Source organism: Coregonus lavaretus (genome assembly GCF_964263955.1).
Source record: "Coregonus lavaretus genome assembly, chromosome: 36".
Taxonomy (NCBI): domain Eukaryota; kingdom Metazoa; phylum Chordata; class Actinopteri; order Salmoniformes; family Salmonidae; genus Coregonus; species Coregonus lavaretus.
The window spans coordinates 10,253,806-10,325,894 of NC_140023.1; the positions used below are offsets into that span (position 1 = coordinate 10,253,806).

Below are 72,089 nucleotides of genomic sequence, written 5' to 3' on the forward strand. Positions count from 1 at the left end.
AAACAAAACTAGTTCTTTAAACACGAGACATAGCATCTGCCAACACATTATCCGACCCCTTTTTGTGGCGGATCTCCAAATTATAATTTTTCACTACAAGTGCCCAACGCATAAGGCGTTGATTCTGGTTGTACATCCGGTGGAGAAAAACTAAGGGGTTATGGTCAGTATACACTATCACTGGTAATGCACTGGAACCAACATAAACTTCAAAGTACTGTAGTGCTAACAACAAAGCTAGAGCTTCTTGTTCAATGGTGGAATAGTTTGTCTGACATTTGTTAAATTTCCGCGAAAAATAACAAACAGGATGGTCCACTCCACTCTGGTCCGGCTGCAGTAGAACAGCACCAGCACCTCTGGCACTTGCATCTACCTCCAGTTTAAACGGTCGTTCAAAATCTTGCACAGCAAGAACAGGAGTACAACATAAGAGTGCTTTAGCAGTGTTGAAAGCAGTACGACAATCTTCAGACCATACACATTTTCTCGCCGGACTGAGCAAATCCATTAATGGAGCAACTACCACAGATAAATGTTTACAGAAACTACGGTAGTAGCCAACCATCCCTAAAAAGCAGCGTAGCTCTTCTGGTGGTAGGTGCAGGAAATGCATTTATAGATGCAACCTTTGCATCTACAGGGCGCACCTGACCATGGCCGACCTGTTTACCGAGATAAGTAACAGTGGCCTTCCCAAACTCGCACTTTGCTAAGTTCAGGGTTAGAGAAGCGGCTGCTAGACGTTCACACACTACACTTCGAGTGTTAACATGATCTGACCACTCAGTTGAATAAATTACCAGATCATCAAGGTAAGCACTACAATTAGGAACTCCAGCCAATACTGTGTTAACCAGGCGTTGGAAAGTGGCTGGTGCGTTCCGCATCCCAAATGCCATGACAGAATATTGTAGGAAGTGGTCTGGGGTCACAAAGGCAGAGATGTCGGAGGCACGTGAGGTTAACGGCACCTGCCAGTAACCTTTTAGAAGATCTAGTTTGGTTACATAAGTAGCAGCACCAACAGTGTCAATACAGTCATCCAGTCTGGGTAATGGGAACGAGTCGGGCACTGTGACAGCATTGACCTTCCGATAGTCCGTACATAATCTGGATGTCCCATCAGGTTTAGGAACCAGAATACACGGAGAACTCCAAGGACTTGAACTTGGCATAGCCAGGTTATTTTCCAGCAAATAACTGACTTCACCCCTCATTATCTTTCTTTTAGAGACGTTGACACGATAAGCATGTTGCTTGATAGGTGCAGCGTTTCCAACATTAATGTCATGTTCTAACACATTTGTGCATTTATTTATTTATTTTACCTTTATTTAACTAGGCAAGTCAGTTAAGAACAAATTATTATTTACAATGACGGCCTACACCGGCCAAACCCGGACGACGCTGGGCCAATTGTGCGCCGCCCTTGTGATACAGCCATGTAGGAACATCATTAAAAAGACATGGAAAGCTGTGTAATAGCCTCACAATATCATCTGACTGTCCGTCCGTTAAATGAATCAGGCTTGACGGGAGAGACAGCAGCATCTCTGAATTGGGCAATCTAGCACACTGCTGCTGAGTATTGCGCAACTCCAAACCATCTCCGTCCACATCATTAACATGACCTCCCACTACAGCCGTAGCAGCAATAGAGACAGCCGACTCTGCCAGTTTCTCTGAACTGTCTATCTGAGTGACGGGTCTGGTGTGGTATGTCTTCAACATGTTAACGTGGCACACATGAGATTGGCGTTTTCTATCAGGAGTCTGTATCACGTAGTCAGTTTCACTTAGTTTCTTTTCAATTACATAAGGACCAGAGAAACGTGCTGACAATGACGCTCCTGGCACAAGCAACAATACAAGAACTTGGTCACCTGGCTGCAGTGAACGAGAAACAGCCTGGTTGTCATAGTGCCGTTTCATCCGTCTCTGTGAGGAAGACAGCGCTTCCTTTGCTAGAGCACAGGCACAATGTAGGCGCTCACGAAATCGACTAACGTAGTCCAACACATTTCCTTTCACACACAACTCTTGTGATAAAAACTGATCCTTTAGGACTTTCATAGGTCCTCTCATGGTGTGTCCAAACACCAGTTCAGCTGGGCTGAACCCTAGGGATTCCTGCACTGTCTCACGGACAGCAAACAAAACTAGAGGAACTCCCTCATCCCAATCCTTCTCAGATTCCAAGCAATATTTACAGAGCATAGACTTCAGTGTCTGATGCCAACGTTCAAGCGCACCCTGAGACTCTGGGTGATATGCGCTTGACACACGGTGTGTAACTGACAAGGATTTTAACACTTGTTTGAAAAGCTTAGAAAGGAAATTCGTACCCTGATCAGTTTGTACCACCTTAGGTAACCCAAAAGTTGAGAAGAATTTGATCAACGCTTTACTCACCACCGGAGCAGTAATCCTTCGCAGAGGAATGGCCTCTGGGTACCTGGTGGCCACACACATAATCGTCAACAGAAACTGGTTACCAGATTTTGTCTTAGGTAATGGTCCAACACAATCAACCATCACATGTTCGAATGGTTCACCTATGGCAGGTATGGGACAAAGAGGCGCGGGAGGAATAACCTGGTTCGGTTTCCCAGTTACTTGACAGGTGTGGCAAGTCCGACAGAACTGAGCCACATCTTGTTTTAAACCAGGCCAAAAGAAATGTCGCAAAACTCGATCATTAGTCATGGTGACTCCCAGATGTCCGGACCACTGGTGATCATGAGCGACGGATAAAACATTTTGTTGAAAGGCTGTAGGAATCACTATTTGGTAAACAGCATTTCAATCTCCGCCAGCGTCAACATGGGATGTCCATTTACGCATGAGGAGATTACCATCAATGAAGTATGCCATGTTTTTCTTCTTTAGCTCCTCCTCTGAGACAACACTAGAAAAACATTTAGCCAGGCTAATGTCAACCTTCTGGTTAGCGATCAGCTGCTCACGAGTGACTGGTAACTGTATTGCCTCAGCAACAAGTTCCACATACTTCTTTCTTTCCCTGGGCTGTTGGTTAGACTGCACCAGCTTACCAGAGGTAGCACCCGAGCCATCCTCTGGGTCACCCTCTCTGAATAGAATCGTGTTCAACAAATCTATCACGTTACCCACTTGTCGTGCTTGAGCACGTGTGACAGCACAAGCGGGGAACACATCTGGATAACCCTGTGCCAGCTCCTCTGAGAGAGACTGGTCACTTTATCCATTACCTCCAATACGGGTATCACCTTTCCTCCGGCAATATCGTTGCCCATTATAAATATCACACATTTTACTGGCAACATAGGACGTACTCCAACTCTGAACAATCCACTGACTAACTCAGAGTGTACGTTTACAAAGTGCAATGGCACAAATCCCATTTCAATTCCTTGTACTAACACACTGGAACCACAATATGTATTATTGGACAAGGGCAACACATCAGATAGTATGAACGACTGCGCCGCACCAGTATCTCTGAGGATTCTAACCGGACGCTGAGACGCTTCGTCATCTGATATGGAAACAAACCCCTCAAAAATGAACGGTTCATAACTGTGATCTGGGACTAGGACTTTCAAACCACATACACTATGAGGCATCTGTTTTGATTCCGGCCTTACAACCGTACGAATCAGCCCAACACTCGTTAGCGGCCTGGCGTGCTGAGGCATCCCCTGTTTGCGTTTTAACAGAAAGCAATCATTAACCATATGTCCCACCTTATGACAATAGAAACAGTGACGCACATCTTTTGGGCGTGCTGGATGTACTGCTGGTCGACTAGGGCTAAGAGTTAGCAACTCCGCGGCCCTGCTCTCTGTACGAGCCGAAAACACGCTCTTATGCGTCAACACAAACTTGTCTGCCAATACAGACGCTTCCGACAGTGAGGATACTTTCTGTTCGTTCAGATAAACTACAATGCATTCGGGTAAGCAATTTTTAAACTCTTCTAACAAGATTAACTCCCGTAGAGAGTTAAAATCAGTTACCTTACTAGAAGTGTCATTTGTCAAACAGATTTCCTTTGTCTCTAGCAAACTCCACATAAGTCTGAGTAGAATACTTATTATGAGACCTAAATCTCTGTCGATATGCCTCAGGAACCAACTCATAGGCACGAAGAACAGTAGCTTTGACCACGTCATAATTCAAGCTGTCCTCAAGAGGTAGCGCTGACAGAACCTCTTGGGCTTTACCTGTTCATTTACACTGAAGAAATAGGCACCGTACCTCTTTGGGCCATTTCAATGCTACTGCTATACGCTCAAAAACACTGAAATAGGAATCAACCTCTGACTCCCTAAACACAGGCACCAAGGTGATCTGTCTACTAATATCAAAAGTAGCAGACGACACAGCTGGTGAGGACGGCTCACTAGCAGGCATAGTATGAGCAGAGACTAACCTCGCTGTTTCTGCCTCCAGTTCCATTTTACGCATCTCCAGTTCCATCTTACGCGTCTCCTGTTCTGCCTCTAGCTTACGCATCTCCAGTTCTTGATCAAGCCTACGCGTCTCCAGTTCCTGATCAAGCCTACGCGTCTCCAGTTCCATCTTACGCGTTTCCAGCTTGTCTTGCCTGATTTGTGCCCGCTCTTCCGCCTCCATTTGGAGCCGTGTCGAGCGGACCTCCATCCTGGCATCACTGTCGGACAGTGGGGAGAGTGGGTCAAAATGGGGCAATGTGGCTGGAGCCTTAGTCTCGTCCTCAGACACCGACAGGCTTACAGGAGCAGCAGCCACATCCCCTACAGGAGCAGCAGGCTCAGGCGGCGGTAACTCAAGCACTCGCTCGTTCAATAATATCTCTAACACTGCTTTCCTAACTTCTGCTTTCACTAAAACCCTTGATATGGGTACAGAAAAGTGGTCAGCCAAAGCCTGTAGATCCATTCTACGGCAATTCTCAAAAACCTCCCACGTAGGGTTTTCCAAAAATGCATCCAACTCAAAAGTAGCCATCTTAAACTAGCAACACGAGCCGATGAATACTAAACACAAAACCAGTTAGTCACAGCTGCCAAGCTCAACACTGAACCAGACGCTAAACTAATTTGCATGAGTAGCATGGGTATCAATGAGATAGATCCCGGACGAACCCCCACATTATGTTACGAACCCCGTGGCTTTAAAAGTCTAGGGTGGATGGAACAGAGACCCATAACATAATTCATGCAAATTAGAATCATGACATGGAAACAGTGAGAACCAAAAAATACACCGACAACCATAAGCTACCGTCAAACACAAGATGTTTATTTTGAACACACGGTAAAGGTTTGGGAAAAAGGGCTGAGCAGGACCCAAGGAATGAAACAATAATGTAAAAAAAACTAAACTGATCTTGCCTGCCTCAAGAACCGCTAAGCTACTGCTAATCATACAAACATTACAGTGGGTGGTCCGCTCAGGTCTAACTAGTGTTTTTAGACAATTTTCTTCCTACGGGTAATGTATGCCCAAGGGCAGCTTGCTTAAATCCCCCTTTTCCCAGAAACACACAACAAAGTTACCAAACAGAGTATCCAGCAAATTAGTGAGTACACAAAACACAGGACACCACAGTATCCATACTCACATACGGAAATAGTCTCTCCCAACAAACACAACTGACTGGCTTTTAAAACAATGGGAGGTGTAAGTGAAAAACCAGAAACAGGTGGTGCAATACAGAGGAATGTCCACTGATTGGTCCACCTCAGCAATCAGCAGACAAACGGATGTCGGACAGGTGGGACACCCCAACGACCACCAATCAGGAACATAAAGGACACCTGTGATTAGGGCAGAAGGAGAGGAAAAACTCAAAAACACACACAGGATACCTGTATCCGTAACAAGCAGTATACTGGCAGCAGAGTTGCCAGCTAAATACTGTAATTTACAGTGAAAAATCTGTGCTGTATTATACAATACAGTATTATACTGTATATTAATGAGCATACTGTAGTCAATACAGCAACACAGTCATTTGCTGGCAACTCAGCTGCCAGTATAATGCTATGAACCCTTGTTGATGTCACCTGTTAAATCCACTTCAATCAGTGTAGATGAAGGTGAAGAGACAGGTTAAAGAAGGATTTTTAAGCCTTGAGACAATTGAGACACGGATGCATATGTGTGCCATTCAGAGGGTGAATGGGCAAGACAAAATATTTAAGTGCCTTTGAATGGGGTATGGTAGTAGGTGCCAGGCACACCGGTTTGAGTTTGTCAAGAACTGCAACACTGCTGGGTTTTTCACGCACAACAGTTTCCCGTGTGTATCAAAAATGGTCCACCGCCCAAAGGACATCCAGCCTACTTGACACAACTGTGGGAAGCATTGAAGTCAACATGGGCCAGCATCAATGTTCCCTCTAATCTTTTGGGGCACTGAGCAAATTTGAGGTCTTGTGGGTGGAAACTTGAACATTGTGAGAATTTTGTGCAACTTCCGGCGCCCGTTTACAGTGAACACTGAGGCTGTACTGTCACGCCCTGGCTCTGGGGACTCTAGTATGTTGAGCCAGGGTGTGAGTTTTCATTTGTGTATGTTCTAGTTGTTGTAATTCTATGTTGGCCAGGGTGGCTCCCAATCAGAGACGGCTGTAGCTCGTTGTCTCTGATTGGGAGTCATACTTAGGTAGCCGTTAGGCATTCATTATTTGTGGTTTCTTGTTCCGTGTTGGTTTGTTTATGTAACCAGGGACGTCACATTTTCGTTTTGTTGTTTTGATCGTGTGATCATTCTAATAAATAAAATGTTCACATTCAACGCTGCGCCTTGGTCCTCCTCTATGAATGACGATCGTGACAGAAGAAACCACCAAGATGTGACCAAGCAGCGTGTCCAGGAGCCATCGCCAGGGAGATCCCTAACAGATCTCCTTCGCCTCCTCGACTGGGTCAAGCCGAGTGAGGAAGAGAAGGGCTTGACATTGTGGCAGAAGGGCGAAAGGCTGGCGAGGGACATGGAGACCTGGTCCACGGGTAGGGGAGACGCCCAGACATTTTTTAGGGGGGGGCTAACGCCGTGGACGACGGGCCAGCAGGAGACCGCGGCAGAGCGGCCCAGCGGATTGGCAGAGGAGGCCGCCAGGTTACGGGGGCCACTGGTCGAAGAGGGGGTGGAAGATGTAGAGGCACGGCAAGAGGTACTGGCGTGTGTTGCCAGTCCGGTCCGGCCTGTTCCTGATCCCCACGTAGGGCCAGTGGTGTGTGTTCCCAGTACGGTCCGGCCTGTTCCTGCCACTCGCACCAAGTCTACGGTGCGCATCGCCAGCCCAGTCCGGCCCATTCCTGCTCCCCGCACCAAGTCAGTGGTGCGTTTCGTCAGCCCTGTCCGGCCCGTTCCTGCTCTCCGCACCAAGTCTGTGGTGCGCGTCGCCAGCCCAGTCCGGCCCATTCCTGCTCCCCGCACCAAGTCTGTGGTGCGCTTCGTCAGCCCGGTCCGGCCCGCTCCTGCTCCCCGCACCAAGTCAGTGGTGCGTTTCGTCAGCCCGGCTCGGCCCGCTCCTGCTCCCCACACCAAGCCAGTGGTGTGCGTCGTCAGTCCGGCACGGCCCGTGCCTGTTCCACCGGTGGCGGGTCCGGCACCGGTCAGGTGCTGCGTCACGCCGGAGCTAGAGCAATCCGCTCCACCAGTGTTCAGTTCAGCTCTGGTCAGCAGGGCCAGACCGGACCAGGGGTACTTTGGGGGGTTAGAGAAGGAGTGGGGGTCATGTCCGGAGCCGGATCCGCCGCCGAGGCGGAGTGCCCACCCGGTCCCTCCCCTGTTGTATTTGGTTGGCGCGGTCGGAGTCCGCGCCTTTAGGGGGGGGTACTGTCACGCCCTGGCTCTGGGGACTCTAGTATGTTGAGCCAGGGTGTGAGTTTTCATTTGTTTATGTTCTAGTTGTTGTAATTCTATGTTGGCCAGGGTGGCTCCCAATCAGAGACGGCTGTAGCTCGTTGTCTCTGATTGGGAGTCATACTTAGGTAGCCGTTAGGCATTCATTATTTGTGGTTTCTTGTTCCGTGTTGGTTTGTTTATGTAACCAGGGACGTCACGTTTTCGTTTTGTTGTTTTGATCGTGTGATCATTCTAATAAATAAAATGTTCGCATTCAACGCTGCGCCTTGGTCCTCCTCTATGAATGACGATCGTGACATGTACTCTTACAGTTTTAGACAGTAGCCAATAGGCTATTGTGTCTATTTGAGCATAATGTAGGCCTACCACCAAAACCAATTGAGCAAATCCTATAGCATTTTCACATGGAAATAGCTTGTGATTTCTATGATATAGCCTACAGTAACCTATATGTGACGTTCAATGCATGCCTACATTGCATGAGACTTTTAAAAAGTTTTTACGTTATGAAGGGCTTGACATTAATTAATGATTTTACTTGGTCTGTAACACCATGGGCCAAATAGGTGACTGTAAATTGCATTGTATTGTATTGTATGATGCAAGAAACCATTTTACAAAATGTAATTAATTATTATTACCACACAGAAAATTAGACAATGTGGGCTATACCTCGGACTATTGGCTTATTTGCATATTCAAGCCTGTCTCTAAATAAAACACTGCCCCTTTAAGACAAACTTTTATTTTTTTTCGAATAGCTTTTCAAAGACAGCTTGAAATGTAGCCTACACGTTTTGTGCTCTTGTAGGAAACAGTAACTCCCCATTGCTGACCTATACTTATCTATAACTGATCTATAAATTGGCTAATAACTCGCTAACTAGCAAAGAATATCAACAAATGTGCGCATGCAGCTCTGATCTGAAACGCGTATTCACTCGCGGATGATTGAAAGACCGCTCGTGGGCTACCCCAGCCAATATAATTCTACTCTGTTGCGCCCTGGCTCTGCATACAACAAAAACACAGACTTAATCTTGCAAAGTTTGGTTTGTTGCATTGAAAAGGGGCAGATATAATGTTGATTCGATCACAGAAAAATCCCTATATAGTGCAAACTAATGGGGTGAATTCAGTAAACTTCAATATCTTACGTCTCTGCGCAGCATGGCATTTCTTCTGCGCTGCAGTCCTGGAGCGAATCGAACTCACCGACAGTGTCCTTGAGTTTTGGTACACAAGAAGGACATTCAATTCTAATGGAACAATGCTTTTCAGTGCGTTCTGTGTGATGCATATGTTGGATTTATCGAATGTATTCATCAAATTGTTTGCATAGACTTGACAGAAAGCAGCTAAATGTGAATGTTGAATTTTTGTTGCACACATATCCAGTAAAAAAAAAGTGGGATTTAATAATAAAAACAGTTTGACTGCAGAATGTCTTTACATGTTTTATTCATTCATTTGCAGAGTAGCATACATATTATTTATTAGATGGCATCTAAAAATTAATTGTGAGAGCTTATAATATCATTTCCCTCCAAAATGCAGAGTTTTTGAGCGAAATGCAAATATAAATAGTCAAGATAGCAGAGAGTAGGCTCTTTCAACAATGAGACCAACGTTGAGGAAGGTGGTCTTGATCGCGCTGTTGGGCCGGGACCAACCTTGCCGAAAGCACAGGTCTGTGTGAGTCCAGAGATGGTTGAAGTCCCGAAAGCAGGCAGGGGAGTTCCACCGTCTCATTCAAGAGCTTTGACTGTTTGGAAAGGGATTCCGAAGTTACTTTCGTCTGGACCGAAGCCAGTTCGATCACCTGCTCCAGATGGTTGGAGCCAGGATCGCCCGGATGGATACCAACTACGGGGAGTCCATCAGCCCAGTTGAACACCTGGCGATTTGTCTCTGGTAAGCTAAATTCAAGTGAATTTGTAAAGCCTTTGATACCGTAATTGATTGGTATTATAAATATTTGATGTGCAACCTAGCTAGCTAAAGGCTCTCTAGTTAATAGCCCCGATGTGACATCAGATGTACCTTTACAGAATGTTCATTAAGACTATAACTTTTCTGAAAGTTGGTTTAAAATCATTTTTTTATGATGCAATGTTACCAAATGAAAAGAAAGTTGGGATGCCTTCTGCCCTGATGAAGGTAGGCTAGTCTTCTCCAGGACCCCTTGTTGTTCAAGACAGTTACAGTCATTCATTACGTTCTTATTGAAATCATGTACACTCTTAGAAAAAAGGGTTCCAAAGTGTCCTCCTGCTTTCCCCATAGGATAACCCTTCTTGGTTCCAGGTAGAACCCTTTTTGGTTCCAGGTAGAACCCTTTTTGTTTCAAGGTAGAACCCTTTGGGGAAAAGGTTATACATGAGACCCAATAGGGTTCTACTTGGAACCAAAATGGTACTACCTGGAACCAAAAAGGGTTCTTCAAAGGGTTCCCCTATGGGGACAGCCGTAGAACCCTTTTAGGTTCTAGATAGCATCTTTTTTTCTAAGAGTAGATTTGGCCTGGGCTACAGTTTATTGATACAGTCATAGACTGAATTGGACTGTTTCAAGGCATTGTTAATGATGGTTGATGAGTATTACAATATAATTAGTAGAGCATAATAAATAGTAATGCGGTAGCTATATGTGTAGATAGAACATGTGGGTGGAATTCAAGTTACACACAATATTAATATATTTTGAATTATATTTCAGATTCTTGGCGCCAGGGGACTCCTACAGGACCATCGGATTCAGCTTCCAAGTTGGACGGTCCACTTGTGGCAGGCATTGTCCCATCTGTGGCACAAGCCATTTGGGACTGTCTGGTTGGCGAATACATGCTTGTCCCCAAGGAGGAAGACTGGAGGGCCATCGCTGATGAGTTCCTGGAGAGGTGGAATTTCCCCAACTGTCTTGGCTCCATTGACGGGAAACATGTAGTAATCCAGGCTCCACCATGCTCGGGTTCGAAATTCTACAACTACAAGGGAACATATTCAGTTGTACTCTTGGCTGTTGTAGATGCCATCTACTGTTTCCGTGTCGTCGATGTTGTTGCTTACGGCAAGGGAAGTGATGGCGGGACCCTCCGGGACTCTGCCTTCGGCCAGGCACTTCAGGATGGCACCCTGGAGATTCCACCACCTGCATCACTCCCTGGGGCTGAAGACCTGGGACCCGTTCCCCACGTCTTCATCGGCGACGAGGCCTTCCCTTTGAGACCCAATCTCATGAGGCCCTACGCTGGACGCCAGCTGCCATTGCCAAAGCCTGTAAGGATCTTCAACAAACGATTGTCCAGGGCAAAGTTAGTTGTTGAATGCGCCTTTGGGATTATTTCAGCCCGGTGGAGAATGTATTGGAGAGTGCTTGGTCTCAGCCCCTCAAATGTCGATGCCTGCGTGAAGGCCACGTGTTCTCCACAACTACCTGCGGAGGGCATTCCAGGAGCTGCTCCGGATAGAGATGGGCACGCCAAGAGGTCACCTACCTGATGTCACCAGGGCAGGTGCCAACAACACCCCCAGACAGGAACTCCAGGTGAGGGAGAAGCTGACCACCTACTTCTCATCGCCAGCAGGTGAAGTTCCATGGCAGCATGCCATAGAGTGAAACGGCTCTTTTAAGAGACCCCTAACACAAAGGTTATTTTAAGAACCATCCAACGTTGTCCATAAAATACAATTTCTTTCAAGATTATTTTATGTCTCATTGTCTCTCTTCATTTGCAAGTTATATTTAAGTGAAATTTGGAAGTAAAGACCACACCTTAACCTCTTCCCATTAACATCACTATTATACACATCAGGTGAGCAGGAGCTCTAATTAAGGTTATACGACATACAGTTAGTATGATAACAATGGGAAAAGGTAACCTAGGGTCCATACAAATAGTACAGTTTACCACCATCTTCACTGGTTTGACAAAATGCAGGTGGAAAAAAAACAAATTAGGAAGAGAGGAGGAGAGGTGTGTGTGTGTGTGTGTGTGTCTGAAAAAACTAAGTGAATGTGTAGCCACAATACAGCTAAACACAAATGTCACCTTTAGTCTTGTAAAAGAACAAGAGCACCTGAATTATTCAGTGTGTCAGTTTCAATTCAGTCAATTTTCATGCAATCTATGTACAACTAATAATGAATGCTATCCTAAGTATTGAGTAACTATTTACTTTATGAATTCCATTAATTTTATACTTAAAAAAGCCTACTAACTAGGACATTCCCTCGCTCTGACCTTCTCCTCCAATGGGCTTTGAGAAGGAGGCGAGGAGAGAGGATGTGAAGAATCAAGGAAATACAGTTTAGATTCTCCCATGGAGAGAGAGAGAGAGAGAGAGTAATACAGACAGTCAGCCCACCCCCTCACCAGTCTGCCTGCCTTCTCCCCTCTATCTGCCTCTGCTCCATCCCTATGGTTAGCCACCACCATTCATCTCAACAGCCTCCTCAGGCAGAGGGAGTTAAAATGGCGGGGCACTGGAAATGTGAGGTGCCTCGAGGAGAAGAGCAGAGTGTCTCTGAAAAAATTAAAATAATATGTAGCCGTAACACAGCTAAGCAAACAAATGGCCCCTGGACGTCATGGACCAGTCGATGGAACATGACTTCACAAAAAGTTTCAACACCCTGGTTTTCAAGTGGTTTTAAATGAAAAATATATATTCACCTTTAGTCTTGTAAGAGACCAACAAGAGCATCTTTGAATTCTCCGGTGTGTGAGTTTCAATTCTGTCAATTCAGAAATCTATGTAACACTAATAATGAATGCTATCCTAAGACTTTAGAAACAAATTACTTTATGAATTGACTGAATTTAAACGGCTCTGACGTGTGTGAAAGGAAAGGTACAATGAGGGAGGTCAAAACAACAACCAGACAACTCCTCTCCACTTCCTGTCCCTCCTGTGAGCTGGTCGGCTAAATTGACTCCATCTCTGGAAGGGAAGAGAAAAACAACACATACAAGCATTACATAATATAACACCATAGAAGGTGAGATTTATGTTAACTAAATACTACTTGTATCGTGTAGTTAGTGGCATAAATATTGGAACAGTGTGGTAAAGTTGGTAATTCTTGCTGTTTACTCATGAAATGTGTATTTCAGATCAAAAGATGAATATGACAGGCAAATATTTAGACAGCAAGCTGTTGTTTTAGGATATTTTCTAACCCAGAAACAACAGCTATACATTTGCCTCAATATAATCCTTTGATCTGAAAGACCAATTAGCCTACATGAGTATACTGTAAAAATGACCTACTTTACTTCACTGTCGCAATACTTATGACACTACCTGTGTTGTGGATTTTAAAAAAACGTACCATTGAACTCGGCTTCCTGTGAGCATCAGGTTGGGCTGCATCCCTCTCGACGGCTTGGAGGAGTCTCTGCTGAAATTAGTTGAGTGGATCTGGGGGCTGGTACCTCCGATGACACCTGGTGTGACGTTGTTCCTCTTCATTTCTCTCCCTGTTTCTGTCGTCATTTGTCTCCACGGCTACATCCTGTTCAACGACGTTGTAGAGGGTCTCGCTGCACCGGTGCAGGCGGTGGTCGCACTAGTAGATGACTCTCGCTGCACCGATGGAGTTGGTGGTCGCACTTGTAGATTAAATAGAGGGTCTTGATGGACCGGTGACACCCATACTTGTGGATGACGTAAAGGGTCTAGCTGTAAAATTGCCACTCGTTGCCCTAGGCACAATAAATGGATCCAGAAAAGAAAGAATGTGGCAGAAGCACCAAGGCCGCTGGCCTGAAGCTGCTGACCCAGACCTCTTCTTCTCTTTCTCTGCCCTACTTTCTCTCTGATACCTGTCCCTGAGTCCTCTCCACTTCCTCCTACAGTCTTCTTCTACATAGACATGAACATGATAAGCCAAACCATTACCTAGCATAACTATAGTTATTAGATAGCTATCATGGACATGTCACCTACTGTACACACAGACACACACACATGGTTATATGATCAAATTATCAGGGGTAGTATCTACCATAATTTCTATTACTATTTATCTGACATACACACTCACACACTTTCAAACATTATTATTTGGCCAAATTATCAGGGGTAGTAACTAGCATAATTTATATTACTATTTCTCTTTCACACAAACACACACACACACACACACACCTAATTTACTAGGTTAGCAAGCTAGCTAGCTAGCTAGGTTAACTAGCTAGGTTAGCTAGCTAGCTAACTAGCCACATCTAGCACAAGCTCACTACTAAACTGACCTGGCAATCCTACTATCGTGGACAATTGTTATGTGTTTACGTAGCTGTCAGCAGTTGTCTCAAAAAGACACGGTTTTGAGGATACTGCGAAAATGATTCTCTCCTCCATGTGTCCAACCTATTGTGACCGTCTGCAACACGTGTGTAAATACCTGCATTCAGTATAGTTGCGTAGCTGCGCAAAATGTTATGCGGCATTGATGCAATGACGCAGTCGGTGTGTTCGAAGCGTAAGTGTGCGGCCGCACACGGGTGCAGTTTAGAGGGAACATTGGCCAGCATACCTGTGGAACACTTTCTACACCTTGTAGAGTCCATGCCCCGACGAATTGAGGCTGTTCTGAGGGCAAAAAGGAGTGCAACTCAATATTAGGAAGGTGTGCCTAATGTTTTGTACACTCAGTGTGTATACAATGCATTCGGAAAGTATTCAGACCCTTTGACTTTTTCCACATTTTGTTACATTACAGCCTTATTCTGAAATAGATTAAATGAAATGTTTTCCTCATCAATCTACACACAATACCCCATAATGACAAAGCGAAAACAGGTTTTTAGAAATGTTGGCAAATATATTAAAAATAAAAAACAGAAATACCTTATTTACATAAGTATTCAGACCCTTTGCTATGAGACTCGAAATTGAGCTCAGATGCATCCTGTTTCCATTGATCATCCTAAATTATATTGATGGATATGATTTGGAAAGGCACACACCTATATAAGGTCCCACAGTTGACAGTGCATCTCAGAGCAAAAACCAAGCCTTTCGAAGGAATTGTCCGTAGAGCTCCGAGACAGGATTGTGTCGAGTCACAGATCTGTGGATGGGTACCAAAACATTTCTGCAGCTTTGAAGGTCCCTAAGAACACAGTGGCCTCCATCATTCTTAAATGGAAGAAGTTTGGAACCTCCAAGACTCTTCCTAGAGCTGGCTGCCAGGCCAAACTGAGCAATCAGGGGAGAAGGGTCTTGCTCAGGGAGGTGACCAAGAACCCAATGGTCACTCTTACAGAGCTCCAGAGTTCCTCTGTGGAGATGGGAGACCCTTCCAGAAGGACAACCATCTCTGCAGCACTCCACCAATCAGGCCTTTATGATAGAGTGGCCAGAGGGAAGCCACTCCTCAATAAAAGGCACATGACAGCCCACTTGGAGTTTGCCAAAAGGCACCTAAAGGACTCTCAGACCATGAGAAACAAGATTCTCTGGTCCAGTCAGGATGCTCTCGATGGTGCAGCTGTATAACTTTTTGAGGATCTGAGGATGCATGCCAAATCTTTTCAGTCTCATGAGGGGGAATAGGCGTTGTTGTGCCCTCTTCACGACTGTCTTGGTGTGTTTGGACCATGATAGTTTGTTGGTGATGTGGACACCAAGGAAATTCAAGCTCTCAACCTGCTCCACTACATCCCCGTTGATGAGAATGGGGGCGTGCTCGGCCCTCCTTTTCCTGTGGTCCACGATCATCTCCTTTGTCTTGATCGCGTTGAGGGAGAGGTTGTTGTCTCTGACCTCCTCCCTATAGGATGTCTCATCATTGTTGGTGATCAGGGCTACCACTGTTGTGTCATCGGCAAACTTAATGATGGTGTTGGAGTCGTGCTTGGCCACGCAGTCATTGTGAACAGGGAGTACAGGAGGCGACTAAGCACGCACCCCTGAGGGGTCCCCGTGTTGAGGATCAGCGTGGCAGATGTGTTGTTGCCTACCCTTACCACCTGGGGGCGGCCCATCAGGAAGTCCAGGATCCAGTTGCAGAGGGAGGTGTTTAGTCACAGGGTCCTTAGCTTAGTGATGAGCTTTGAGGGCACTATGGTGTTGAATGCTGAGCTGTAGTCAATGAACAGCATTATGAATACCAGTGGTTAAGAACATGGAAGCCCTCTCATGTGGAGGCATTTCAAAAAAGTTAATGAAGATGGAAGGTATCAGTATATGTGCAATTACTGTTCAAATAAGTATAGCAAAAATGCTACAAAGTTGCAGTTTAATTTGAACAACTGCAAAAATGGCCCAGAAAGCTTTAAAGAGAAGTCACTACAACCCTCTACTTAACCTTCAACTCTCAGCACAGAATACCAAGATGACACAGCATCAACATCTGAGTCAGCAGCAACTACCCATGGTATGGATTGGCACACCAAGCAGAAAGCAGATGAGTGCCTGGCTCAAGCCATCAATGCCACAGGCTCTCCTCTCATGCTTACAACCAATGTTCACTGGAGAAGTTTCTTGAACATTCTAAGTGCATACTTCCCTCCAACCAGGCATGCTTTGTCAACCAACGTGTTGCAGGCAGAACATGTCAGAGTGCAAGAAAAGGTAAATGTCACTACTGACAAGACAGAATGTGTTGCTGTGATCTCTGATAGATGGTCCAATGTATGTGGGGAAGGTATTATCGATTACATTGTCTGCACTCCCCCACCCAATGTTTTACAAAAGCACTGACACAAAAATCAACAGACACACAAGCAAATTCATTGCAGATGAGCTGATAAAATAGTTTTGCCGTAGTTACAGACAATGTGGCAAATATGAAAGCAGCTTGGAGACAAGTCAAAGAAGCCTTCCCTCACATCACTCCAATTGGCTGTGCAGCACATGGTCTCGCACATGGTCTCAATCTTCTCCTGGGAGACATCATGGGCCTGGAAACCATGCAGACCCTGTACAATAAAGCCAAGAAGGTAGTGAAATATGTCAAAGGGAAACGGGTGGCCTCAGCAATGTTCAGAGAAAAACTGTGTGAAAAGCAGAAAAACACCTCTCTCAAACTGCCCTGCAAAACCAGATGGTGCTCATCTGTAATACTGTATACAAGCCTTCTAGAAGGCAAAGTGTCCCTGCAAGAGATGACCATCTCAAGAGTCCATACAAAATTATTCTACCATCAAGAAGACAATCCTTGATGATGTGTTTTGGGAGCACGTTGGCATCTACCTGACCTTACTCACCCCAACTGCATCTGCCATTAACCAGGTGAAGAGAGATGGGGCAGTCTTGTCAGATGTTTAATGGCTCTTCACAGATCTGCGTGAGCAGATTGGTGCTTCACTGACAACGTCTTTGCTGGACGAAGCAGAAGAGGATGCAGTTTTGGAAATGATTGACAAAAGGCAAGACTTCTGCACCAAGCCCATCCATGCAGCTTTTTGCTGGATCCAAAATGTGCCAGAATGCCTCAACCTGTCTGCGGAGCAGATAATGTCAACATACGACATGACTTCAGCCATGGCACACCACCTTTAGCTGGATGAGGGAAAGGTTCTGGTGAGTTTTGCCAATTTCAGGATGTAGGATGGCCTGTGGATAGATGATAGGATTTGGACTTCCGCTGAACACATCTCTGCGTCAACCTGGTGGAAGGTACTCTGCAGCTTTGAAGCCTTGTCCTCCATTGCCTCAGTCATACTGCAGATGCTACCTACATCCGCTGCATCAGAGCGCAATTGGTCACTCTTTGGAATTACGCACACAAAGGTAATTTTTGTTTTTATAATGAATTGATGATGTGCTGGTTTTATTGTCTCTGTGTATTTGTGTATTTATTGGTGTTATATGTATTGTACGCATCTTTTCTTAGGGTGTGCAGTAGTCTGACCAACGAAAGGGTCCAGCAATTGGTGGCATTTCGTTCCAATGTGAAACTGTTTGCGCTATTAACAGATGTCACAACACAAATTGAATGTGACTCAGAAGAAAATAAGGATGCCGGAGACCAATCGCCCGAATACTAATGTCTGGAAAGGACAATGCAATAAAAAAAAGTAAACCCCTGAATATATTTTATTTAATTTAAGATTATTTTCAACAAAAAAAAAAAAAAAACATTTCCATATATCAGAAATACCTGTATACTGTATTTCTAAAAGCAATTATTATTTTGCTATGTGATTATATATTTGTTGTAAATGTTTTGGGGCTGCACTGGTGGCAGTAGATACAAAAAATTAACATTGTTTTATGATTAATGTTTTTTTCATTAATTATGTTCTATATGATCGATCCACTCGTGGACAAGATGGACACAGATGTAAAGAATGTGAACAAAATATGAATAAATAAATTTTTAAATGATTAAAGTATAAATTACCAAAGTTACAATAGATTGCCATAAAGTCCATGTTAATTACCAAAGTTACTGAATGTTCCGGTAGCTTTGGTAAACTACCGGTAGCTTTGCAACCCTAGTCCCACCCTTGTTCCTAGAGGCCCCATTCTCCCATCACGGCTCTGTATGAGTGGGCTTCTCCAACTGGGCTCACTGGCTCACCTCTGCTCTGACTCAGTGGCCGGTCGCTAAACAATCTGGCTTTGTGTCTCCACCTGTGGGTAGAGGAACCCTGGGTTGAGAGAGAGGGAGTGAGTGGGGACTCAGAGCCTTGCTTTCTCCTTTATACACGGCTAGAGCCATAGAGTAACGTCACAGTCAGGGCTTTGTTTTGGGCGCTCAGATTCCAAAATGTGTAGCAATACTTAGCTCATTGGAATGAAACACTGCCAATTTAAAATGTGTATAGAATTGGATGTGTTTTGTCTGTGCCATGACAATCACAGTATTGTAAAGGTGTTAGTCTTGGCTGTCGTGTAAATTTTTTTGAGTATTCAATGTTTCTATTGTTGAGAGTTAGCATAACGGATTGTATATTCCTCACACTTTTCCTCTGAATTTCTGTCCGTGGGTGGGATTAGATTGCATGCTTAACAATTAATAGCATTGCCACGCTGTGTGGGCTAGAATAAAGTGGTTTGTCACAGTGCAGACAAAGAAACAGAATAGCACACACAGAAACACACACACACACACGTGTGAACACTCTACACCACTTCTCTCTCTCTCTTTTTGTCTCGCTCTACCACCCTCCCTTCTCTCTCACCCACAAAGTCTAGCATAGTACAATCTCTCTCTCTCTCTCGCTACAGTACAGTTCACTCAAGCAGACAGACTCCCACTCCTGCTGTACACAGGAAGTAGCTTTATTAGTTTGTTCATCCCTTAGACTTTTCCTCTGTCAGGCCCAAACAATGAACAGGAGAAAAATCCCTATGACTAACAAGCAAACAGAGTGGAGTCCAGTGGAGTCCAGGTCATGACTTTATTCATTTAATTACACTTTTTAAAGCTATTTTGAATGTACTATTTCTGGGGGTGTCACCATCGTGAGGAAGCAATAGAGCTTTCCATAGCCCCTTTAAAAGCAGCAACCATGGTATTAACTGGGATCTGACCTTTCTTCTTGTCTTGTCTTTCTTCAGGTGGTATGCGTTTATGTAGGTCACTGAACTCGAGCCTACTTTACTCTGTGACATGACCTGAAACCCTGAAGTCCCCTGAAACCCAGCTACCGGACCTTAGCTACAGGAATAGTGTGTCCTGATCACATCTACTACTCCCCCACCAGACTCTGTACCTCTGAGACGATGTGAATGTGGACTGGGGTTGTGGGTATAGAAGCCCAAGGGCCAGTCAGGAAGAGAATCAGACCTTCTGGCTGCTATGGACTATTGGATTAACTCCTACTGAATCCGGTCAGCTCTGCTTTTAAACTGTGAGTAACCCCTGAGTCGATTTCATTTCAACTCAGGCAATTTAGGGCATCAATCTAAATTCATTATTTTAATGTAAAGGGCCCCTTGTTTTCAATTAGGATTTCAATTCAATTCCTGAATTGACTATGTTGACCCTGACCATGCTACCGACACGGTGATTAGTGGTGTATAGGAGATTACAAAAACAAGATTATGGCACAGCTTCAATATGAATGCATATTATGCTGTGATGACTTGTATGTATGGATAAGCTTAGTGCACGTTGGCTGAAAACAAAGCCCATAAGAGGCTCAATACAGTATCATGCTTTTGAACAGACATATATTCAACCTTCCTTCATACCACAACAACAGAAACATAGCCATTCTTATGACAACAGATTTCATAGACTTATGAAGCATAGAGTGGTGATCCAGATATTTGTCTGTAGCATGGCCTGCTACTTGCCAGTGAAGCCACCCTTCACTCTAGTACTGTTGCTGTTTGTCTAATTCGGAAGTTTCCCATTATAGCTGCTAATACATAGCCTCTCATCTCATCCCTCCTCTCATCCTCCTCTTTTTACTCGCTCCACTGACATGTATTTGTTCTCCAGTTCTAGTGTCTGCTCTAGCCAGACAGCCATGCTGCTGTGGTTGCTCTCCACTGTCTTTGTTCTCTCTCTCCTTGTAAAAAACAAACATTTTGTGTGTCATCCATCTTTAATCCCTGAAGCAAAGATGCTGCTTTTAGGTTTTTATTGATTCATGGAGAAACCTGAACTTCAATGGATGTGGGTTGGGTTGTCACGTAAAGAGGAATGTTTTCTCTTTGTTTTCTAAGACAAAGGGTACACTAGTCTAGCCTGTCTGATGGAATCTCTTTGAAAATGGAGATAAGGACTGATTTCAGGGCAGTAAATGGATTACTATATTTTGAATGCCTTTTTTATGCTTGGATCAAATGTTGCAATCCCTGTATACTTGTATCACATGTATCCATTCGTAAGGAACATACACAAAACATACAGTGGGGAAAAAAAGTATTTAGTCAGCCACCAATTGTGCAAGTTCTCCCACTTAAAAAGATGAGAGAGGCCTGTAATTTTCATCATAGGTACACGTCAACTATGACAGACAAAATTAGAAAAAAAATCCAGAAAATCACATTGTAGGATTTTTAATGAATTTATTTGCAAATTATGGTGGAAAATAAGTATTTGGTCAATAACAAAAGTTTCTCAATACTTTGTTATATACCCTTTGTTGGCAATGACACAGGTCAAACGTTTTCTGTAATTCTTCACAAGGTTTTCACACACTGTTGCTGTGATTTTGGCCCATTCCTCCATGCAGATCTCCTCTAGAGCAGTGATGTTTTGGGGCTGTCGCTGGGCAACACGGACTTTCAACTCCCTCCAAAGATTTTCTATGGGGTTGAGATCTGGAGACTGGCTAGGCCACTCCAGGACCTTGAAATGCTTCTTACGAAGCCACTCCTTCGTTGCCCGGGCGGTGTGTTTGGGATCATTGTCATGCTGAAAGACCCAGCCACGTTTCATCTTCAATGCCCTTGCTGATGGAAGGAGTTTTTCACTCAAAATCTCACGATACATGGCCCCATTCATTCTTTCCTTTACACGGATCAGTCATCCTGGTCCCTTTGCAGAAAAACAGCCCCAAAGCATGATGTTTCCACCCCCATGCTTCACAGTAGGTATGGTGTTCTTTGGATGCAACTCAGCATTCTTTGTCCTCCAAACACGACGAGGTGAGTTTCTACCAAAAAGTTATATTTTGGTTTCATCTGACATTCTCCCAATCCTCTTCTGGATCATCCAAATGCACTCTAGCAAACTTCAGACGGGCCTGGACATGTACTGGCTTAAGCAGGGGGACACGTCTTGCACTGCAGGATTTGAGTCCCTGGCGGCGTAGTGTGTTACTGATGGTAGGCTTTGTTGCTTTGGTCCCAGCTCTCTGCAGGTCATTCACTAGGTCCCCCCGTGTGGTTCTGGGATTTTTGCTCACCGTTCTTGTGATCATTTTGACCCCACGGGGTGAGATCTTGCGTGGAGCCCCAGATCGAGGGAGATTATCAGTGGTCTTTTATGTCTTCCATTTCCTAATAATTGCTCCCACAGTTGATTTCTTCAAACCAAGCTGCTTACCGATTGCAGATTCAGTCTTCCCAGCCTGGTGCAGGTCTACAATTTTGTTTCTGGTGTCCTTTGACAGCTCTTTGGTCTTGGCCATAGTGGAGTTTGGAGTGTGACTGTTTGAGGATGTGGACAGGTGTCTTTTATACTGATAACAAGTTCAAACAGGTGCCATTAATACAGGTAACGAGTGGAGGACAGAGGAGCCTCTTAAAGAAGAAGTTACTGGTCTGTGAGAGCCAGAAATCTTGCTTGTTTGTAGATGACCAAATACTTATTTTCCACCATAATTTGCAAATAAATTCATAAAAAATCCTACAATGTGATTTTCTGGATTTTTTTTTTTTAATCTGTCTGTCATACTTTATGTGTACCTATGATGAAAATTACAGGCCTCTCTCATCTTTTTAAGTGGAAGAACTTGCACAATTGGTGGCTGACTAAATACTTTTTTTCCCCACTGTATGTATATGCTTCTGTGTACAGTATCCATTGTCCTCTGACATTGGAACCCATAAGATATGTTTTAATAATTTATAAATCATGAATTTTTCAATCTAAGGTTCACCCATCACTATGTGCTCTTCAGCTGGGTTCATTTGGGTTCATGTCAGGCCGTATACCGTAATGTTTCTATAGCCACTTCATGTCAGGGTGGATATTGTGGTCACGGTCATGTGCAATTTGGAATTCAATGCATCCTCTTCAGTTATCCATGCAATCCCGTGTGTGTGTGCAGACGTGCTTTAGCTTTTCAGGGCTTCCTGGAGGAAAGTAATGATGAAAAATAGGATTTTCCACTCAGGGTTATGGCTGGGATTAATACTTACCCACCTATAACTGTCAGTATTTCTGAAGGTCAAACTAGATCAGAGTAGATTCATCACATTTAAATGGTTACTTTCACATCATTTGAAGCACGTACTGTACATATGGCCATAGTACAAATTTAGATAAACAATTGTTGCACAGCTTAGTGGTGAATCAAGTGAATGAAGCCGGTCATTGGCCGTCCAGAACGAATTAGATGAAATGTGACTAAAATATGAATACATGTTCTGGGTGATTCCATGCCAGGAATGCCCGGAAATATTTTTGGGTATCTCAGATTCTTCTGGAAATTATCACTTAGAAAGTTGAGAGGAAGGATGTTTGATATGCTTTTACATTTGTATTACATGATGAAAGTGGAAATCGTAGGCCCTTTTTAAACCTATACGCATGTCTCCTGTAAGACCCTATGATCTATGATACAGACAACATCGTTGTGTCGCTATAATACTTATAGTGTTCTCTGAAATATGGAGTATGTCTGGATTCTGAAATACAATTTTTCACATTAATTTATTCTACGTAAACAAATAATAATATTAATATCTCAAAAGTACCTTTTTAGATTTTGTTCATTTATAGACATTGTTTTAAACAGTATAATCTACAAGTACATCACATTTCCAGAGTGGGTGCACTGCTAATTTTGCAGTTATAATACATTTTATGAGCACCACCAACACAGTGAATGGAAAAATGGATTCAAAGGTTACTTAATCCCTCTGCTGGTGATTTGCTGAATGTGATAGATTAATGAACTATAATGTACATTTCTATGTAGAAAATGTAGAAAAATAAGCTAAATCTAAAAAATATATATTTTAAGGAATAAGGCACAAGAGGTAGTGCTATATAATGAATACAGTCACAGGTAAATGGCGATGTTCGCTTCAGGCCAGTCAATCCATTTACCTTACTGTATTCATTATATAGCACTGACTTGCATGCCTTATTGCTTTTAAAACACTGTTACCAACATATTAAAATAACAATGATCTACATGTTTTCAGGAGAACCGTTATTTGGATAAGTTAATGCATACATGACTGTGCCCATAAAATGTAGATAGTGGGTATGGGCTGGAAGTAGAGGCCTAGGCGTTGTTGTTCACTAGTTTACTCCAAGTGGGGAAAGGGTGGCGGGGTTGGAAAGTAATAAAGGGGAATATACAGTGAGGGAAAAAAGTATTTGATCCCCTGCTGATTTTGTAAGTTTGCCCACTGACAAAGAAATGATCAGTCTATAATTTTAATGGTAGGTTTATTTGAACAGTGAGAGACAGAATAACAACAACAAAATCCAGAAAAACGCATGTAAAATTTTTTATAAATTGATTTGCATTTTAATGAGGGAAATAAGTATTTGACCCCCTCTCAATCATAAAGATTTCTGGCTCCCAGGTGTCTTTTATACAGGTAACGAGCTGAGATTAGGAGCACACTCATAATCTCAGTTTGTTACCTCTATAAAAGACACCTGTCCACAGAAGCAATCAATCAATCAGATTCCAAACTCTCCACCATGGCCAAGACCAAAGAGCTCTCCAAGGATGTCAGGGACAAGATTGTAGACCTACACAAGGCTGGAATGGGCTACAAGACCATCGCCAAGCAGCTTGGTGAGAAGGTGACAACAGTTGGTGCGATTATTCGCAAATAGAAGAAACACAAAAGACCTGTCAATCTCCCTCGGCCTGGGGCTCCATGCAAGATCTCACCTCGTGGAGTTGCAATGATCATGAGAACGGTGAGGAATCAGCCCAGAACTACACGGGAGGATCTTGTCAATGATCTCAAGGCAGCTGGGACCATAGTCACCAAGAAAACAATTGGTAACACACTACACCGTGAAGGACTGAAATCCTGCAGCGCCCGCAAGGTTCCCCTGCTCAAGAAAGCACATATACAGGCCGTCTGAAGTTTTCCAATGAACATCTGAATGATTCAGAGGAGAACTGGGTGAAAGTGTTGTCGTCAGATGAGACCAAAATCGAGCTCTTTGACATCAACTCAACTCGCCATGTTTGGAGGAGGAGGAATGCTGCCTATGACCCCAAGAACACCATCCCCACCGTCAAACATGGAGGTGGAAACATTATGCTTTGGGGGTGTTTTTCTGCTAAGGGGACAGGACAACTTCACCGCATCAAAGGGACGATGGACGGGGCCATGTACCATCAAATCTTGGATGAGAACCTCCTTCCCTCAGCCAGGGCATTGAAAATGGGTCATGGATGGGTATTCCAGCATGACAATGACCCAAAACACACGGCCAAGGCAACAAAGGAGTGGCTCAAGAAGAAGCACATTAAGGTCCTGGAGTGGCCTAGCCAGTCTCCAGACCTTAATCCCATAGAAAATATGTGGAGGGAGCTGAAGGTTTGAGTTGCCAAACGTCAGCCTCGAAACCTTAATGACTTGGAGAAGATCTGCAAAGAGGAGTGGGACAAAATCCTTCCTGAGATGTGTGCAAACCTGGTGGCCAACTACAAGAAACGTCTGACCTCTGTGATTGCCAACAATGGTTTTGCCACCAAGTACTAAGTCTTGTTTTGCAGAGGGGTCAAATACTTATTTCCCTCATTAAAATGCAAATCAATTTATAACATTTTTGACATGAGTTTTCTGGATTTTTTTTGTTGTTATTCTGTCTCTCACTGTTCAAATAAACTACCATTAAAATGATAGACTGATCATGTCTTTGTCAGTGGGCAAATGTACAAAATCAGCAGGGGATCAAATACTTTTTTCCCTCATTAGTTCACTACACATCTAGTTCACTACATATCTATCTTAGTTCGGTTGACTCTACAGGCCCACAGTGGATCCATTAGGTGCCACTGATCCACATGTCATTAGACATTCTGGAAGTGATGCAGACAATTACATTGATGGAAGTTACAATCTATCTGCAATATTAAGCTGATCTACCCCCAAAAAATAAAGAAATTAATTAAAATAAAAAGTTAATACATATAATTTCATTCTTCCACCCGAAGTTGCCAGGACAAAAATCTGGTTGTTAGTTATTTTGGTAATGTTGCTATGCAAATCAAATCAAATGTCAACAAAAATACAAAAACAAAAAGGTAATAAATCAAGAATGGCAGGACGGATCCAATGAACAACCCAAGTCACACTGTAGCAGTATCAAAATGCAATCTATACATATGTACACCGGGGGAATTGACACAACCTAAACTAAGAATGATATGTACAGCAGTAGATATATTAGAGTGAGCTATGTCAAGAATTCAGTATGCAAATAAATATGTGGTGCAAAAACAGTGTAAATAAAATACAATGCACTGTAGTAGAAATATTAGAATAAGTTATTTTCCTCAGATTTCCTCAGAATAAGTGTTTTCCTCAGATATCCTTTATTAAAGTCCCCAGCTACAATAAATGCGGCCTGAGGATATGTGGTTTCCAGTTTTCACATAGTCCAGTTCCTTGAGAGCCGTTGCGTGTCTGCTTGGGAGGGAATGCAGGCTGACTATGCAGGCTGATTAACGTTCTTGTCACTTACAAGCTAGCCAATTTCAGCTAACACAGTCATATCAAACATTGCACCTGGAATGACAGTAAACTAGCTGCATTTACTTGGACATATCCATAATAATGACATTGATGCATGATTTCGCCTGGCTCAGAAAAAGTTAATAATGTCTCGTCTAGACAACGTTCACTCTTTATGGTACAAGGGAGATTGCATTTCAATAGTGAAACGTTTTTTCCAAGGTCAGACAGGCAGACAGCAAGGCTTATATTAACCCCCACTGTAGCCTAGAAGCAAAGGGAATTAAAGATGCACTTTGCAGAAATCGCTCCGCCATTTCCTGGTTGCTAAAATTGGAAAAATGTGCCTTTCAGTTTATGTGACAAAACAAGCAGGTATAGTGTAGATAATCATTGTACCATGTAAACCGCTGTGAAATATATATATATCCATAACCAAAAATATTGTATTTTCAGCTGTTTGAAGCTGATGTACAAAACCGAAAGTAAAAGACACAAAAAACGGAACTTAAGAACGGGAGGTATAGAAATAGCGCACATCTATCTATAACTCACATTTCTATGTGAATTTGGTCGTCATCCAAAAAGTTACATATTGCAGTTTTAATGTGCAAGTTGAGATAAATTCAAGAGATGATTCCAACAGCAACATGAGCTAGATTATATTCTTATGGAGGTGCAGTGATAATTCAGATGTGTCACGATCGTCATAATGATTGGACCAAGGCGCAGCGTGATATGCGTACATCTTTTTAATAGTGTGCTGGCAACACAATACAAAATACAAAACAACCAAACGAAACGTGAAGTCCTCGGTTAACAACACAAACCAACACGGAACAAGATCCCACAAAACACAAGTGCACAACAGGCTGCCTAAGTATGGTTCCCAATCAGAGACAACAAGCAACAGCTGATTCACGTTGCCTCTGATTGAGAACCACCCCGGCCAACATAGAAAACACATGAACTAGAAACTGAACATAGAACACAAAACATAGACCCTACACACCCTGGCTCAACATATAAGAGTCCCCAGAGCCAGGGCGTGACAAGATGGAACTGTTGGCAGGCATAGGTGTGCCTGTGTCGCAAATACAGCACGGCTTGGAACTCTGCTCGTCCAAATTTTTTATCAATTAATATGAAAAATATTCCATACTCCATATTTTAGAGCACACTATAAGGAGTAAAACCAAGATGTTGTCTATGTGGTTCACAGATCATAGGGTCTTACAAGAGGCCATTTACCTCTGACTGTATTCATTATATAGCACTACCTCTTGTGCCTTATTCCTTAATATATACAGTACCAGTCAAAAGTTTGGACACACCTACTCAGTCAAGGGTTTTTCTTTATTTTTACTATTTTCTACATTGTAGAATAATACTGAAGACATCAAAACTATGAAATAACACATTATTATATTTTATATTTGAGATTCTTCAAATAGCCACCCTTTGCCTTGATGACAGCTTTACACACTCTTGGCGTTCTCTCAACCAGCTTCACCTGGAATGCTTTTCCAACAGTCTTGAAGGAGATCCCACATATGCTCAGCACTTTTTGGCTGCTTTTTCTTCACTCTGCCGTCCGACTCATCCCAAACCATCTCAATTGGGTTGAGGTCATGGGATTTTTTCATACATGTGGAAAAGTATGAAAAATGTATGCACTCACTAACTGTAAGTCGCTCTGGATAAGAGCATCTGCTAAATGACTAAAATGTAAAAAAATTATGCAGCATTCAATCACTCTCCGTCTTGGTAAAATAGCCCTTACAGCCTGGAGGTGTGTTGGATCATTGTCCTGTTGAAAAACAAATGATAGTCCCACTAAGACCAAACCAGATGGGATGGCGTATCGCTGCAGTATGCTGTGGTAGCCATGCTGGTTAAGTGTGCCTTGAATTCTAAATAAATCACAGACAGTGTCACCAGCAAAGCAACCCCACACCATAACACCTCCTCCTCCATGCTTTACGGTGGGAACTACACATGCGGAGATCATCCGTTCACCCACACCGTGTCTCGCAAAGACACAGCGGTTGGAACCAAAAATCAAAAATTTGGACTCCAGACCAAAGGACAAATTTCCACCGGTCTAATGTCCATAGCGCATGTTTCTTGGCCCAAGCAGGTCTCTTCTTATTATTGGTGTCCTTTAGTAGTGGTTTCTTTGCAGCAATTCGACCATGAAGGACTGATTCACACAGTCCCCTCTGAACAGTTGATGTTGAGATGTGTCTTGAACTCTGAAGCATTTATTTGGGCTGCAATTTCTGAGGCTGGTAACTTTAATGAACTTATCCTCTGCAGCAGAGGTAACTCTGGGTCTTCCATTCCTGTGGTGATCCTCATGAGAGCCAGTTTCATCATAGCGCTTGATGGTTTTTGGACTGCACTTGAAGAAACTTTCAAAGTTCTTGGGATTTTCCATATTGACTGACCTTCATGTCTTAAAGTAATGATGGACTGTCATTTCTCTTTGCTTATTTGAGCTGTTCTTGCCATAATATGGACTTGGTCTTTTACCAAATAGGGCTATCGTCTGTGTCACAACACAACTGATTGGCTCAAATGCATTAAGAAGGAAAGAAATTCCACAAATTATCTTTTAAAAAGGCACACTTTTTTAATTGTAATGCATTCCAGATGACTACCTCATGAAGCTGGTTGAGAGAATGCCAAAAGTGTGCAAAGCTGTCATTACATTTTAGCTGTCATCAAGGCAAAGGGTGTTTATTTGAAGAATCTCAAATATAAAATATATTTTGATTTGTTTAACACTTTTTTGGTTACTACATGATTCCATATGTGTTATTTCATAGTTTTGATGTGTTCACTATTATTCACTAATAGTGTTCACTATTATTCACTATTATTATAAAGACAAACCCTTGAATGAGTAGGTTTGTCCAAACTTTTGACTGGTAGTGTATATTTTTTTCTACATTTTCTACATAGAAATTGACATTATAGGTCATTAGCCAATCACATTCAGCGAAGTTACCCTTTGAATCCATTTTCCCATTCACTGTCTTGGTGGTGCTCATAACATGTATCATAACTGCAAAATTTGCATTGCACCCACTCTGGAAATGTTATGTTCTTGTAGAGTATATTGTTTAAAACAATGTCTATAAAATGTTTAATGTTGAATAAATGAATGTTAATATTTTTATTTCAGAATCCAGACATACTCCACATCTTTCAGCCCACTATATGGAGTATAATGACACAATGATGTTGACTGTATCAAGTACGGTTCACAGATCATAGGGTCTTACAGAGGCATGTGTATAGGTCTAAAAATGGCCGCTTTCATCATGATGTTCTCGGAATTGGTTTGTGATACAAATGTAAAAAGTATATTAAACAAATCCTTCCTCCCAATGAAGTTTCTATGTGAGAATTGCCATAACAATCTGAGATAACCCCCCCAAAATTGGGCCTTCCTGGTGTGGAATCACCCTTCTTGTTCATTGGCTCTAATGCACATGAAGGAAAAACCTCTCAAATCTGAAAGGTCCTGTACAGTATGTATCCAGTTGGAATGGATTTTATAACTGCACATCTCTGCTTGAATTAATAATAAAAATACATTTAAAGGCTACAAGTCTTCTGTAGGGAAAGATACATTTGTATGAGCATGCTATTTTTAATGGCAAGCAATTTTCTCAGGGTCTGTCATGCTCACTTATGTTTGTGTGTGAGAGTTGAGGTGAGACCGAGCTGTTCCTTTTTGGGTTACAGCTGTCATCAGTTTCTCCACATCCTGTATCTTTCTTATGAATACCATTCATTTATTTAGTTACTTTATGATATTGAGTTTTGCTACTTTCGCTTTTTGGTTTTGTTGTAGATATACTGTATATCTATTAATATTTAATTAATTATATTATGTATTAATAACATTACCTTCATGGAGAAATCCTTGTTAGATACATGCATTTTGCATTATGGTAATAACATATCTTGCAATGCTTTAGAATTGCTACTGCAGCACGCTAAATACCATTGAGGCAGTCTCATTGAATTCACTTTGGGAGGTTTTATAATCAGCAAGAATAATTACATTGTAGTTCTGGGTCCTACTCTTAACATGCTTTTGATAGCACTGAGAAGGATAGCCTCCAACACTCTACTGAGCAAATTGGATGTAGTATATCACAGTGCCATCCGTTTTGTCACCAAAGCCCCATATACTACCTACCATTGTGACCTGTATGCTCTTGTTGGCTGTTCCTCACTACATATTCGTCGCCAAACCCACTGGCTCCAGGTCATCTATAAATCACTGCTAGGCAAATCCCCGCCTTATCTTAGCTCATTGGTCACCATAGCAACAACCACCCGTAGTCTGCGCTCCAGCAGGTATATCTCACTGGTCATCCCCAAAGCCAACACCTCCTTTGGCCGCCATTCCTTCCAGTTCTCTGCTGCTAATGACTGGAACGAACTGCAAAAATCTCTGAAGCTGGAGACTCTTATCTCCCTCACTAACTTTAAGCATCAGTTGTCAGAGCACCTTACCGATCACTGCACCTGCACACAGCCCATCTGTAATTAGCCCACCCAACTACCTCATCCCCATATTGTTATTTATTTTGCTAATTTGCACCCCAGTATCTCTATTTGCACATCTTCTGCTGCACATCTATCACTCCAGTGTTAATACTAAATTGTAATTATTTTGCACTATGGCCTATTTATTGCCTTACCTCCATAACTTACTACATTTGCACACACTGTATATAAATCTTCTATTGTGTTATTGACTGTATGTTTTGTTTTATCCCATGTGTAACTCTGTGTTGTTATTGTTTTTATCGCACTGCTTTGCTTTATCTTGGCCAGGTCGCAGTTGTAAATGAGAACTTGTTCTCAACTGGCTTACCTGGTTAAATAAAGGTTAAATAAAAATAAAATAAAAAGGACTGCTGAGTTGAATGATTTAAATGAAGTAGCTCAGACACATGCTTTGCCCTCCTTTCCCAGTCATCCAGACATAGCCCAAACCTGTTTCATAACAGAATTCAATCAAACATGCACTCTTGCAAATGTTGTGTTTAGCCCAGTATGGTGGAATGCCAACACTGTGACTGAATGTGTTTTTGCCCAGTGGAGTTCTGCAGGGAGCAGGTGTTGACACTGTCAGCTTGTTAACACTGAGGAGAGATTGGGCACCTTCAACACAGTGTGGCACATATGCAGTACATGCCCCTTGGCTTTGAGCTTTGAACATATGTGTGTGGGATGTGTGTGTGAGAGCGAGAGAGGCATATGTGTTTCCAAAAAGTCATGAATTAGGTCTTTCAGGATGACCCACTTCTAGTGAAGCTACTAGATTTGCAGTATGAATGATTATGTCAATGCCAAACAGCTTTTTCTAAGGCTAAAGAGACATGTAACGGAGAATAAAGTGATGCTCTCAAGTCTGCGCATGGATAAAACACTGGGCAATAACTGTTCTCGTATTTAATACATTGCATTTAAATAGATTTGTCCAGTTCGTTTTGGACTTATTGCGCTCCCATTTAGGAGTGAGGGAATTGTAGACAGACTGCCAGCAGGACATAGGCTCCAGAGAGGTACAGTGCCTTGCAAAAGTATTCATCCCCCTTGGCATTTTTCCTATTTTGTTGCATTACAACCTGTAATTTAAATGGATTTTTATTTGGATTTCATGTAATGGACATACACAGAATAGTCCAAATTGGTGAAGTGAAAGGAAAAAAATTACCAGTTTCAAAAAATTCTAAAAAATACATTACGGAAAAGTGGTGCGTGCATATGTATTCACCCCCTTTGCTATGAAGCCCCTAAATAAGATCTGGTGCAACCAATTACCTTCAGAAGTCACATAATTAGTTAAATAAAGTCCACCTGTGTGTAATCTAAGCGCACATGATCTGTCACATGATCTCAGTATATATACACCTGTTCTGAAAGGCCCCAGAGTCCGCAACACCACTAAGCAAGGGGCACCACCAAGCAAGCGGCACATTTACATTTTACATTTACGTCATTTAGCAGACGCTCTTATCAAGAGCGACTTACAAATTGGTGCATTCACCTTATAGCCAGTGGGATAACCACTTTACAATATGTTTTTTTTTTTTTTTTCATGAAGACCAAGGAGCTCTCCAAACAGGTCAGGGACAAAGTTGTGGAGAAGTACAGATCAGGGTTGGGTTATAAAAACTGAAACTTTGAACACCCCACGGAGCACCATTTAAATCCATTATTAAAAAATGGAAAGAATATGGCACCACAACAAACCTGCCAAGAGAGGACCGCCCACCAAAACTCACGGACCAGGCAAGGAGGGCATTAATCAGAGAGGCAACAAAGAGACCAAAGATAACCCTGAAGGAGCTGCAAAGCTCCACAGCGGAGATTGGAGTATCTGTCCATAGGACCACTTTAAGCCGTACACTCCACAGAGCTGGGCTTTACAGAAGAGTGGCCAGAAAAAAGCCATTGCTTAAAGAAAAAAATCAGCAAACACGTTTGGTGTTCGCCAAAAGGCATGTGGGAGACTCCCCAAACATATGGAAGAAGGTACTCTGGTTAGATGAGACTAAAATTGAGCTTTTTGGCCATCAAGGAAAACCCTATGTCTGGCGCAAACCCAACACCTCTCATCACCCCAAGAACACCATCCCCACAGTGAAGCATGGTGGTGGCAGCATCAATGTGTGGGGATGTTTTTCATCAGCAGGGACTGGGAAACTGGTCAGAATTGAAGGAATGATAGATGGCGCTAAATACAGGGACATTCTTGAGGGAAACCTGCTGGAACCTGCGGAACCCATCCAACTTGAAGGAGCTGGAGCAGTTTTGCCTTGAAGAATGGGCAAAAATCCCAGTGGCTAGATGTGCCAAGCTTATAGAGACATATCCCAAGAGACTTGCGGCTGTAATTGCTGCAAAAGGTGGCTCTACAAAGTATTGACTTTGGGGGGGTGAATAGTTATGCAAGCTCAGGTTTTCTGTTTTTTTGTCTTACTACTTGTTTGTTCCACCCAAAAAAATTCCAGGTTGTAAAGCTTTCGCAAGCCACTGTAGAAATGCATTGTTTGTGATAGAGATGCATTGCAGGTAATAGTGATGAAATAGAGAAATCAATGTATTAAGAAAGAGTGAAGATTCTTGGCTCAATATGACTCAAAACAGATGGCCTTGTCCTCTCGGCTTCTATCTATTGACATGTGTGATCCTTTTTTTTCCTCAGCCCCACGTGTTTCATATATCAAACTCTCCATTTTCAGTTAAAGTGCCTATGGATCCTTGTAATGGCTTCAGGCTACACAGTGCTACTCAATGTGACCAGGAGTTTCCTCATTCCTCTTCCTTCAGAGGGATCGTTCTGGAAACATTAAATAAATGTTTCTCTCTGTTTTCACTGTTTCTCACTCACCCTATCCAAGCATTTCTCATTGCTATGTATCTCTGTGTGAGACTGCAATGTGAGATGCACATCCCTTGAGATTATGTTTAGCTTTGCTCCAGTCTGTCTAGGACTACAGGGGATCTGATTTCTGCCGTCTCTGAGATAGTGCTTCCTGTTACATTGATATGTGTATTTTAGGGATGTGAGGTCAGAGGAGATGCACCATACTGCTAAGTGGACAGGACAAGACACAGATAGTATACAAGGAGTTACACAATCATACAGTCAGAGGGCCTGACATCATTCCATTATTTTGACAGACAACAATGTGTCAATACCAGGCCAGGATTTGCTTGTATCGTGGGTTCCCTCTAGTGGAATCTATGAAGCATCACAGCTTATGTATTTTATTTTAGTATTATGTATTCACTCATGTTCTGTTTATCTCCACAGTCACAATGGTGTTGTTTCTGATTGCAACTACAATAACCTTGACTAACTCCTCTCATGAGAACCAGACTTCAGGTAACTGACTTCCGTACGAATAGTGAATTAAACAGAACAATCAGCATAAATTAACTTGATCATAGCTTTAAACAATTGGTAGACCAATAGCTCAATTATCTATTAAAATGGTTACATGTGGCTATGTAAATATTGACAACACTTGTTGTATATGTAGTATACAAAATAATGTGTGTATCTTTGTTTCCCAGAAAACCCCACCTCCCAGGGTGCCCATGTTCTTCCCTCTACGCTGATCTCTCTTCTTCTCATCTTCATCGTTCTCCTGACAGTATACTTCCTAAGGTAACAAAAAACACTGGATGGCTTCACCCCACCCCCACCGTTTTCTTATATCATCAGCCCAGCCTACCCCCACTCTGTATGTGTGTGTGTGTGTGTGTGTGTGTGTGTGTGTGTGTGTGTGTGTGTGTGTGTGTGTGTTCCAACAGCTGCTTTACTAGTAAAACAGAAAACAAATGGCTAGCTGGGTCATATCAGACCATGCTCTCACCCATTCACTCACTCATTCTGTTAACTCCTCTCTCAGTGGTGAGGATACTATCTGCTTCTCATGAGAAAGAACAGCTTTCAGTTCAGATGGTGGGTTTCTATTTCTACTGACTTGTTGAGCTGTAATATTATTTTTCTGAGGTTATGGTTGGATAACGTGTTTTGTTTCGTTTCCTTCCGTCTCTCACCCTCTGGTTAGGTTTAGAAACCACAGGAAGGCTCTTGTCTCTCAGAAGAATCCAAATGGATTCTTGGAAGATCAAGGTATGTCTCAACTTCATTATGTTGCACTTTTCCACGTACATCTTATGTATACAATATTTCATTTGAACCATTGAGTATGTGTTGTGGGATGTGATGCAAGCCTTAAGTTGTGTGTGTACAATAGTCCTTCTTGAATTTCCTTACTGATTGAATCTGTGCTCTTGATAAGTCATCACAATCAAAACAGAAAGTCAAGTCTATTTTGTAGAGATATATTACTGTTGGCGTATGCTGGTATTGAGAGCTGTCAAGATATGAACCAACAAGTCTAAATACACTGCTCAAAAAAATTAAGGGAACACTTAAACAACACAATATAACTCAAAGTCAATCACACTTCTGTGAAATCAAACTGTCCACTTAGGAAGCAACACTGATTGACAATAAATGTCACATGCTGTTGTGCAAATGGAATAGACAACAGGTGGAAATTATAGGCAATTAGCAAGACACCCCCAATAAAGGAGTGGTTCTGCAGGTGGTGACCACAGACCACTTCTCAGTTCCTATGCTTCCTGGCTGATGTTTTGGTCACTTTTGAATGCTGGCGGTGCTTTCACTCTAGTGGTAGCATGAGACGGAGTCTACAACCCACACAAGTGGCTCAGGTAGTGCAGCTCATCCAGGATGGCACATCAATGCGAGCTGTGGCAAGAAGGTTTGCTGTGTCTGTCAGCGTAGTGTCCAGAGCATGGAGGCGCTACCAGGAGACAGGCCAGTACATCAGGAGATGTGGAGGAGGCCGTAGGAGGACAACAACCCAGCAGCAGGACCGCTACCTCCGCCTTTGTGCAAGGAGGAGCAGGAGGAGCACTGCCAGAGCCCTGCAAAATGACCTCCAGCAGGCCACAAATGTGCATGTGTCTGCTCAAACGGTCAGAAACAGGCTCCATGAGGGTGGTACGAGGGCCCGACGTCCACAGGTGGGGGTTGTGCTTACACCCCAACACCGTGCAGGACGTTTGGCATTTGCCAGAGAACACCAAGATTGGCAAATTCGCCACTGGCGCCCTGTGCTCTTCACAGATGAAAGCAGGTTCACACTGAGCACATGTGACAGAAGTGACAGAGTCTGGAGACGCCGTGGAGAACGTTCTGCTGCCTGCAACATCCTCCAGCATGACCGGTTTGGCGGTGGGTCAGTCATGGTGTGGGGTGGCATTTCTTTGGGGGGCAGCACAGCCCTCCATGTGCTCGCCAGAGGTAGCCTGACTGCCATTAGGTACCGAGATGAGATCCTCAGACCCCTTGTGAGACCATATGCTGGTGCGGTTGGCCCTGGGTTCCTCCTAATGCAAGACAATGCTAGACCTCATGTGGCTGGAGTATGTCAGCAGTTCCTGCAAGAGGAAGGCATTGATGCTATGGACCGCCCGTTCCCCAGACCTGAATCCAATTGAGCACATCTGGGACATCATGTCTCGCTCCATCCACCAACGCCACATTGCACCACAGACTGTCCAGGAGTTGGCGGATGCTTTAGTCCAGGTCTGGGAGGAGATCCCTCAGGAGACCATCCGCCACCTCATCAGGAGCATGCCCAGGCGTTGTAGGGAGGTCATACAGGCACGTGGAGGCCACACACACTACTGAGCCTCATTTTGACTTGTTTTAAGGACATTACATCAAAGTTGGATCAGCCTGTAGTGTGGTTTTCCACTTTAATTTTGAGGGTGACTCCAAATCCAGACCTCCGTGGGTTGATACATTTGATTTCCATTGATAATTTTTGTGTGATTTTGTTGTCAGCACATTCAACTATGTAAAGAAAAAAGTATTTAATAAGATTATTTCATTCATTCAGATCTAGGATGTGTTATTTTAGTGTTCCCTTCATTTTTTGGAGCAGTGTAATAATAAGGTTCACAGTCTACATTGCCACAGTTAAAGCAGAATTCCTTGTAACTTTCTAACCTTGTAATTCATGTAACTTTCACATGTAAAGTAAAATGTTGAGTAAGTGAAGTTTGAGTGAAGAGTTGAAGACCCCAGAGTTGTTTATATACATCTCTTGTATGAGGTCACCCTCCTTATTGTCACCTCATCATTTTGTATATTTTAGTCATTTAGCAGATGCTCTTATCCAGAGCGACTTACAGTAGTCACCTGCGTGTGACGAGGTGATCTGGTTCTGTCTCTAAAAAGAAAGAGGCAGAACTTTATTTAATTATTTCACAATTCTTGGATTGAATGTAAAAACATTGACGTTCCAATGTTTTTGTTTCACACAGGAGAACAGACAGTGGTCCTCCTCCCACGATCCCCCTCTCCATCCAAGAGGTACTTCCCCATCCCCCTGGACTCGCTGGAGGACGAGTTCCGAATACGCTCGGCAGACGACTGCAAGCTTTTCAGAGAGGAGTTCAATGTAGGCTCCTTTTCATACAACACATAGTGCTCACAGTAGTAGTGTGATACCTTCATTTGTAAACGCTAATAATGTAATGTAGAGTTTATACTTCTTTATGCTGTTACATTTTATGCTGCATGTATGAAGGCTTCATGAATGGCTTCATAGTTTGACCCCCTGTGCTTGTGTAGTCACTGCCCTGTGGGTACCACCACGGCTCTTTTGAGGAGGCTAGCAGGGAGATCAACAGGGACAAGAACAGATATCCAAACATCCTACCATGTGAGTGATGGAATTGTTATAGGAATACATTTTGCAACCATTAAACCCACTTTTCAACTTCCGATTCATTATCTAAAAAACATATGTGAAAGCGGCGCGTTTCTATGGTATCTGTGGTTAAAAAGATAAGAAGAAAGCTTCAAAAAAAATATTATCTGTGACATCACGTGGTAGGATTAAAAGTAAGAAAAACAGTGCAATGAATTTCTAGCCAGCAGGTAGAACCTTTTAACTTCATATTTTGTTCTACAAAACGTTGAAATGCGCCATTTTCACATATGTAGACACTGGTATTGTGCTGGAGATAATGAAAAGGAGGTTGAAATGGGGTGGACTTTCCCTTTAAGAGTAGCTTGAACTTCATTTAGATAAAGCAGTTTGATAACATAATGAAATAATTGTAAATAGGTATACTTATTTTCCTAGTACAATTTTGTCTCTTTTTTACATTTTCAACAGATGACCATTCCAGAGTGTTGTTAACTCAAATAGATGGGCATTCTTGTACGGACTACATAAATGCCTCATACATAGATGTGAGTTGTTGATATTTACTATGTATTTTGTTGCGTCTCATTATGGATTATTTCAATGCATCTAGTATAACTTCCTTTCTCACTACGGTCTAATAAACTTGCCAAAACACATTTTCTTTTTCACCAGGGTTATAAAGAGAAGAACAAATTCATTGCAGCTCAAGGTGAATATAACTTTGTACAACCATTTTGTGCAAAATACTGTACTACTAGAGGATTACTGATTTGAAATAAACTCCTTTATGTAAGCATATCGTTTTTCTAGCACCATAGGCCTACTGTATGTCCACTTACATCTGCGTAGTAAGTGTCACTCTCTCTTTTCCATAGGCCCAATGCATGACACTGTGGCAGACTTCTGGCGGATGGTTTGGGAACAGAAGACTGCTACTATAGTGATGCTCACTAACCTGAAAGAGAGAAAAGAGGTGAGTTTCTCTTCTCTCACTTTGGCTGCTCCATTATCTACTTATACAACCAGTAAAGAATGTCTTCAGATTTGCTAATGGGATCTCATGTGGAATGATTTGACCGTTCAACATCCTTAGATGTTCTTAAGAGCCTTTGCTAGGGTCTTTCTTGTCTTCTCACACCTCAAGGTCATGAATATAATTGATTTGACCCTTTCCTAACTTTCCCAATCCATACAATGTGTCACCCCACATTACTTGGCATCACATTTTATTGAACCTCAAGGGGCTGATCAATAAAGAACAAAACAGAGGGTTTAGCTGCACTAAACAGAGATGGGGGATCAATAACTAAATCATTGTTGATAAAGTTGTCCAAGGCTTGATTATAATTAGTCTGAGACTCTCATTAACGGTCTAGAAGATTGGAGTGATGAACTTATTGACTGACAGACAATCACCAATGTCACATCTATCACCTATAAATAGAGGTTCTAGTCAGTAATATGAATTCCCATAAAAGTCTCTGCCATTCACATTGGTGAACTATAGTTTGTATTTTTTTTGCTCCGCTGAATGTCCATTTTGCCTCTTTTCAGGACAAGTGTTACCAGTACTGGCCAGACCAGGGCTGTTGGATGTATGGGAACGTGAGGGTGGCAGTGGAGGACTTTACTGTACTGGTGGACTACACCATCCGCAAGTTCTGTGTACAATATGTAAGTATCATTGTATGTGCCTACATGACAACCCTGCACAGGATCCCTCACTTTCAAATACATGATGTGAGAAACCATGTGACATTTACAGTATATTTTGTAAATGATTGATGTTTTTCCTGTTGTTGTAAACAGCAGGGGAGTGATGGCCCAAGGGCCCCCCGCTTGGTCACCCAGCTCCACTTCACCAGCTGGCCAGACTTTGGAGTGCCCTTCTCCCCTATCGGCATGCTTAAGTTCCTCAAGAAGGTGAAGACAGTCAACCCGTCCTATGCAGGATCCATCGTGGTGCACTGCAGGTACTGAACCAGGAGAGGAGACTGGGGATTCTAACTGGAAATTCATGTCTACAAGCTGTGATCAATGAAGGCTATAGTAGTTAATTTAGTACCTTATGACATGTATAACTTAACACAATCATAGTGTCAAATAGTTTACCTATCGTGGTCTCTAGAAAAATATGCCAACCCTCTTCCTTTTATTTTGTATTGGTATGGCTGGACTTTCAATGCGTGTGTCATGTAATATGAAACCACCACACCACTGAAGTCAGAGACTTGCAGAAACAACTGTTGAAGCAGGTGTTGGCATTGGGGCTTTGCTTTCTGAATGGGCCTCATTGATTGGTCTCCAACACCCTAAGCTGGCATCCCTGACTGCTGTCTGTGTCACTGGCCCTTAAAACACTATGGATCTTGTTGGCTTGTGGACATGTAGCAATTTAGAATATTGCTTGTAGATGTAGCAATTTAGAATATCACTTGTGGACATGTTGCAATTTAGCATGTTTTCTGCTACAGTGGGGGAAAAAAGTATTTAGTCAGCCACCAATTGTGCAAGTTCTCCCACTTAAAAAGATGAGAGAGGCCTGTAATTTTCATCATAGGTACATGTCAACTATGACAGACAAATTGAGGAAACAAAAATCCAGAAAATCACATTGTAGGATGTTTATGAATTTATTTGCAAATTATGGTGGAAAATAAGTATTTGGTCATCTACAAACAAGCAAGATTTCTGGCTCTCACAGACCTGTAACTTCTTCTTTAAGAGGCTCCTCTGTCCTCCACTCGTTACCTGTATTAATGCCACCTGTTTGAACTTGTTATCAGTATAAAAGACACCTGTCCACAACCTCAAACAGTCACACTCCAAACTCCACTATGGCCAAGACCAAAGAGCTGTCAAAGGACACCAGAAACAAAATTGTAGACCTGCACCAGGCTGGGAAGACTGAATCTGCAATAGGTAAGCAGCTTGGTTTGAAGAAATCAACTGTGGGAGCAATTATTAGGAAATGGAAGACATACAAGACCACTGATAATCTCCCTCGATCTGGGGCTCCACGCAAGATCTCACCCCGTGGGGTCAAAATGATCACAAGAAAGGTGAGCAAAAATCCCAGAACCACACGGGGGGACCTAGTGAATGACCTGCAAAGAGCTGGGACCAAAGTAACAAAGCCTACCATCAGTAACACACTACGCCGCCAGGGACTCAAATCCTGCAGTGCCAGACGTGTCCCCCTGCTTAAGCCAGTACATGTCCAGGCCCATCTGAAGTTTGCTAGAGTGCATTTGGATGATCCAGAAGAGGATTGGGAGAATGTCATATGGTCAGATGAAACCAAAATATAACTTTTTGGTAAAAACTCAACTCGTCGTGTTTGGAGGACAAAGAATGCTGAGTTGCATCCAAAGAACACCATACCTACTGTGAAGCATGGGGTGGAAACATCATGCTTTGGGGCTGTTTTTCTGCAAAGGGACCAGGACGACTGATCCGTGTAAAGGAAAGAATGAATGGGGCCATGTATCGTGAGATTTTGAGTGAAAACCTCCTTCCATCAGCAAGGGCATTGAAGATGAAACGTGGCTGGGTCTTTCAGCATGACAATGATCCCAAACACACCACCCGGGCAATGAAGGAGTGGCTTCGTAAGAAGCATTTCATGGTCCTGGAGTGGCCTAGCCAGTCTCCAGATCTCAACCCCATAGAAAATCTTTGGAGGGAGTTGAAAGTCTGTGTTGCCCAGCGACAGCCCCAAAACATCACTGCTCTAGAGGAGCTGCATGGAGGAATGGGCCAAAATACCAGCAACAGTGTGTGAAAACCTTGTGAAGACTTACAGAAAACGTTTGACCTGTGTCATTGCCAACAAAGGGTATATAACAAAGTATTGAGAATCTTTTGTTATTGACCAAATACTTATTTTCCACCATAATTTGCAAATAAATTCATAAAAAATCCTACAATGTGATTTTCTGGATTTCTTTTGCTCATTTTGTCTGTCATAGTTGACGTGTACCTATAATGAAAATTACAGGCCTCTCTCATCTTTTTAAGTGGGAGAACTTGCACAATTGGTGGCTGACTAAATACTTTTTTTCCCCACTGTATATCACAATCAACATTCCTGTGGCAAACTCGGTGCATTTGATTTGAATTGAATCATCTAACTTTCCTCAGAGGTCTATGACAATGTAAGGCTCACTCTTCTCTCCTGTCCCTTGTCTTTCCCCAGTGCTGGGGTAGGGAGGACTGGGACGTTCATCGTCATAGACGGCATGATTGACATGATGCATGTAGAGCAGAGGCTGGATGTCTTTGGGTTTGTGACCAGAATACGGGAGCAGCGCTCTCAACTCGTCCAGACCGATGTAAGTGTTCTCTGACAGTTCAATATGTTACTGCAGCACAAAAAAGCAAAGATGCCGCATTTACCCCATCTCTCTCTCTGTCTCTCTTTTAGATGCAGTACTCGTTCATCTACCAGGCTCTGTTGGAGTATTATATGTATGGGGACACAGAGCTGGATGTGTCCTCTCTGGAAGGCCACCTGCAGAAACTCCACAACACCAGAACACCCCTGGACAGGCTGGGCCTAGAGGAAGAGTTCAGAGTAAGTCCCAGTCACACAATTTTCTCTCCTTTCCTAAGTTGTCTCACAGTTATAGTTACATTCAAAAATCCTCTCCTCAGAAACTGACCAATGTACGCATAATGAAGGAGAACATGAGGACTGGAAACCTTCCTGCAAACATGAAGAAGAACCGTGTGCTTCAGATCATTCCATGTAAGGAATACTCTGACACTCTTAACTGTTCAATAATACATCACAAACCTACCACCATCAAACTCTTAGTGTTGTATTGATGCTTGATATGAATACGTCTTAGACCTAGGAACTTTGCCAAGTTACATCTCTGATGGAGTTTTACTTTTGGTATGAATTTACTGTAGTTAAATGACACTAATGACACAAGTAATTGATCTATTGTTGGAAATAAAGTAAGTTGTTAAGTGATTTGCTTGAACACAGATGACTTCAACCGGGTTATATTATCAATGAAAAGGGGCCAAGAGTTCACGGACTACATCAATGCATCATTTATTGATGTAAGTATTTACTGAGCACATTTAATACTTTTAAGTTCTAACTTTCTCCCTTTATGTAAGTATATGATGCGCTAAACAGTATGTTCTTTTCTAGGGCTACAGACAGAAGGACTACTTCATCGCTACCCAGGGTCCCCTGTCCCACACAGTGGAGGACTTCTGGAGGATGGTGTGGGAGTACAGGTGTCACTCTATCGTCATGCTCACTGAACTCAAGGAGAGGGAACAGGTACGTACCCCACTGTGGCAAGAGCTAACTGCAACCTAATCATTAAAAGCTGCACTTTACTTTAGCAACGGTCATAAAAATTGTTAAAAGATTTTATAATACAATTCTGATAAATGCAACAGTTGGATACTGGATGAAGATACTCCAAACTTTTTGAATTTTTAAAATCCATCAGATGTTGACAGAAATATAGCACATAAAACATTGTACTGACACAGACAAATAATGAATGTTCAGGCATTTTGGTAGGAATTCAGGTATTAAATGTATTGTAAAATGTCAAATGTTTTCTTCTTCTAATGCACTCATATACACACATTTTCTTAGTATATCAGTTTTTTTTTGTTTGCCTCATTTGCATATACATTGAGTATACCAAACATTAGAAACACCTTCCTAATATTGAGTTGCACCCCCGATTTTGCCCTCAGAACAGCCTCAATTCATCGGGTATTGGACTCTACAAGGTGTCGAAAGCGTTCCCCAGGGATGCTGGTCCATGTTGACTCCAATACTTCCCACAGTTGTGTCAAGTTGGCTGGATGTCTTTTGGGTGGACTGTTGAGCGTGAAAAACCCAGCAGCTTTGCAGTTCTTGACACAAACCGGTGTATCTTGCACCTACAACCATACCCCGTTCAAAGGCACTTAAATATTTTGTATTGCCTGTTCACACTCTGAATGGCACACATACACAATCCGTGTCTCAATTCTTAGAAATCCTTCTTTAACCTGTCTCCTCCCCTTCATCTACACTGATTTGAAGTGGATTTAACAAGTGACATCAATAAGGGATAATAGCTTTCACCTGGTCAGTCTATGTCATGGAAAGAGCAGGTATTCCTAATGTTTTGTACACTCAATGCATATTCCCACACTGTAAAATTATGAAAATGATGATAATGCCCTTTTAGTGTAAGAGCTGTTTGAAAAGAACACCAGAAATGTCAGTCTGTTTTGGTGGGATGACATCATGGTGGTACATTAGTTAATAGACCAATAAGAAAGAGGGTTCCAAACCTCTCTGCCAATAACAGCTAGTTTTCAGTTTTCCCTTCCCCACTCAGACCACTCCCAGACAGTCAGTCCTAGCAAAATTCTTGCTTGAGAAATTGCTCTTTGTTAAGAAGCTATTTGTGTTTCCTTTTTACCATTTTAATTGAAAACAATCACATTAAGGTGCTTAATTGTTAACCAGAAATAATTTGATATTGCGGAAAAAAATGGCTGCGTTGCCTTCAATTTGAATTAATCCCAGCCCTGGTATAGCAAGCTGGACAGAATGACTGTATAAATGTAAGTCCATTACCTTTTCTTTTAAACCATTATCTACACAGTTTCGATGTGTTATTAGTCATTTCAATGTATATTGAGGTCGTTTTTCCCACCCGTGGGCCGTATGTTTGATACACTTGCCTTACATCAATCTGTCACTTTCCCTAGGACAAGTGTTTCCAGTACTGGCCAGCAGAGGGCACTGTGACATTTGGAGACTACACTTTGGAGCTGAAGGGGGATGCCCTATGTGACACTTTCACTCTAAAGGACATGGTGCTCACATATGGACCAGTGAGTTTCCTAAACAAGCATTTACATGACCTACCTGATATATATTTTATATATATTCTTTGTGATGTAAGTCATTTTTGTCCTTGTGGATGACTGGATTTGGTCCTGTAATCAATGGCATTCTGTTATCTCAATTTGTGTCTTATCTTGAAGTGAACTATGTCAAGATTATGTTATGTTTATTTTTCATTATCAGGTATGCTAATGTATGTAATGATGAAACACATATGTTTCCCATCACCAGGAAAAGCAGTCACGGCACGTCAGGCACTTTCATTTCCACGGCTGGCCTGAGATCGGAATACCGGCAGAGGGAAAGGGAATGATCGACATCATTGCTTCAGTGCAGAGACAGCAACAACAGTCTGGAAACCACCCTATCATAGTACACTGCAGGTAAGGAACAGGTACTGTATACACAAACCCAATCTGGGAGCCAAAAAACACTCCCATTACTCGTTCAACTGACCTTTTTTTCTGACATAAAATATTAGGATCATACCAAACACAAAATTATATTTCAAAGAATATAGATTACTTTTGATATTTTTGGCACTCTGAAATATCGGTTTCAATACACTATACATTTAGCCTTTGTAGACTATGTTCTACAGCCCAACTCTTTGTAAAGACTTTGCTGTGAATGCTCTGATCAGAACGTACGTAGCTCTAGGTGAAGTACTTCTAATGCAGCACGGCCCGCTGGGATTGATCCAATCCACTGATTCACAGTCAATTAAAACCTCTCAAAGTGAAATCTCCTACGACTCCTGCTTTGATTAATCTGATAAAATGAACTAACGACAGGAAATGGTGTCTTCACTCTCTTATATTCCTTTATCAGGGCCTGTCTAAATAGGGCCTTTTTAAAGCTTTTTCTCCTCTGCTGGGAATGGGGGCTTGCCCATTACAACCCCCCACTCTCCTCTCTCTCTCTCACCGGCATTGTAAGCACTGACTCAATCACTGACTCAATCCAAAGAGAGTGAGAGCGCTACCAGACGCGTTAGCGTTATTAGTACTATTAGTCAAAGGTCACCTTTTCTTCAGCTAATTGTTTTCAATACAAATGGGAAAGCCTGGGGTAAGCTGTAGGATTCGCAGTATAGCCCTATGGCTAGAGAAATGGAAGTCTAGGAAGCTGTAGATCCATGACCTCTACTGTTAGAGATCTCTCCTATCAACCACTAACAAGACAACTTACCTGTGTTGTTGAGCACTAAGGAAATCCAGCACTTTAAAAGACATCGGCATGACGGCGAACTGGTAGACCCCTGACAGTGTACGTCATGTAGTATACTCCCTTGACTCACGTTCAGTTCTAAGCACATATTCAAGGCCCTCTAATGGTAGTTACTGGGCTTTAGAGCAAACTTATCTGTGGCTGTAGATGCTGATGGTTCTGTCCTGGGTTTATTTCTCAGTGCTGGTGCGGGTCGGACCGGGACATTCATCGCCCTGAGTAACATTCTGGAGCGGGTGAAAGCAGAGGGCCTACTGGATGTGTTTCAGACAGTCAAGAGCTTACGCATGAAGAGACCACACATGGTTCAGACTGTGGTAGGTATTACATATTGTAGTATTAACACATTGTTTATCATGGTAGGATACCATTTCATCATAGAGATTTAATGGATGATGGTAGCCTACATTATTGAAAAGAGATAGAGGTGAAATACATTCAGATTATCTTCAAAAGATTGACGATGATGCTTTGTTAAAATATTGATTTGCCAACTGTATTTTAAGTGATTTATGGTCATGTTGTGTGTTATGTTTGTCATTTCAGGAACAATATGACTTCTGCTACAGAGTGGTTCAAGATTTTGTTGACATTTTCTCAGACTATGCCAATTTCAAATGACAATATCTGCTATATACCCATGTATATTTCCAAGTAACATATGCAATTTTGTCAGAACCTTCTTTTGTAAGCTCTTTTTACACATTGCACTTACCCACAGTACTTAAACATGTTGTACCATATTTTATTATACAGGTAATTGCCAAAATAATGAAATGAGGGATACAAAGTATATTGAAAGCAGGTGCTTCCACACAGGTGTTGTTCCTGGGTTAATTAAGCAATTAACATCCCATCATGTTTAGGGTCATGTATATAAATGCTGGGCAGGCCATTATTTTCATCCATTATTTTGGCTACCATGGCTATGCCCCGATATGATGACAATGCCCCCATCCACAGGGCATGAGTGGTCACTGAATGGTTTGATGAGCATAAAAACAATGTAAACCATATGCCATGGCCGTCTCAGTCACCAGATCCCAACCCAATTGAACTTATGGGAGATTCTGGAGCGGCACCTGAGACAGTGTTTTCCACAACCATCAACAAAACACAAAATGATGGTGTCGTTCCAGACACTTGTAGAATCTATGCCAAGGTCCATTAAAGCTGTTTCTGGCTCGTGGTGGCCCGATGCCCTATTAAAGACACTTAATGTTGGTGTTTCCTCTATTTTGGCAGTTACCTGTATATGTTTGTTAAAAAGAGCCCAACTGAAAATTGATTATTATCTCTATTTAGTCACGGACGTTTCAACTGGCTTTGTCTCCTCAGCATTTGTATGTCAAATGTTTTGAATTGAAAACCTAAGACCAAAACCGGTGTGAAGGGTTTAATTGAATAGGTCCTCGGACTCAAGACAATACTGAAAAGTATGTTATTATGTTAACATTATGTATATACTGTATGTATTAATGAAGTTATGCATATAATCTTTTTATATTTATATAATGTAGAATTTAATGTACATTTTGAGTTTTATTGATAGTCTATGTTGAAATAATGACCATGAGATTGCCTTTCGTTGCCTGTAGTCTGAACTGTAGCCATGGCACATACTGTAGAACTCCACAGATTTTACAAAAAAAAACCTGCTGTTGTAAAAATACACAACCTGTCATGAGTTTGTCATTGTATAACTGACCTTACAAGTGAAAGTGACCTAACAAATTAACATTCAGTATTTGCTGTGTATGTTGTCTGTTTCCTCATATTAACAGAATATTGAGTATCCAATGGAAAATAATCAATTTGGACAACTTTGAATTGCCGTCTTTTTCAAACAGCAATTTCCATCTAACCTCACTAACAAATGGCTGTTCATATGTATACGGTTGTAATAACTTTTTTACAACTTTTCTTAAACTGTATAGGACCTACCATTTCAGAATTTGCATGTTTGAATGAAGCAGTGCCATACAAAGATCAAGTTAAAATTGTCACCAAGTGACTTCAACTTCAAACATACATAGCTAAGGCAGCAGATTGTTTTATGTTTTTCAAGACTAACCTCAAGACTAAGGGAGAAGATTTCAATAAAATATGTTGATTTTCATTATGTCCGTATAGTGTATAAAACATAAACATGATCGGGATTAAGGCAAAGGATTATAATACCAATATACCCCACCCAAAAAATGTATATTGAATATATAGAGTTCTCAACTAGAAAAGTGTAATTTAGAGACGGGCAGCAATTTCCGCTTGGTAAGGACTTTATAGCCACAGTGCTCTCATATCACTAAATAACTGGGTTATTGATAATAGCAATTGATTCATGAAAGTTATTGATTCTTGAATTTCAATGTACTGTAGTTTACTGTGAAATCTATATTTTAGCAATGATCATAAATACAAATTAATAGAATTTAAATTCAAATTACCTGGTTACCCAGTTATTAAGTGTTAAGATACTCTACAGGGCTATCCTTTTCATGCCAAAGGTACATTTATGGATTCATAGCCTGTTAGGTGTAATGATTATGTGTAAGGATTATGTAAGGATTATACAAGTGTAAGGATTATGTAATCATATAAGGGTCTTCATACAGAACATTTAAAATCAGTCTTATGTACAGAGTATGAAATTGAGGCCTAATGTAGTGCTCAAGCATCTTGTTCCTGTATATCTCTTGTCATAAGTCTGTATGAAGTTGACATTTTATTTGTAAATGCTGGTCGCAATAAATGCATTGAAAATAAACTAATTTGCCATTCATTTCTGAATATTTGTAAAAGATACAAAACATGGGTATCAAAGTCACTTTTTTGTTGACCTGCAGAAATTGTTTCATTTACAACATATTTTAGAATATGTACACTTACTTCACCTCTTAACACATTACAAATATGTTTGTTTCCATCGAATGCAGTTTGAAGCTTATGCACTAAGCAGGTCCCGTTGGTGACATTTAGTGTCCATTAGGCACTTAGTGTGTCACACCTGTGGAGAAGGGATTATAATCATGATGACTCAGACTGTTCCATGTCTTAACGACCCCTATAAAAGGGACCCATGATTATTCCCACCACACTGTAGGAAGGAATATACAGAACGGAGACAGTATGTGATTCATATTTAAAATAGTTAACTAATGTGCATTTGTGGGTAGTTCATATACACTGTACTATGTGCATATTCAATAGGTAATCATCTTTGTTGTAAAAATACAAAATGTAGCTTGTATTTGACTAGCTTTCTTTCCAGCTCCAATGGATCTTAGCAGCAGAACGGTCGTGCAGGTGGTGGTGCTGGTATTGGTAGCTCAGGTCACTCTCTCTCAGCATTGGTCGTATGGGTGGCTACCTGGAGGGAAGAGAAGTGTTGGGGAGCTGGAGGCCACCATCAGGGCAAGTACTATTTACCTCTACCTGTAACTACTGTAAGTAACTATGTCTACATGTACATACTGTACATGTAATTGTCCTTTAAGTAAATCTACTGTGTCTTGAAAACCTGTGAACATTTAAATGTAACATTTACTAATTAAGCTCTGTAAGGGTGTTGCATAAGGGGTATATGGGTAATAGCATTACAAATTCCTCTTACATATTGCCATCAAGATGATGGACACAGGAGGTGAAGTGGCTCTTCCCGAGGAGACAAGCGCCCATGTCTCAGAAAGACTGAGACCATATGATGTAGTAAGTATTCATATTAATTTATTAGGTTAGATATTGTATTAATTGTATTCCTAATGGTCAATTATTTATGTTTCGTCTGAAGATACTGAATTGATGTCTCCTTGTAAAATATGTTGTAAACGATATACCAAAGTATCTGAAATACATTTTAAGATGAGAGTATTGTCTGACAAATGGAAAGCTTCCCTGAATTTAGAGAAGTGATACTTATAAATGTATGGAGACAATGTTGTTCATGTCTGACACATCAGTACAATATAGATACAGGCCTATGCAACATAAAGTAGACTTCTGAAGTTAACACTTTGATTTCCCTAGATATCGAAGAAATGGATGCCCCATAAATAAAGAACTGAGACCATTATTCACAAAAGAAGCAAGAAGACAACATCAAGCAGACATTCAGCATCACTATCAACATCAATGATGGAGCATTCAACTACAGTTCTGTCCATTTACAACTAACATCACATTTAGATTTATGTTATTTACTTGAAGTATGAAACTTTAACCTCCTGTCAAATTGTAATAAAGAGTGATTGAAAGATAAGTCTCTTTGTATGTCTGTTGAACGTCCTTACAATACAGGAGCTTTAGTGTCCTATCCAATTTTATTGAGGTGGAGTTGGCAGACCATAAATGGATTATTACCATACCATTTGTTTTCTATGACCGACAAGCATGATCAACTTGTGATACAACAATCTTAGCATGACAACAGCTGGTGATTAAGTCAATTTATAAAATATCTATGGTGTCCTTAGATTTGAAACAGTGGTTTATGTCCCTTTTGTAATTAGATTATAGTTATTGCTTGTCAGTCATGCATAATTTCAATGAGAAAATCCACAATACCAGGATATTTGTTTCACCTCAAATTTATGTGAGAGTATGTCACTTGTTGAATAATTGAATTTTGCATAGTTAAAAATAACTCTGAAGTGTCATGAGGGTTGACATTTTTCTCCTAGTTTTGCCAGGATCATAGGCATCACAAAAAGAAAATGTGTTAACTTTCATGTCGTTCAATAAATTGCTGTTAATTATAAAAATTGGAATTGCATATCAGGCTAGGAAAGGAATTAGCAGGGGCATATGTTTTAAAGAGAACTAATTTTCTGGCAAAGCCCCACAGACAGGGTACCGTACTAATCGCGTAGTGCATTAGGGGCCCATGATTCATGAACTGTACTGACACGAGGGACACCCTGCACAGTTAGCACGTGGTTGTGATGCACACCAATGAACCCAACCCACTGGTACTTTTGGGAAAAGGTGAACAGTAAAAGCACATAGAATTAGATAGAAATTAAACCACTTTCCATTGCACTTTCAGAACAATGGTTCTTAATTTGTGATACCTCACATCGTTAGATTAATATTCATGGTTCAATTTGCATAGTGCAATACTTTTCATTAATGGGGAAAGACTTAAGGATTTTATTTTACTTTACAAATTTTTGTTGCTGGAGAACTATTGCAACTAAACATATCTATGATTTTGACAGTTGTATGGAAGTTATGCCTCTTTTGCTTGTGTGATTCTAGGGTTATGTTTCTCTAGCTGATATATTTTTGTATTTAATCAATGCAGTGTTTCATACTTTTTCATTCAAGTAACACAGAATTGGTTCAAGAGGCAGATTAATGGTATGTATGGGGTTAAAATATGTTTAGGTCTACCCACACATTCATTGTATGTTGTTCCAGTTGTAACATCATCATTTTAAATCCCCCTTGCAATCTTTTGTTTGAAAATATAACTTTATTTTCCAGTTTAATTGCACATCTTTTAATGCATTTGTATTTTCAGCTGGTATCTATGTTTCCAATTTTGATTTAACCTCACTTTCGCCTTCCCAGACCCCCTGGTGGATATTCACTTTGTTTACCTCAAATTAAACTTTATATTGTTTACAACCTCTTAGTCCCTGAACATTTTATAGAATTTTGAATGTATTAATTAATTTATTTGTGGTAATGATTGGAGTGTTGGGATTCATTTCAATGTTGCCCTCATCTGCATGAAAATTATATAATTAACTTTTGATTAACCAGCTCGGCAGAGTTTGCTCCCCTATGCACACTGGTGAATAGTACCCACCGCATTCTAATGACTGTTTTCCAATTGAGTGGTGACCTTTACATCAAAGACTTGCAACTGGAGTTAAACAACATTGGCAAATAATCATGGTGGAGACAATGGTAGAGGCCGGCAGGCTAGGATGTCATCTTTAAATATAACAACAGAGATGAAAGCAACCTTATTGGGCTTTAGTGGTGTTGGCGGAAAGCCAAGTGCTTGTTGGTTAGACATTGTTCTAGCTTTAGAGGTCACATCCATTGGCACATTGAGAGGGAAAGGACAGGAAGGTAGAATGGTCCATTGTTACTTGTCTTCAATCGGAGGGAATACTATTATGAAGGGCAATACATTTTGATTCTTTGTGCCATTTATTCATCTTCAAAACAATACTTATTTTGATAATAGCTTCAGGAAAAAAGAGTCTCAAAACCCATCCATCCAAGGATAAAGCATTTCATTGAAATGTATCTGTCAATCAAGTACATCCAACAAACATCCATAATTTCCATATCAGTTTAGATGATTATCTACAGTATGACATATTGTCTCAATATACTTGCACTGAAGATAAATAAATAATTATATTTTCATACATTCATCATTTAGACCAGTTAAGATTGAGTGTATGATAAAGTTGTACGCCTTATTATTATGTCTCTTATTATTAACAGCTTGGTGAATTCCCCATGAGGTAACTGTGAGACGGAATATCAATTGAAGTTTCATGTGGGTGGAGGATACTATGTTCCCGCAGGCTATAGAGAGAAGCAAAGTCAGTCTTCAGAAAGAGTTTAAATGCCAGGGAGGTCTTCGATACTTCAGAGGGTACTTAAAGGGATTTTAGCATCTCATAGTCAGGATATCCATCAAGGAACTTGGGATGACAAGGTTATTTGGTGGTCTGAGGACTTTGTGAAATCATTAGCCTATTTGATGAGACAGTCTATATTATTTGGCATTTCAACTATGACAAAGGTGCTGAGAAAATGACAATCATGATTGTTATTGTTATACTTTGGACTGTGAACAACGAAGCACCATTGCAATGTAATGTAGTTATTATGCCAAAACAAAAATTGCTCAATGGTTGATGATGGTTTCATAATATGCCACATATTCATGTTAATGTTTTGTCATATCCACATGTCCCCACATGGTGACACTCTTGAGCTGTCCGATTATGAATCTGGTCCATACCTCATCCAGCACCCCAATCATACAAGTTGAACATTCCTCAATCAAACAAAGAATTCAATAAAACGGCTGTCACTTCAACCGATTGCAACATGCATGTTGCATATGTTGGTGAAAACATGAAGAATAAACACTATATATACATAAGTATGTGGACACACTTCAAATTAGTGGATTCGGCTATTTCAGCCACGCCTGTTGCTGACAGGTGTATAAAATCGAGCACAAAGCCAAACATTGGCAGTAGAATGGTCTTACAGAAGAGCTTAGTGACTTTCAACGTGGCACCATCATAGGATACCACCTTTCCAACAAGTCAGTTCGTAAAATGTCTGCCCTCCTAGAGCGGTCCTCAGTTGCAACACTCACTACCGAGTTCCAAACTGCCTCTGGAAGCAACATCAGCACAAGAACTGTTCGTCGGGAACTTCATGAAATGGGTTTCCATGGCCAAGTAGTCCCACACAAGCCTAAGATCACCATGCGCAATGCCAAGCGTCAGCTGGAGTGGTGTAAAGCTCGCCACCATTAGACTCTGGAGCAGTGGAAATGTGTTCTCTGGAGTGATGAATCACGCTACACCATCTGGCAGTCTGATGGACGATTCTGGGTTTGATGGATGCCAGGAGAACGCTACCTGCCCCAATGCATAGTGCCAACTGTAAAGTTTGTTGGAGGAGGAATAATGGTCTGGGGCTGTTTTTCATGGTTTCACGATTCTGTGCTTCCAACTTTGAGGCAACAGTTTGGGGAAGGCCCTTTCCTGTTTCAGCATGACAATGCCCCCGTGCACAAAGCGAGGTCGGTGTAGATGAACTTGACTGGCCTGCACATAGCCCTGACCTCAACCCCATCGAACACCTTTAGGATGAATAGGAACGCCGGCTACGAGTCAGGCCTAATCGCCCAACATCAGTGCCCGACCTCACTAATGTTCTTGTGGCTGAATGGAAGCAAGTCCCCGCAGTAATGTTCCAACATCTAGTGGAAAGCCTTCCCAGATGAGTGGAGGCTGTTATAGCAGCAAAGTGGGGGACCATCTCCATATTAATGCCCATGATTTTGGAATGAGATGTTCAACGAGCAGTTGTCCACATACTTTTGGCAATGTAGTGTATTTTAATTGCTGAAGTAGGGTTGCACTCCGCTTACAATCCATTTGAGCGGCACATGCTGCTGTTTTCACAAAATGATTTGCAAGGCTGAACAAAAGTACATAAAATACATACTGTAAATACACATTGTAATTTCTTAGTTACTGTAACAACAGGTTTGCTACAAGAGGAATTTGCTACTGTATACGGCAGTTATTACACTAGACTCTTTTATCCTCCTATGCTGGCAGGGAACCTTCCTGTTGATAACCAAGTTCTGTCCTTTGATCACAGAACAGCGTTAAAGCACTGGGAGAAGGAGTAGGTATGAAATATGAATGAATACAGCTGTGTTCTGATGGATATGTCTCAAAGTACCCCAGTAAGGCACTGCTAAAGGCAAGGAAATCTGTGTTTTGGAAATATTATCTTACCAGTGTGTTTCTTACAATCATCCTAATGTGTGGTAGTTTTTCACTGTATGTTAGCACAGTTTTGTTTGCACATACAGTGCATTCGAAAAGTATTCAGACCCCTTGACTTTTTCACATTTTGTTACGTTATAGCCTTACTAGGCTCCTTTATCCTCCTATGCTGGCAGGGAACCTTTCTGTTGATAACCGAGTTCTGTCCGTTGATCACAGAACAGCATTAAAACACTGGGAGAAGGAGTAGGTATAAAATATGAATGAATACAGCTGTGTTCTGAAGGATATGTCTCAAAGTACCCCAGTAAGGCACTGCTAAAGGCAAGGAAATCTGTGTTTTGGAAATATTATCTTACCAGTGTGTTTCTTACAATCATCCTAATGTGTGGTAGTTTTTCACTGTATGTTAGCACTGTTTTGTTTGCACATACAGTGCATTTGAAAAGTATTCAGACCCCTTGACTTTTTCACATTTTGTTACGTTATAGCCTTATTCTAAAATGTATTACATTATTTTTTTCCCTCATCAATCTACACACAGTACCCCATAACGACAAAGTGAAAACAGTTTTTTTGAAATGTTTGCAAATGTATTACAAATAAAAAACAGAAATACCTTATTTACATAAGTATTCAGACCCTTTGCTATGAGACTTGAAATTGAGCTCAGGTGCATCCTGTTTCCATTGATTATGCTTGAGATGTTTCTACAACTTGATTGGAGTCCACCTGTGGTAAATTCAATTGATTGGACATGATTTGGAAAGGAACACACCTGTCTATATAAGGTCCCGCAGTTGACAGTGCATGTCAGAGAAAAAACCAAACCATGAGGTCGAAGAAAATGTCTGTAGAGCTCCGAGACAGGATTGTGTCGAGGCACAGATCTGGGGAAGGGTACCAAAACATTTCTGCAGCATTGAAGGTCCCCAAGAACACAGTGGACTCCATCATTCTTAAATGGAAGAAGTTTGGAACCAACAAGACTCTTCCTAGAGCTGGCCGGAGAGAAGAACCCGATGGTCACTCTTACAGAGCTCCAGAGTTCCTCTGTGGAGATGGGAGATCCTTCAGGAAGGAAAACCATCTCTGCAGCACTCCACCAATCAGGCCTTTATGGTAGAGTGGCCAGACGGAAGCCACTCAGTAAAAGGCACATGACAGCCCGCTTGGAGTTTGCCAAAAGGCACCTAAAGGACTCTCAGACCATGAGAAACAAGATTCTCTGGTCTGATGAAACCAAGATTGAACTCTTTGGCCTGAATGCCAAACGTCACATCTGGAGGAAACCTAGCACCATCCCTACGGTGAAGCATGGTGGTGGCAGCATCATGCTGTGGGGATGTTTTTCAGCGGTAGGAACTGGGAGACGAGTCAGGATCGAGGGAAAGATGAACGGAGCAAAGTACAGAGAGATCCTTGATGAAAACCTGCTCCAGAGTGCTCAGGACCTCAGACTGGGGCAAAGGTTCACCTTCCAAAAGGACAACGTCCCTAAGCACACAGCCAAGACAACGCAGAAGTGGCTTCGGGACAAGTCTCTGAATGTACTTGAGTGGCCCAGCCAGAGCCTGGACTTGAACCCGATCGAACATCTCTGGAGAGACCTGAAAATAGGTGTGCAGCTACGCTCCCCATCCAACCTGACAGAGCTTGAGAGGATCTGCAGAGAAGACTTGGAGAAACTCCCCAAATACAGGTGTGCCAAGCTTATAGCGTCATACCCAAGAAGACTCGAGGCTGTAATCGCTGCCAAAGGTGATTCAACAAAGTACTGAGTAAAGGGTCTGAATACTTATGTAAATGTGATATTTCCATTTTTTAAAACTGTTTTTGCTTTGTCATTATGGGGTATTGTGTGTAGATTGATGAGGGGAAAAAAACAATTTCATACATTTTAGGTATTACTTACAAAATTAGGAAAATGTCAAGAGGTCTGAATACTTTTCGAATGCACTGTAGATCAGGCATGAAACATGCAGAATGTGGAAGGAATTGATCCAAAACAATTGTGATATATACTGTAAATAACAATACAATTCATTTTGAAATCTCTTTTGGACAAATGGAATATGAGTTTTAAGAACAAGCTGTAGTGCCAGAGTTCCTATAGATGGTATGAGATGAGGTGAGGTGTTTGAGGCTTTGTCACCACTGTGTGCAGCTTTTCATTTCCTAATGCCCATTAAAAGCTGTGACTCATTGGAGGGTATAAGTTAATAATGTACTGTAGAACTTATGATGTCATCTGAATTAAGGGGGATATCATCATCACATTAACTGTTTTTTTGAATGAAACATCAGTATATTCTGGTGACCTCATACTTTTGAGAGATATCCTTCTCCTGTTGCCACCTCTTTCATCTTTTCATCTTGAGATGCCAGCCTTTGGACCAGAGATGAGATAATGTCCCTGTACTGTTACAGGGAAGCTCTGCGCCTGGCTTGATTACCCTTACTTCCTGTGTGGCTGCCCCCATGCCAGGGCCAAACCACGCTTAGATCTTGTCAGAGGTGGGTCATAACAGTAACAGTATTTACGTGATAATTTGGGCACACCAATCCCCATGACCCACCACATCTAACACTGGGCCCATGCCATAAACCTTCCTCCCTAGACTCTTCCACCTACGCTGGCCTCTATGCCATGTCCCCTAAGTATGTTTTAGCCCGTCACTTCACAGCAATTAGCAGTATATGGCAAGCTGTGAGGGAAGACAGCATCCCTGTCCACGTTTCAACCCCAGATCACGAGTCTCCAACCCGACTTCAAGGCAAGCCATGCAATTAGCCACATAATGATAATGTGTTATAGGGGAACAAAGATAGGGGGAAACCGTGCTGGGGTGAGGGTGAGGGGGAGGCTAATAGGGAGGGGGATATAGAGACAAAATGAATGGGATTATCAAACATACAGTATGCAGTGATGAATTACATTCTGGCCTCTAATTATCCATTCCTTTTATGTGTGGACCAACAGTGTGTTTTTGTATATTAGCCATCTGTGGCCATTGGTCTTCAGATAGAACACTGGGGTTCTAGCTTTTATTTCTTGTAAGAAAGGAGTTCTAGAGGTAGCTCATGCAGCTAGGCTGCTGAGAAGAAAAGGGGAGATCCACTGACACGTTTCTTAGTTGACTTTGCACAGCTAATGAAATACATTTGAATATATTTTGTATTAGTACAGAAAGATGAGAGATGTGAGCTATTTTATATGAATATTTGACCATTAGAGATGTTGTATGTTGATTCTATGTCCCAACATGTTTCAAATTACCCATACTGTTACCACTAGATCAGAGGTTACAACATCAGCTTGCCAATAGAAAGAAAAACAGACTGCCTTGCTCAGAACACTAAACACAGCTCTATTCGCTGTGCTCTGAGAACAGACTTTGGACTTTATGGATGATATTATTTCTCTGGGTGTTGTGCAAAACGAGCCCGTTCCCCAGAGTGGCGGCAACTTCACCTTGGTGGGTTAATGCTGTGATATTCTGTGTATTCTTCACTCACTTCATTTTACTCAGAGCAAAGCCCCTGGAGATGGCTTATCTTGGAGCTGGAACAGGTGCAGTCTAATTTACTCCTATTGCTTGGGGAGCCCAGGGGCCCCTGTAAAGAAAAAAGTAGCGATGTAGCTAGTGCACTCCACTGTATGCTACAAACAGCCAGGGAAAGAGCATTTAATGGAAAAGAACAAACTGCTGCTTTGAGAAAAGCTTTATCCTTAGAATGCAGAAGTTTCTTTCAAATGTTTTCTTTCTAATCGTTTTAGTGAGCTACATTCATACAACACAGTCTGATTGTGCCCCAGTCCACTCAGTTCTAAGTGAATATCAACTCCCAGCATAAAGTAGAGAAAGTTCAGATGAAACCATGCTAGTCTCAAGACGTTTTTTTTTACATTTTATCCTACATGAACACATCTTGCATCATCAAGACAAATTAGTGTGGTTTTGTTTCCCAGAAACCAAACTATTCCCAATATTCTGATCTGCTAAATTTCTTGATGTGACATTAGGAAGGTGAGCTAGTATTGGAGCTTTTTGTCCTACTGGCTTGTATCACAATGTTGATCCTATTAGGCAACATATACAGTCTGGGCTATGGCCTATACACTTCTCTGTGGGGGGAAAAAGTTTCTATCACCTCTCATGATTATTCTCCAGTACTTTCAGAATGAGCTAAGCTTTCAAGTTAGAATTTAGTTTCCAATTCCTTCTCTTTAGGAACCATGGATTCGAAGAGTAGAGCTGGTTTGTTATTGGTTCAGTATATTATAGGTCTGAATTCAGTCAGTATTTGTGTTTTGTGTTGTTCTTCTCTGGGGAATTATGCAATCAAAGCAGACGCTTCAAGCAGTCTGGAAAGTGCCCCTTGTGAATAAGAGAAAAGCTTGTACACAGCATTATTTTTTGGGGGTGGGGGTAAAAAAAATGCTACAAAGCAAACATATATGTTATTGTTCCATGTACAATACAAGCCTACCTGAATACTGCTCGTTTTTCAAAGAGATACGGTATGCCAACTCTCTACATTATATGGAACAGTCCATAACTGTTTGAGTATAAAAGGAATACACATTCATAAAATAAAAATAAAAAAACAATTTGCTTCTTAATTATTTGCATTAGAGCGCTTGTTTTCATAAGGTTCTCACAGATGGCAAATGTAACTTCTTCAAGGATAGCTTGGTAACCTAGGATGTCAGTGTGAAAAAGTAGAGGTTAATTAATTCAGGATAGAGAGAATGTGTATGGTGTGTGCGTGTACACGTGTTTGTATGTGTGTGTGTGAGAGAGATGAAAGATTATATGCACTTTGAATGAGTGTATGTACTCTAAGCTCTTGTTTTTAATTAACTTGCCATGACATAATTTGCTGGGAGTTTATATATGCCTGAAAGGTTTTCACTTTCGCTGTTGTCAACTCAAGAGCATTTGAACCAATCAATACCTGTCTGTCCTGTGGCACACTCATAGTTGGCCATTAGGAGAGAGCTGCTTATAGTAAGCTCAGCCAATACCATTAGCCCTAGCCTGAGGGCAGTTCCATGCCTTAGTCAGGGTAGGCACCTGCCTCGTCACCCCCACAGAACCCCCTTATCCACCCCTCACCCCTCCACCACCATTAAACAGCTCCCACTGGACATCATTTGGACACCTCGGCCAAAGAGCACTTCTTTATTCCCTCTCTTTTCTTTCCCTGGCTCCACCAAAAATCAATACATCTCCCCTTTTTCTTAGTTTCACAGTTCTGCCTCAATATGATTCACCTCTCTGCTGAATACAGGATCAGCTTATTTGATCTACTACTTCCTGTGAGTAACAGGTCCACAGTTCTCAGTTAAAGAAAATAAATAGAGAAATTAATACAAAACAGATCCTATAATTATTATTTTATAAAGCTACTAGCTAGTTCATTTTCTTCTTACTGGCACCTTGTGGACCGGTCTCTCAGAGCATTTGATGCTACCATTGGAAATCAAATCAAAATAGCCCTTAACCAACAATGCAGTTTTAAGAAAAATAAACGTTAAGTAAAAAATAGATTAAAAAAATTAAAAATATTTTAAAAAATTAAAGAGCAGCAGTAAAATAACAGTAGCGAGGCTATATACAGGGGGTACTGGTACAGAGTCAGTGTGCGGGGACACAGGTTAGTCGAGGTAATTGAGGTAATATGTACAGTACCAGTTAAAAGTTTGGACACATCTACTCATTCCAGGGTTTTTCTTTATTTGTATTATTTTCTACATTGTAGATTAATAGTGAAGACATCAAAACTATGAAATAACACATATGGAATCATGTAGTAACCAAAAAAGTGTTAAACAAATAAAAATATATTTTGTGCAAAGATGCCTTGATGACAGCTTTGCACACACTTGCACACTCAGCTGATTCTCTCATGCATGCTTCAGTGTTGCTTGCCTCGAAGCGAGCATAGAAGTAATTTAGCTCGTCTGGTAGGCTCGTGTCACTGGGCAGCTCGCGGCTGTGCTTCCTTTTGTAGTCTGTAATAGCGTCGAAACCGGTGTAGTGCAATTCAATCTTAGTCCTGTATTGATGCTTTGCCTGTTTGATGGTTCATCAGAGGGCATAGCAGGATTTCTTATAAGCGTCCGGGTTCGAGTCCCGCTCCTTGAAAGCGGCAGCTCTACCCTTTAGCTCAGAACGGATGTTGCCTGTAATCCATGGCTTCTGGTTGGGGTATGTACATACGGTCACTGTGGGGACGACGTCATCGATGCACTTATTGATGAAGCCAGTGACTGATGTGGTGTACTCCTCAATGCCATCGGAAGAATCCCGGAACATATTCCAGTCTGTGCTAGCAAAACAGTCCTTTAGCTTAGCATCTGCGTCATCTGACCGCTTCTTTATTGACAAGTCACTTTTTTTTTTATCTCCAATGACAATTTTACAACCACTTTGTTCATGGCATGTGAAATCCATCAACCCAAATATATTCCCTGGGATTATTAGACTATACTGTACTAGGCACTCTCACAAGGGCCAGGATTCAATCCATATAACGCTGTCGGCAATGCTGCTTAAAAGCAATGTTCCGGTGTTCACAGACATGGTAAACAATGCATATTTTGGCTCAATCGGAAATTACCTTTAAATGGCGCATTGTCCACAATGTGTGACCACATTAAATCCCAGCCTAGTTTTCTCTTTTCCTAGCGATGTGTCATACCAACCCCATAAACAAGACAGGAGACCAGAACACTCACTTATTATTTACATGTTTTATTGCAGGGCACCAACTTCAGACAATACACTTTTGCAGACCATAATGCAAAAGAGTAGTATATATTCTCATTAAGGTAGCTACAGTCATTCACTTACTCAGGCCAACCTTCCCCATTTACAGCCATAGGGAGAGGAGGACAGCCCTAAGTCTTGGACACTCCTGTTTACAATAATAACTGTGAAGAGTGATATAGCTGGCTGGTGGTTTTGCAGCGGTGGCGATCTCTTAGGTCGCCTCTATCGATCGGGGTCCTAATGAGCAGCAGTAGGGTTGTGTCTAATGGTGTTGTGTCTGGCGCCCGTAGTTAACGCCCCACACTGAGATTATCATTCCCAGGGGGCTGTGGGAAAGGTTGGGCTGAGCCAAACCCTTAGGGTGGTGGCGACACACTTCAGAGGTCAAGGTAAAGGATAAAGATGAACAGTCAGGGCTTCCCTCGCTGTCTTGAGGGGGAAAAAAAGATCTAGTACTATATCAATCCTAAAGTCCATATTCCCAGGGTATAACTATGCTATTTGGTTTTACAGTAATAACAACAAAGCTTGGATTTTAGATGAATTACCTCTATCACACAATTACAATGGTCACATTTTATCCCTCTAAGCAGTTGAAACAAGTCTAATCTTTTATTAAACCACCATTTTCTTAGCATTGTGGTATTGTTTGTTGCATGCCAAAAACGACTTATCCAATGTTGCATTCCAGTTGTTGAAACTGTTACTGCACTAATGTCACGAGGACTCCACTAAACTTTCTAACTGGTATTAAGAGAGCGTGGAAAGAGACCTGTCTTGACAGACTGGTAATGGCTTATATGACTTCAGAGATTGTCCTGGCACAAACACACTCATCCCCTTCAGATAGCAGGGGAGTCATTGTCCTTTTCGATACATGGACATTCTGTCTGTGTTGTGAGACAGCCAAAAAGTTCTGTACAATCAGTAATAAGTACACATTATACAATAGGTGGGTCTAATCCTGAATGCTGATTTGTTAAAACTGCATTCCAGCCGGTGTCTATTCCACAAGTTACCACCGGCTAAATCTATGACGCTAAAATGTCCCCCAAAAAACGATTTTCCTTGTCTTTTTACAATCAAACCTGCACTTCATAAGTAAAATACGTTTTTCTGTCTCTGGGCCCTGTCTAAGAATTTTAATCATAATCAAAATAACCTTTATTTTTTAAATTACTCTTCTTAAGAAGAGTACTTTACTCCACGGTAACAACAATCTTTCCCCAGTGCAAGTTTGATTGAATTCAGCCCCATAGAGTATTAGTACGCCTCCATTGTAATGAAGTCAGCCAACCCAGTGCCCTGGTGGAGCCAGTCATGCCCCATTCGGAGTCACACTGCCATGTCCTAGCAAATGCTGAGCATGTAAAACAGATCTGTCAATTATTCAACATGAACAGGAGGATGTGTGGAGTGACATGTGGGATGGACTGTGCCTCGGGCAGATGGGGGTACCGGTTTGATATGAGCGTGTGCAAGGTGTGCTGGATAATCTTGTTGCCCCCTCTGTTTCTCCAACAACTCTCTTGCTCACTCTTTATAATTTCTCCCCTCTCTCTCTCTCTCTCTCTCTCTCTCTCTCTTACTTTTATTTTCTCTCACTCCGGGCCCCTCTCCCTCATACCTAATGTTCTTGCTGGGCTTATATAGAAATTTGACAGACTTGGGGTAATTTTGTTATAGAATTGGTTTTACTCATTGATAGAGTGAATACTGAAAGTTCTCATCTCTAGAGTCTCCACTGGCAGTTTTAAAATAGCAGGCTTAATTACATTAAGTTCATAGCAGAGAAAAAGTTAATGGTTGACATTTAGCTCCACCAAGTGTGCTCCTTCAATAACAATAGACACCCAAATAAGACCTCATTAATATGCATAACGGTGCCCATGAACTTAATTGTCATGTTGCGTTTATCAACCTGTCAAAGGATTGACAATTAAAACAGCCTCCTTTAAAACTTTAATGAGAAGCAAGTAGGAGAGAGGGAGGACGGAGGAACAAAAAAAGACGAGCACCATCCGTCATGAAAGACGATACAAGACAACCACTCATTATTATTTCCTATCAGGAGTAAAACTATGCAAATCATATTATGCATTTTTAAATAGTGAGTCAATGAGTAATATTTAATTTATTACCTATACTCTTAGAATGAATATTTAATGCTGCTTTTAAGCTGATGAATTCATTAGATCATTTTGTGTCAAGCTTTATCAGCAATTTCTTGTTTTGCCTCAATGTCCTTAACGTCTGCTCCACTTGGTCAAATCCAGTTGTCAATAATAAAGTTAAACTGGCTAACTTCTGAACTCTATAGCACAGAGAAGGAATATCTCCCGTTAACCCATACTGAAAGCTAGAAGAATGGTCAAATCTTAGACCCTGCGAAGAAGACAGAGGCACCATTTTGATTTAACTTCTTCCCACATTGACACCAGCATGTTTATTTTCCAGTGGGGAGTTGAAAGTGCTGACTCACTCCCAGTGTGCTGGTTGTTGTGCTCCCTTACAGATGTGACCGTTAATAGGCTTGCATCCATAATCATTAGTATGTCTCAGTGCACAGGTAACGGATGGGGCCCAGTGCGTCTGCCATTTTGTCTCGGTTCACTGTGCTCCCCTGCAGATGTGAGCAAGACACACACCTGCTCAGGGGCTCTCAAACGGACCGGCGCCATCCGTCACAGCTCACGCAATGCTTGCTCTGTCAGAACAAGGCCCTGGTTCCAGTCCAACAGCCCTCAGACTGTAGGTCAATGGACGTCTCTGGTGGTAACCCTACCACACCATGAATCATATCCTACCCCTACACAAACACACACTCTCTCTCTCACACACACACACACACACACACACACACAGTCTTGTATAACTAACCTTGTGGGGACACACAATTCAGTCCCATTCAAAATCCTACTTTCCCTAACCCCTTACCCTAAACCTAACCGTAACCTTAACCTTAACCCTAACCATAACCCTAACCTTAACCTTAACCTTAACCTTAACCTTAACCCTAACCCTAAACCTAACCCTAGCTCCTAACCCTAACCCTAAAACTAACCCTAGCTCCTAAACCTAATTCTAACCCTAACACTAATTCTAACCTTAACCCTAAACCCCCTAGAAATAGCATTTGACCTTGTGGGGATTTTGTTTGTTTATTATTCTTGTGGGGACTTCTGGTGAAGCCTTCAGGTGGGGACTTCTGGTGGGGACTTCAACCAAGCCTTCAGGTGAAGCAGGGAAGACAGAATATAAACAAATGAATTCACAGAGACAAGGATGTTCTCCTCCTTGCTTGAGTAACTCAAACTTTTCTTCAGGTCTTTCATGGACATGAATGACTTGCATTCACGTTTGTTTACACACACATATGAATGCAGCATATCTCAAGCCCAGTGGCTCAGAACCGTAACCAAACCAAACTGGTGACAGCACAGGAATGGCCTGCTCCTCGCTTCCAGATATCTTGGTGAACCACGGACCACTGAACAAATAGGAGATTTGGAAATAGGCAGTGTTTGTCCAAACGTTTGTCTCCAGCTCTCACAGCCAACTATAAGAATATCCAGATAGACATAATGTACTTTGCCGCCCATAGGTTACTGCCGCTCCAGTAGCAACCTATCAGGTTGGAAAGTGTTGTTGAACAGCAACAGGGGGAGAAATACCCTGAGGCGTAGCCAAGGGAATAGCTGTCTGTGAAGTCACAGAAACACTATCAAAGGATGCTACTGTACATGCTTAGACCAACTAACAGCAATCAGTCAATGATGTGCCATGCTTTATTAGAAATACATTCATATCAAAATCCTGATAAAGGCATCAATATCCTTTGAAAGGTGTTTTGTATCATTGATTCAACAATAAGATAGATCTAAGAGAGAGTTTATAGAGCCTGTGAATTTAGTCACTGGTAATCGTCATTGTTAGCTTCAATACACTGTAGCTCTCCATTTGACTCAACAGTAGGTCTATGTGGATCCCAGGAGGTTGGTGGCACCTTAATTAGGGAGGACGGGCTCGTGATAATGGCTGGAGCGGAATTGGTGGAATGGCATCAAATACATCAAACACATGGTTTCCAGGTGTTTGATGCCATTCCATTTGCTCCATTCCAGCCATTATTATGAGCTGTCCTCCCCTCAGCAGCCTGTGTGGATAAGTTATATTCTACCTTCATAATTTGTTCCTTGCGGATTCTTGACAAGAAACACTTCCTCTCAGTGTGTTGAGAGAGCCCTCTCCAACCTCCCCTCCGATACCCCCGCCTTCTCCCCTCCCCTTCATCCAGACACCCTAGACCCACTCCAATTTGCATACCGCCCCAACATATCCATAGATGACGCAATCTCAATTGCTCTCCACACTGCCCTCACCCATCTACATAAGAGGAATACCTACAGTGGGGAAAAAAAGTATTAAGTCAGCCACCAATTGTGCATGTTCTCCCACTTCAAAAGATGAGAGAGGCCTGTAATTTTCATCATAGGTACACGTCAACTATGACAGACAAAATGAGAAAAAAAATTCCAGAAAATCACATTGTAGGATATTTAATGAATTTATTTTTAAATTATGGTGGAAAATAAGTATTTGGTCAATAGCAAAAGTTTCTCAATAGTTTGTTATATACCCTTTGTTGGCAATGACACAGGTCAAATGTTTTCTGTAAGTCTTCACAAGGTTTTCACACACTGTTGCTGGTATTTTGGCCCATTCCTCCATGCAGATCTCCTCTAGAGCAGTGATGTTTTGGGGCTGTCGCTGGGCAACACAGAATTTCAACTCCCTCCAAAGATTTTCTATGGGGTTGAGATCTGGAGACTGGCTAGGCCACTCCAGGACCTTGAAATGCTTCTTACAAAGCCCCTCCTTCATTGCCCGGGCGGTGTGTTTGGGATCATTGTCATGCTGAAAGACCCAGCCACGTTTCATCTTCAATGCCCTTGCTGATGGAAGGAGGTTTTCACTCAAAATCTCACGATACATGGCCCCATTCATTCTTTCCTTTACACGGATCAGTCGTCCTGGTCCCTTTGCAGAAAAACAGCCCCAAAGCATGATGTTTCCACCCCCATGCTTCACAGTAGGTATGGTGTTCTTTGGATGCAACTCAGCATTCTTTGTCCTCCAAACACGACGAGTTGAGTTTTTACCAAAAAGTTATATTTTGGTTTCATCTGACCATATGACATTCTCCCAATCCTCTTCTGGATCATCCAAATGCACTCTAGCAAATGTCAGACGGGCCTGGACATGTACTGGCTTAAGCAGGGGGACACGTCTGGCACTCCAGGATTTGAGTCCCTGGCGGCATAGTGTGTTACTGATGGTAGGCTTTGTTACTTTGGTCCCAGCTCTCTGCAGGTCATTCACTAGGTCCCCCCCGTGTGGTTCTGGGATTTTTGCTCACCGTTCTTGTGATCGTTTTGACCCCACGGGGTGAGATCTTGCGTGGAGCCCCAGATCGAGGGAGATTATCAGTGGTCTTGTATGTCTTCCATTTCCTAATAATTGCTCCCACAGTTGATTTCTTCAAACCAAGCTGCTTACCTATTGCAGATTCAGTCTTCCCAGCCTGGTGCAGGTCTACAATTTTGTTTCTGGTGTCCTTTGACAGCTCTTTGGTCTTGGCCATAGTGGAGTTTGGAGTGTGACTGTTTGAGGTTGTGGACAGGTGTCTTTTATACTGATAACAAGTTAAAACAGGTGCCATTAATACAGGTAACGAGTGGAGGACAGAGGAGCCTCTTAAAGAAGAAGTTACAGGTCTGTGAGAGCCAGAAATCTTGCTTGTTTGTAGGTGACCAAATACTTATTTTCCACCATAATTTACAAATAAATTCATAAAAAATCCTACAATGTGATTTTCTGGATTTTTTTTTCTCAATTTGTCTGTCATAGTTGACGTGTACCTATGATGAAAATTACAGGCCTCTCTCATCTTTTTAAGTGGGAGAACTTGCACAATTGGTGGCTGACTAAATACTTTTTTTCCCCACTGTATGTGAGAATGCTGTTCATTGACTACAGCTCAGCGTTCAACACCATTATCCTCTCCAAGTATACTGTAGGACTCTGGGTCTGAACGCCTCCCTCTGCAACTGGATCCTAGACTTCCTGACGAGCCGACCCCAGGTGGTGAGGGTAGGCAACATCACCTCCACCACGCTGACCCTTAACACGAGGGCCCCACAGGGGTGCTTAGTCCCCTCCTGTACTCCCTGTTCACCCACAACTGTGTGGCCACGCATGACTCCAACACCATCATTAACACCAAGTTCAGTGACAACACGACAGTGGTAGGCCTGATCACTGGCGACGATGAGTCAGCCTACAGGGAGGAGGTCAGTGACCTGACAGTGTGGTGCCGAAGCAACTACCACTCCCTCAACGTCAGCAAGACCAAGGAGCTGATCATGGACTACAGGAAACGACTTAAAATGGTCCAAACACACACGCACAGTCGTGAAAAAGGTGCGACAGTGCCTCTTCCCCCTCAAGAGGTTCAAAAAGTTTGGCATGGGCCCTCAAATCCTGAAAAGGTTCTACAGCTGCACCATTGAGAGCATGTTGACTTGCTGCATCACCACTTGGTATGGCAATAGCACCGCCCTCGATTACATGGCACTTCACAGGGTTGTGCGGACAGCCCAGCACATCACTGGGCCGAGCTCCCTGCCATCCAGGACCCATATCAGGCGGTGTGAAAAGAAGGCCTGGAAAATCATCAAAGACTCCAACCACCCAAGCCATAGACTATTTTCTCTGCTGCCGCACAGCAAGAGGTACCGGTGCATCAAGTCTGACACCAACAGGCTCTTGAACAGCGTCTATGCCCAAACAATATGACTGAAAAATAACGAACAAAATAGCTACACAGACTATCTGAGTTTACCTTGTATCTTTATTGACCTTTTATTTCAGTATTTGCACTGTCTCTATGTACACACACAGGGCCCTACACACTCACACACACTCACTCCATCATTTGCTCACTCACACATAATAGGCACATACATTTATACTGACTCAACACCCCCACTCACATACAAGCTGCTGCTACTCTGTTTATCTTATATCCTGTTGCCTAGTCACCTTACCCCTATACATGTCTACCTCCATCACTCCAGTATCCCTGCACATTGTAAATATGGTATTGGAACTGACCCTGTATAAGAGCGTCTGCTAAATGACTTAAATGTAAATGTAATAGTATGCTTACATACTTACTTTATTGTGTATTTCATATTTCTTATTCTTATTTCTCGTGTGCTTTCTTCTAGTAATACATTGTTATTGTTGGGTTTTGAATTTGCAAAAAAGGCATTTCACTGTACTTGTGCATGTGACATTAAAACTTGAAACATCTCATCAACATCCAGGTCTCATTCAACACGCTCTAGAGACACCTGACGACATGTGAGGTTCTCACCCAGGAAGAGAGACCGAACCAGTGGGATCATCTTAAGAGGTAGCCTTGGGGTGATGACTGGGGCTGGGGCAGCCGGGGGAGAGAGGCTGTACAACTGTACCACCACGCTGACTGTGTTTGTCTGTGTGTCTCTGTGTCTGTGTGTCTGTCCAGTGATAATGAACAGGTCCCAGACGGGTGCCTTCAGGATCCCCCAGGCTACTCACAGCCACCCTCTTCTCTGCTACGCTCTCTGTCTAGGGATTTGACTGAAGTAAGTAACGTAAAGAAGTGTGTTGGAGACAGACGCAGAATTCTAAACAGGTAGCTACAGATGTAGGATCTTAATTTGAGCCAGTTTGCTACAGCAGGAAAACAACAGGAAATGTGAATTATTATGTGGATTATAATTCATACATTTTTTGGTGGGGGTTGATAAATTTTTGGGTAAGGCAAATCAAGTCTGACATTTTAAAGTGGAAATTACTAACTTTAGCCTTTTAAAAACCTTGAATATACTACAAGTTTGCAAGTCAGCAACAAAAGAGTGATAAACTTAACATCCTACATCTGTATATCGATGCTTTTCTTTTCTTTTGGATAAATTCTTGATTCAATCATTTAAGAGAGACAAAGAAAACTACTTTGTGGTTGAACGATATCACTATACATGAATCCCTATCTCCAATTGTAATGTTTAGATTTCAAACAACAGTTGGACAACAATAACCCTTCACAGAATGATAACGTCTCCAGCCTCATAGAGCCCTCTGGCTTTACAGTAACATGCTCTATTTATTATAGAGTGTGAAACTTCCTGCTAACTCCATAAAATCATAACTAATGAGTCCATTTAGCGCCCCGCACCTGACTCTGGCCAGCGATCTGCAGGGGACATCACAGGCAATTTGCCACCGACTTAAGGGCTCTGCTCCCAAACGTTATCAATGAGCTTGTCAGGTAAAGGCCTAACCTCCTTTCTTTCCCTCCGCCTGTTCCCTTGGCCCCCGAAGAGGAACCAGCGGCATGATGTCACACACCTGTTTGGCTGGAGGCAGGGGCCTGGAGACTCTAGGAGCTGTGGGGGGTCAAGTTGGCACCCCTGCTACGCCCTGTGGATGTGTCAAAATGGCAGATGATGGTCGGGGTGTGTGCAGCTGCTGGGGAACAGGAGTGCCAAGAGCGCACGTTTCCTGCAGTGAGTTTTAATTTGCTCTACCCACACCTTCTGAATAGCCCTTCCACACACACACACACACACACACACACACACACACACACACACACACACACACACACACACACACACACACAACCATTATGCTCGCATACACCTTGCATACACCACACCTTGCATACACCACCCAAGGGCGCAGTAGTTCCATAAGAACACATACAGCAGAGGGGGTGGGGTGGGAGGGTTAGGAGAAAGTTGTGGGAGGGGCTTGGAGAATAACTTACCATTTTAAGATTAATCACACTCAAAACAAACTTACTGGCCCAAATCCATGTTCTTGTTTGTAAAATACTTTTTGTGACATTCAGTTGGTGCAAAAAAAGAAAAAAACATCCCAAAACTTGCTCATGGAATATGTGGCGGGCGTTGCTGTTATGCCAGCGGTGCATCTTTCCTGACTCCACTTATGCAGTTGTCACTGGTAACTTAAATCCCCATTGATCAGACAGTGTGAGTGAATTTGTGTTGGTGTTTTTTTTCTAACTCCCACTTTGTGAACAAACCCATTTTCACACAGGACACACACAGAAACCTGACAGTTACACCCAAACAAGCCGTGCTGTTTACTCGAGAACAAACACATAGATGCCAACCAGCAAATCTATTCTCAATACACACATCACCCTAGACGTAAAGAGATTCAATTTTCGCCTTACTGGGAGTGTTTGCAAGTTATTTTATTTTTTTGACGGCTACCTTTGATGCTGGCATGTGATATACAGGGCTAAAAAACTATAGTTTCCTGTGAGCTGACAGATAAAACAGAGCAAGACGCTATTACCCTGCAAAGCTGAATGATGAGGAGACCTGAACACGCAGAAGACAGAAGCCCAGTTGAATTACTGTGGTCTCTCATCCAAGTTGGGAGCTTTTTGACAGCTTTCCAGGCAGCACAACACATTTCCATACTGACTCTGCTCTGAAGTGCCAAAGAAAAGCTTTGATGAAAACATAACTGGGAAACTGGGAAATCTTTTTTGCTTCTTGCGTGGAACAACAAAGACCGAACGACAATGGAAAACCAAGCAGTGTCAAGCTGCAGCTTTCTGTTCTCTAATTACAGTGTCGATATGCACGTATACTTGAATGTTTTCCTAGTCTTGCACTCACACACATAGTATACTGTTTAGCAATGTCTGACATTTGTATGTATTAAAGTGTTGTTACACATCAATTACATTAATAGAGACACACCTAACAACCCATCTCTAGCCCTGTTTATACATGGTGCTGACATGGGTCCTTTGTCCTGATCTGGTCTAAATTCTGATTGTGCCCACATTTCCAGAAATGTGTCTACACATGGTATTAAAATGTGTCTGTTATCCGTCCACTGTGTCTGCATTGTGACCAGATTTCCTGGTCCCTTCCTTTATGTAAATCATTTCACAGCTATTCTTTCAAAATAATATTTATTTATTGTAAGATATATATTGATGTAATCAGTCAATGGTGCCAGCTGTCAATGATTTTAGAGGGCAGAATAATGATGATTTAAGTGGTTTCTCTGTCAATCTGTCTACACTTGTAAGATATCCAGACACAACGCGGTGGGCAGGATGATCTGATCACAATCAGATCATAATGTGTCTTTTCATTGTCTACACCTGTCTAAAAATGTGGGCACAATCAGAATGTGTACAAGATCAGGACAAAGGACGCAAGTTAGAACCAGGTATAAACGGGGCTTATCAATAATTGATTTCACTCCAATAGGAGACAGATATTAAACACTTAGTACATCACCATCATACAATGTAGTTAGCACCCATATTCGTCTAACAGAATAGGTTTGGATATTAGATTTTTGGCAAGGACGTGGTGTACTGTCTTGTTGGCAGGGTGCTGTGCTGCAGTATGTTGCTGACTCTGGGTCTTAACGACAGGCTAAACGAAGCGGGCGTTACGGCCCCCTGGATAGGTCATTACCCGTCTGTGGCCAAGAGCTAAACTGGAGCAGGGCTCTTTAAAGAGGGGAGCAGGTGTGTTTCACCATAGGGGCTGGACCCGGCCCAAGACCAAACAGCCTTAACAGTCTTTATCTCCTTCATAATGAGGCCATGGTCTCCAGTCTCCACAAACCCACCCTAACTCAGCCCACATGGGCTAAGGAAGGAGGTGTGGGCACCCCAACCCTCTCTCTGGTTAAATGGTGACAGCATCAAATGATCTGCCTCCCATGCAACTAAATTACAATAGAATACCATGAATACTATTATGCATGCTTACATAGAATAGCATGCACCAGTCAGTCAGAGTTGTTCACCATATAAGTCATTATTCAAGGAAGGTTTCAGAAAAATGTCTATGGAGCATAACATCTCAACATGTTATCAGAAGGTAAAATCCAATAAACCAAGATTTAATGTTAAATAGCATTTGGGCAGTGGAGAGATTTATCCGGTTTACCAGTGTGTCTGTGTGTGTGTGTGTGTGTGTGTGTGTGTGTGTGTGTGTGTGTGTGTGTGTGTGTGTGTGTGTTTGTGTGTGTGTGTGTGTGTGTGTGTGTGAGTGTGTGTGTGTGAGAGAGAGTGTGTTATTGTCCCTCTCTTCTTTCACCTGTCTGAGTGTGCTCTCTGGTA

The 72,089-nt window shown here is 42.0% G+C and overlaps 2 protein-coding genes across 2 annotated transcripts; both read left to right on the plus strand.

Annotated features, from left to right (window-relative positions):
• Positions 1-34,002: 34,002 nt before the first annotated feature.
• On the plus strand, positions 34,003-46,269 carry LOC311110604 (receptor-type tyrosine-protein phosphatase epsilon-like; the record flags this gene model as incomplete). The annotated part of the gene is made up of 19 exons (XM_084153123.1): positions 34,003-34,069; positions 34,261-34,354; positions 34,761-34,825; positions 37,057-37,193; positions 37,367-37,457; positions 37,917-37,993; positions 38,121-38,157; positions 38,324-38,421; positions 39,003-39,122; positions 39,258-39,421; positions 41,647-41,782; positions 41,875-42,024; positions 42,105-42,198; positions 42,445-42,521; positions 42,616-42,750; positions 44,193-44,318; positions 44,563-44,714; positions 45,743-45,878; positions 46,108-46,269. 19 exons carry the CDS (start codon positions 34,003-34,005, stop codon positions 46,180-46,182), a joined length of 2,031 nt encoding a protein of 676 aa, XP_084009249.1. The 3' UTR covers positions 46,183-46,269.
• A 2,568-nt stretch (positions 46,270-48,837) lies between these two features.
• Positions 48,838-49,617, plus strand: gnrh3 (gonadotropin-releasing hormone 3; the record flags this gene model as incomplete). Its single annotated transcript, XM_084153221.1, has 3 exons — positions 48,838-48,975; positions 49,189-49,269; positions 49,588-49,617. 3 exons carry the CDS (start codon positions 48,838-48,840, stop codon positions 49,615-49,617), a joined length of 249 nt encoding a protein of 82 aa, XP_084009347.1.
• Between the last annotated feature and the right edge of the window lie 22,472 nt (positions 49,618-72,089).